Consider the following 72,089-nt stretch of genomic DNA (forward strand, 5'->3'; position numbering starts at 1 on the left):
TTACTATTAGTGCTGACCTACTGGTATTATACAGCTAATATATCATTTAGTATTAAGCTTTGCTTGTTCCATATTCAGTTTTTTAGCAAAACTTTTTGAGTCCATAAGAAAAGATTAATTCTTATATCTGGAGGAAGATTTTTTTTTTTCAATAAATATTAATGTTAGCCCGCAACTTTGTTCCAGTTTTGAATTTTGGCCCACTGTGTACCCCTAAAGCAAACCCTGCTGTTCTTTAGGGGAACGTCATGCTTGAAACTAACGACTGACACGATGTGAGAGTGAGTATAGACTTCTATACAACTAGAATTCTTTTTGTAGATCATCCTGCTGCTCGTTGGTAACTAAAAAGGAAAGAACGTTTGCTTCTCTTCAAGTAGTCAAAACTCTTTTTGTAAATCTTTAATCGTGTTGTTTAGAGTGAGCCTCACGTGGCCATTTGAGGTACTGCAGTTTTCTCTGTTGGCTCCATTTTTCAGCCCTGAGGTTGCTGCTCAGCTTTTGAGTGAAAACTGCTTTTTTTAGACTGAAAACTGAAACCAAAACAACCCTTTGGTTCACTGAAGATGTAACACACTAAAGGAAGGCCCTCTGCTATGAATTCCACTCCAAGCGAAGTGACAGTATTAGTTCTGGACCAGTTTTTCAAAACGTCCTCTCCTAAGAAAACCACCAGAGAGATTCTGGCCCACTTAAAAAGGCCTGTTCAAAGGGAGAGCTCAGAGAACCAGTAACAAGTCCGTGTTAATTCGGTCAGAGAGGGAGAAACTTCCTTCCATAGGATGATTCAAGTTATTTCCCTGGACATAAATAAAATTTCCAGAATCATCTGGTGGGCTTGATTGACAGTGGAAGGTCAGGAGTGAGAATCTCCCAGTGGAAAGATTGCAATCGCAAACTGTGGTCAATATTCATTTGATGTTTGAACTTTTTATCAAAGGGCTCGGATTTAACTTTCTGGATGAAGTGTATCGACAGCTTTTCCAGTGAAGCAGATGGTGACATGGTGACTCACATTCTGGCCCAACGTTTGTTTGAAGATTTTCTGGCAAAGCTCGAGGCTTCACTGCGACAAGAGCAGAATGCCACTCATCTTTGTCGGTAATGGTGTTTTTAAACGTGACAAGAAACAGAAAACGTCAATAATTTCTAATGATGAGGATAACACTCAAAGATTATTAGAAGGTTAAGCTTTAAAATATATGTGTTGTAAAAAAAAAGTAATTTCTTAAGTTGTATTTATCCATATCGACAGTTTTGTTCAAGTGAATTTGTGCCACTGGAAACTGCAATCTCACTACCGAGTCCCTTCAATAGCAGCTATACAGACATTGATCGAATAAACAATCAGACTTCATCAGCAGACTGAGTTCCTCCAGTTGTCATAGATTTATAGACCTTTTTTTCATTTCGGAGCACTTTCCGTTGGCTGATGAGGATGCAATATTAAAAAATCATTTTTGTTTTATTTTTCTAAATCAATACTTGAGTTGAAGCATTTCAGTGAGGTAAATTAGGTTTAGTGCTGCGCACTGACTCTAGAAATGAAGAGAAACCCCAAAAGGTCTACAGATACAGTTTTCAACTTATAACAACTATGAAATGTATTCTTGAATAAAAATATTTCACCGCATAAGCAGATTTATTGATAGATGTAGACAATACGCCTGTTGCATGACCAGTCCAGTTTGTTGTCCACCCACAGCCCGAGGTACTCGTATGTGTTGGCCACCTCCACCTCCTCTTCATCTATCTGAACTGACACTGGACCTGCTCTGGACCTCCCGAAGTCCACAACCAGTTCTTTGGTCTTTGAGGTGTTGAGTTGCAGGTGGTTTGTGTGACTCCATGTGACGAAGTTCCTCACCAGACTCCTGTACTCTTCCTGATCATCCCAGATACACCCCATGATGGCCGTGTCATCTACAAACTTCTGAATATGGCATAATTCAGAGTTGTAGCAGAAGTCAGAGGTGTACAGGGTGAAGAGGGGACAGCACAGTTCCCTGTGGTGATCCTGTGCTGCTGACCACAGCCTGACGTACTGTGGTCTGTCGGTGAGGTAGTTTGAGATCCAAGCGACCAGGCAGGGGTCCACCTGCATCCTGTTTAGTTTTTCCCGAAGCAGACAGGGCCGGATGGTATTAAAGCACTTGAAAAGTCAAGAAACAGGATGGTAAAAATGGTAAATGGCCTGCATTTGTATAGCGCTTTACTCAGTCCCTAAGGACCCCAAAGCGCTTTACACTACATTCAGTCATTCCCCCATTCACACACTGGCAATGGCAAGCTACGTTGTAGCCACAGCTGCCCTTGGGCGCACTGACAGAGGCGAGGCTGCCGGACACTGGCGCCACCGAGCCCTCTGACCAAACAGTAGGCAAACATGGGGTTAGTATCTTGCCCAAGGATATTTGGCATGCAGCCAGGAGGCAGCGTGGGATCGAACCACTGACCTTCTGATTAGTGGCTGACCTGCTCTGCCAACCGAGCTACAGCCACCTGACTGTGGTTTTTCCCTTGTCCAGGTGTGAGTGGGCTCTATGTAGGAGGTACAGGATGGCATCCTCCACTTGTCTGCCTGCATATCTTTTTTGTATTTGGGATTCTAGTCTATTCTTTAAGTTCTACTTTTCCACGCTGTTGGACTCAATTCTGCTGCCAACACTATGGACAAGTCACTTTCTTGCCCAATCAAAAGATGAACCACCTATTACTTATCTTATACATTAGTTGAGTAAATAATTTACTACATGAAGTAAAATACATAACTAGTGTATAATTAGTATGCTAGAAATGACATGAGTAGTATGAATCATTTGGTTTATCCACATTTTTAACATGAGTTCAGACAGAGCACATCATAACAGCTTGGCACTATTTTGTACTTATGTATTTATCTTTTTTAATATCTGTTGATGCAACTGATTGTACAGTAAAATATTTTTAAATGACAATTTGCTTAAAATTCCTTCAGACACCTTTGAGAATATGCAAAAATGTGGCTGTGCTTTGTTCTACCTCCTGCAGGAGTATCTTAAAATATACATTGTTTCAAATTTTACTACAATTGGAGAAACAGTGCTTCAGTGGACTGACAAGACTTTATAGAAATACTGTGAGAAGCAAAAGCAAACTGGAGTGTTGATGTTGGAGTGAAAGTTGAAATCTTAAAATGACTTTGTACCAGTAGAGAATGATTTGTAATTTTGTGCAATCAACCTCTTATCACAGCGCTGTCAAGTTGAGGAGCATCATCAAGTTCTCCAAGAGATTTTTTGCCACTTTAGCCTCCAATTTAATTGGATATTTATCCCTGTATTATGCAGCCTTACCACCCTTCTCTCTATCTGCCGCTTCGTGCCTCTGCAGTGTGTGGGCAGAACTCGATGAACAAGCTGTTAATAAGGTTTTAAGAACTGTAATTTGAGTCCTATCCAAACGTGATCAGGCTGAGAGTTCACACGACTCATCTATGTGGACTTTAAGGATAGAGATTGTTGAAGTGTCAGGATGTCATCGAGCAAGATGCTGAGAGAAGAGGCTGAAGATGGGAATATATACTGAAGCACGGGCCTGGAAGTGACAAGAAGTGAGCTCAAGTGAGAAAATTTGGTTGGATGGTGGTGCGAATGGATGGGTGTAGACCAAAACTCAAAGCTCAAGTGTGACAAATTGGAGGTGTGAAATTTGATATGTGTGTACAAAACAAAGCTGTTGACCTCAGTAGACTACATTTGAACTCACCGGTCACTTTACTAGGTGCACCTGTTCAACAGCTTAGTGACGCAGATATCTAATCAGCCAATCACATGGCAGTAATTCAATGCCTTTAGGCATGTAGACTTGCTCAAGTTTAACCTAGGCATCAGAATGGGGGTAGAAATGTGATTTAAGGGACTTTTAGAGTGGCATAGTTTCTGGTGCCAGACGGCTCATCTGGGGATTTCAGACAATGTTGATCTACTGGGATTTTCCCATGCATACCATCTCTAGGGTTTACAGAAAATGGCCCAAAAAAGAGAAAATATTCGGTGTGCGTTAGTTCTCTGGGTGAAAATATCTTGTTGATGTCAGAGGTCTGACATGGACTTCTTCAACTGATGGCAAGTAACCTAAGGTTAGGTTACTAAGGTTACATTTGGATGGTAGGATCAGAATTTGGTGTAAATATTGGGGATGCTCGTGTTGGGGATATTTTCTTGGCACACTTGGAACCCCTTAGCACCAAAAGAGCATCATTTCACCTACGTGAGTATTGTTGCTGACCATGTCTATGCCTTTATGAATACAGTGGTGGCTCATATCGTCCAAACCTTGGTGCTTGAACAAGTGAGTTCACTGTACTCAAATGGCTTCCACAGTCAGCAGATCTCAGTCTAATAACAGTACCGTTAGGATGTGGTGAAACAGGGGTTCATGGATGTGCAGCTGATAAATCTGCAACAACTGTATGATGATCTCATGTCAAGAAGGACCAAAATCTCTGAAGAATGTTTCCAACACCTTGCTGAATCTATGCCATAAAGAATTAAGGCAAACGAAGAACCAGCATGGCATTAGCAAGGTGTAGCTAATGAATGGACTGATGAGTGCATGAGCACTTTTTCTAGTAATATTAACCATATAGTAAAAGCCACATACACATAACCAGTCACTTTAAAGCTTTTTAAAGATGCAGCATTCACACAGCAATGACGCATCAGAATGTATCACTTTATCACTTTGACTTGCAGCCTGAATAAGCTGCAAGTCATTGGATTGAAATTGCAATTAAAATTAACTAAGATCAGTTTAATAATTTGTGATTTTAATGACTGAGACTTTGATGCTGACCTGTACTACAGAATATATAAACCAGGATATCTCAGCCTTATTTATTTATTTATTTTACCTTTTCTATGTCAAGTGATTTGTGGGTCACTGCAAAGAAGGAAGATGCACAGCTAAATTCACAGGAATTTTTAACTTGTATAGTAATCATTTATATCCAATATACAGAATAATAATTATTGCATATTTAGAATAATTATATGAGTAATATGTACAGTATACACGTGACTTCATACAAGCAGGAGCTTACTCACTTGATCCTGGGAGGAGATGCATTAGCTACACCTTGCTAATGCCATGCTGGTTCTTCGTTTGCCTTAATTCTTTATGGCATAGATTCAGCAAGGTGTTGGAAACATTCTTCAGAGATTTTGGTCCTTCTTGACATGAGATCATCATACAGTTGTTGCAGATTTATCAGCTGCACATCCATGAACCCCTGTTCCACCACATCCTAACGGTACTCTTATTAGACTGAGATCTGCTGACTGTGGAAGCCGACATGCACGTGTGTATTTTTACACACGTGCATGTTGTACTACAAAAACCAAACAAAGCTGTCGGCATATGCAAACAAGGAGCCAAATGCTTTGGCCGCAGAGGTGTGGACTTTAAATGGTTTAGATAATGCAGAACACTGGTCAGGTCTTCTGACACATCAGACATTTGTGTCTCCATAACATCCAGCATTCAGTATCTTAATTTCGCAAAATTACCTGCAAAGTTGATATTCTACCCATCATTTTAATCTTGACAGCTTGTGTTTAGTTTATTTGGCATGCTAGAAAACAATTACCTGGTAATTATACGCAACCTTAACTAACTCTTCTACAATGGGAGGGGTGTAATAGGACCTTTGGTGGGGGGTGAAGTTTCCAGTCCATCACAGAGAGAAAAATGACGACAATAAACACTCTCACATCCCTACAGCCAACTTCACACCATCAATTACATGACATGCATGTCTTTGGACTGCAGGAGATGAGCATAAGCCAAAGTGATAGCGTCTTGCTTTGGCTTGTATGCAAAAACCAGTAAGTCAGGTACATGTACACGCATCCAAAGAGCAACTCGAGCAAATCCAGTACGACTCCAAATCTCTGAATCCCTCCAATCCAGCGTCAGTTCTGTTTGATATCAAGCTAAGAGGCCAAAGAGGTTATTGTGATTGGTCTGATTTGCCTGTTTATTAGGATTACACAGAACATTATGAGTTATTAAGTATTTTATATAGATCCAGTCATTTTTGTTGAGATTCCTTATCAATGTGACATATGGCCAAATTGGACATTTTGCATCATATACTCACGAGGATATGGGCCTGACATGCAGCGTCAGACTGCTCCGCATATCACAACATGTTCAGAGCAAAAAGCTGTACAACAGACCTCTTTATTGGATTTATTAAGTTGTATTCAGACACTCAAAAATGATCAGCCCATCACTAGTAATGCTGTTTATACATCATTAAAATTCATTGAGCTGTAAGAGAGACCACCAGTTAGGTTAATTATGCTACTTCCTTATAGCCATAAGGTTAGCAAGTCCAATACAGTCCATCATATAAAATCGAAGGGCAGTCATCAATAATTAAAACATGATCAACACTGTGCAATGCAATAAAAGTTCCTTTCAAACACGACCATGGACCATTTCTGAGAAAAGTAACAAGACACCAGAGAGGGATTTTTGTTAATAACACTACATATACCTAAAAAGACCACCACTGCTTAACATTTGACCAGTTTGTGACAAGGTCTAGAATGTAAATAAAAGAAAACAAAATGCAGACCTATACTGAACTGTACAATTGTTCGGCATCTCTAGATAAATTTCCTGGTGAGCTTGCGAGCTCTGCAAGCTGTACTAAAGGAAGAAGACAACATTGCGACATTGCACCCTATAACAACATTAGAGTTTTTCGTTTTTTTCCCCCCCACAGACTCGTGACATGGGGTGATAGTCCAATTTTCTGTTTGTATGCTGTCTGAATTTTAAAACCACGCCCCTCCTTTCATCTACTTTACCCAAACTGATGCAGGTTGACTACTGGCCTGAATGGAAACAGAGCAGGTTAGATAAGCTGAAAGTTTAAACATATCGCTAGTCATACATTCAAGTCTTTGCAAAACACAAAACAGAATGTTCGGCACTCTTACAGTTTCCTGTTGATTTCTCGCTCTACGTCACTCCAATTTTTTACTGCGTGATTGACACTGTGATGACAACATAAGAGCCTTCTTTAGGTCAAATTTTCAAGTCCTCTTTGTTCAAACTCCACACTTTCGGCACCACGAAGGCTTGTCGTTGGGTATGATGTACAGAAATCTGACAAGCGTTGCTCTATGCACGGCTGCACATACTGAGGAGTCACATGTGTATAAAGACCGTTTCTTTTTTCCTTCTTCTTCTTCATGCTAGAATTTATTCAAACACCAAACGGTACCCAAATTTATTTTCCACAGTCTCCCCTAAATGAAGTCTTGGAGGGATGCATCTTCTTGTGTAACAGATGTGAAGAGGGAGGGAAGGGTTGTTGGTTTGCAAGCTAATCGTTTCCTGGCACCACTGAGACACCCAAGTGGCTCACAACAAACAGTCTGAGAATCCAGGCATCTCAAGATGGGGACAATTAGTTTTTTCCAAATAGTGAGCAAAAAAAAAGAAAAAAAAAAGAAACCCGAACAAAGATTAACACACATACGCGCACACACACACACAAATGGGCAACGAGAAGCCGACCCTGCCAAGTGGCAAATGAGGCAACACCTTCTCATCAGAAACTCATACAAAACATGATCACACGCTCACGGGTTTTTCGCTCGCTCATCTTTCTTAACCAGGGTTAGTCTTCCGAGTGAATATGAGATAAAAATGTGTTTTTCTTTTTTTGTCTTTTTTTTTTTCCTTTAGGCGTTGTAGTGATACATGCATCCATTATACTGATATACACTTCTTAAAAAAAGTTTTAAAAAAAAAGAAAAAAGAGAGAGAACATCAAAAAAAAAAAGTATTAGAAATGCAGCTATACAGAGTCTTTTAGCTATTCCAGGGGAGTGAGGTTGAAGTCAGGTCTGACGTCAGAAAGCCAAGAAGCCCGATGTCCAGATGTTGTTCAGGTGAGAAGGGAGGGAGGAGCCAGAAGGAGGAGAGTGCATTTGTGTGGGGAGCATGAGCAGGAAGAGCTGGGTTAGTTAGCGCAGCACGGGCGGCTGGTGGGTTGAGCCGTCTCCGTCAGGTCCACTCCCCGGTTCCGTCCGGTGCTGGCTCCGGTCGCTTGAGGCTCATTCTTGGGTAGTTTCTTTGCTGCAGTGAGAAAGACAGCGGATCAGTAATGCACCTACAGAAATTTTAGGAAAGCAAAGACCACAACCTGACAGGTGATTACATCAAAAATTATTTGAAGAGTAACTTCAAATAAGCCCATTATTTTTGATATATTTTAGATAGTACCTAATAATTTTTTCCAGTTGTAATTTTAGCTTTCAGAGATATATTTGAGATAAAATGTCTTTCATGTTCGAGTCGGTTTTGCAATAATGCTGTCACGACCTCACTCTCTGTGTTTGCCCCTCCACAAAAGTCCAAATCCCCTTCCCAAAGCAGCGTGTCAGGGTGAAGAAACATTATGAGAAGTCGCTTTGAGATATTAACTTACTAAGCAAATAATATGAGCCCTAAAATGTATTTTTGAAAACCCCTGAAAAGTATCTAGCACTGATTTCTGGCACAGCCTATATGTCTGTGTGAACAGTCACACCCCAACTGTTGCAACAATGCTAATGTCAGGGCAGGAATGCAGCTAACAGCTCTTACCAGCCATGCAGACATGACTGGTATTGTTTTTACTCGGTGAGTCATTGTCTCATCATGGCCACATGTGAAAACCACCTTTGTGCTAGATCTTACTACAATAGGTCTCTAAGTACTTTGGCGGTTGTTCATTTGTCCAGGGATAGATTTTGTCAACACGACGTCATAACTTGCCATGATCTAGTCATGACACTTGAGAGGAGTGTGGCTAGGATCAAAATGAAGGTTTAGTCGGAAGATAGGTGTGGTCCTACACCTCAGTGGCACCGCCGCTCTCACAGCCAAATGTTTTCCATTTTCCCCCCTCCCTTTTATAAAGACTGATCCGCTTATAGTCTTCTCAAATACTTTCTGATAATATATTATTTTGCCTATTAAATGTTTAGAATCTCTCACACAGTGTGTCCATCATCAGTTAAAACATCTGCATGAAAAAGCAAAAAGCACTTCCATAGAACTGAGAGCAACTAATCGAGACCTTTCGCAATTTAAAAACAACTTGGCAGCGCTCTCTGGTGGACAAACTGCGTACTGCCTCAGTGATTACACCTCAAACTGCATTTTACAGTGCCAGCTGGCACACCATATTCTGCAAGACATTCCACCGAGTAGACCAAATAAATACAAATCAACTAAATATAGTTAAGCTTTCAGAAGCTGCATCACAGTCATCTCTCAAACTTCCTTCAGCAACATGAAAGCTTAGCCGCGCGTCACCTCTCTGAGACCAAAACTAGATTCAGATTACAATATCTGTTCAAATGCAACATTACTCGACGTTGCTGACAAAGTTTCAACAATCGGGGATAAAGATGGACCACTGAGTGAGCACTATACAACATATAATTTCAGAACCTGATGGATTAACTGCTATGGACCTAGTTGCAAACATCCCGCGTTACAAGTATCCACCATTTATCTGTGACTACACGAGTCATTTAGCAGCTGCTAACAAACCACACAGTTCCCTCTCGCTAACACTCTGCAGCGGCTTTTTTTCCATTGATTCAGCTCATTAATGACAGATGATCACCTGCATATAAATACTGCACACACTCATTTAATATTTGCCAGGTTTATGGATTGAAGCCAACCGACTGCCCAGCAGTGCATTACGGTAGCCTATTATTACACAACCTGCACTCAAATGCACACTTGGATGAAGGCAGTAAGAGCCTCTTGTGCACTTTATCATACAAATGCACACCCTGAGATGAATCCTACTATATTATATTTACACACCACGACAGGTGCACAGCCACTATCATTTCCTGTTAGTAAGGATACTTCAGAGACGTTTCAGTGTGCTTAAATACTACAGCTAGCGACTGGCTCTGAAGGTCACGAGCAGTATTTCACTTCATATTTGAAGTCCTGCTGCGGAGACACTTACCAATGGCCATGAAAATCTCATTCACGTTCATAGAGGTCTTCGCTGATGTTTCCATGAAAAGCAAGCTGTTGTCATCTGCGTATGACTGTGCATCCTGTGAAGGTTACACCAAAATCAGAAGTTATTCATAGTTTGAACTGACAAAGCAAGGAAGCAGAGGATGTTTTTCTCTCTGCAGATTATTAACGACAATTATTCCAAGAATTATTTACTGTTAGCTTCAACGAATCCTGCCACAAAGTCTACTTTATTTGACGATGACTTTGCGGCTCTGCGCACATCTTGAAGTTAATTAAGAAGACAAACCTGGAAGTCCAGTGCTCTCTTGTTTGCGAGATCGGCCTTGTTCCCAGCCAGGGCTATTACGATATTTGGACTGGCTTGTCTCTGAAGCTCTTTAACCCAATTCTTTGCCCGTACAAATGACTCCTGGAAAACAGATCAGGGAGGGGTAAGTGGAGGGGCTCGGTTAGTGAAAATAGCAATAAGGCCTGTGTGATGGACGATAACAGGGAGACGTTCCTATGATGTCCGATTTGTCTATGTTTTAAAGAGAGTTCCAGGGGACACAATCATTATAGTGATGCTTTTGATGAGATATTACAGTAAACATCACAGTGTGCAGAGGCTGTACTACAACGACTTATGCAGCACAATAAACAAATGCTGCATTCAGCCCGATCTCTTTAAAACAGGGATGTCCAACTCCAGGCCTCAAGGGCCGGTGTCCTGCAGGTTTTAGATCTCACCCTGGGTCAAAACACCTGAATCAAATGATTAGGTCATTACCAGGCCTCTGGAGAACTTCAAGACATGTTGAGGAGGTCATTTAACCATTTAAAACAGCTGTGTTGGATCAAGGACACATCTAAGGCTACGTCCACACGTACCCGGGTATTTTTGAAAACGCAGATTTTTCTATGCGTTTGCACCTTTCGTCCACACGTAAACGGTGTTTTTGGTCACTGAAAACGGAGATTTTTAAAAACTCCGGCCAGGGTGGATATTTTTGAAAACTCAGTTTTTGCATTTACGTGTGGACGAGAAAAACGGAGAAAACGCAGCGTCAAAGGTGTGCGCCTTTTTTGACGTCACACTGTGCGCCACGTTATTGTTCGGTGAAATGAATTTCTACAATACTGTTACTGTTAATTGTTCTCTCTGCAGTGTTTAAATGCTTACATATACACACACAGTTACTGTCCCTCCACACATATGACTCGTTCTGCTTCTATGCCCCAGCTTTGTTTACTTCTTCCCACCGAGGCTTCTAGACTTCTGATTGGCCAACATTTCTACACGGTTAGGAATATAGCGCCACCTGTTGCTTTGGCATGTTCCTAGCAGCGTTTTCCTTCATTTCTGCCTTTACGTGTGGACGAGATTATTTTTTAAAACGAAAACGGAAAATCTCCGTTTTCAAAAATACCCGTGTACGTGTGGACGTAGCCTAAAACTTGCAGGACACCGGCCCTCGAGGCCTGGAGTTCGACACCTGTGCTTTAAAAGATTACCACCTTTAATAATAATAAAGAAAAGTTAAAGCGCTTTATAGCTTTCTGTGCTTTGCTTTTATTAAAAGATAAAGGGAACGACATTTCTACTGACTTTGTCACTAAAGTAAAACCTATAGGAGAGAATAATGCTGACTTTAAACTCTGCTCTGTTCTATATTCTATTTGACTTATATTAGCTTTTACACAAGAATGACTCACACCTATCCACATACATACAGTAGATGAAAGGAAAAATAATCTCTCTACATCCACATTTTAGTCATGCATCCAGAGGCCAGGAAGCAATGCAACTTTCAGGTAATATGATATGTACGATAAAACGAGATTAGCTGCTCTCTTACTGGCAGCTCTTTCATTTATTTATCAGTTTGGTTAAAATGCTATGTATCGTGCTTTTCCTTTTTTCTCTCATTGGATATTGTTATGCTGGATCTCCACAGTACACACAAAAATCAGCATTTGTGAAAGTAATCCCTATGAGCCCAAATCTCAGACTACTCAGGCTACTCTCTTTCAGCTGCTCTGTTCTACTCTTGGCCCTGTATGTTGTCAGTATTAATCAGCCTTATGGTCACATCAGGCCCACAGCTCTGACTGAACACAAACTCCACCCACCTGCTGTTAGAACGTTTTGTTTACAAGGACTGAGAATTGTTTGAGATTCATTTTTTAATTTTCTTCCATATTTTTTGTTAGAATTCTTCCATTAAGATTAACGTTTTCCACCTAATGTCCAACTTTCTGTTTGAATTTGGTATTCGGCTTTTGCTTGGCTGTCACAGCACTTTGTAAACTCTGCATTTACAGATGCTACACAAATTAAGTTCTTATTGTTAAAGGGTGGAGTCGCAAGTTAAAAGAGCTCGTCTCAGCTGAGAGGTTACGCCCACTAATGTCCAGCAGAAGGTAAATAAGGAGGATCTGGAACTATGAATCACACAAAGCTACTCTGAGTTAAGAATAGGAGCATGAAGCTGGAAATTAGCATAATAGGTTCCCTCTAGGGCTGTTGAAGCAGACAAACATTGGAAACAGGACAAATCGTTAACCTGCACACGGTCTACATATTAAACAGAGAATAATATGTTCTCTTTGTCATGAAAATATCCTGACATGTAACGCGTCCCTGACAATGCCCCCGGGAGACGTCTAAGCACTGTCTGCAAAACATTGTCTGTTGAGTGATGAGTCATTTCTTAATGTGTCAGGATACCAAAATAAGGTTCTGTTTTTAGCTTAACCGCTGCTTAGAAATATTAAGGTGGAAAGCCCCACTACTTCCTCGTCTTCGACAACAAAGTTGCTTGAGCTAGCAAAGGTAAATGAAAACAGGTGCGCCAACAGCTACACAGACATATGCCTGGAATCGGACCAACCTCATTTGTAATATCATAGACCACAATGGCTGCCTGTGCACCTCTGTAGTACATGGGAGCCAGACTGTGGTAGCGCTCCTGACCGGCCGTGTCCCAGATCTCAAACTTGACCGTTGTGTCGTCCAAACATACCGTCTGAGTCAGGAAGGCAGCTGCAGGGGTACAAAGCAGACGGACCAGTGACAAGTGGGTCTTTAAATACAGAGCTACACAAATGTGTTTCAGTCAAGGTGATGTGGCCCAATGTTGGAAACCAAAGGAATGACTTTGGGGATCAAAATCAAAATGGGTGTGATTTGCTCAAAGGCACTTTTAAACCACATGTTAAACCTTCGTTTGAAAACTATGCTCCGTTTTAACTGAAATGAGAACTGTGAATAACACTTAAATGTTGTTTTCACCCAATCAGCTAATGCCAGCAGTCCACTGACTGTAAAGGACTTTTTTTTTTATCTTAACACACAGCCTTGGACACAGACTAGTAGTGGTGGAATGGCAGGATGATTGGATTATTTTCAGTAGTGAGTACAGTAAAGGTGTCACCTAGCGCTGAGGGTGAGATTATCAAGATAACCAAAACGCAGTAACCTAATGGACCAAATTATTTGCATAATAAGGCATTTTTATATTGACAATTCCTCACATTCCCCCTTTTCCCAACTGAATCTCATACTGGCTACATGCTCTTTTGAGGAGTTCCAGTTTCCCCTGGTGATACTTTCTCTGTTTTACTCCAACACACCTTGATGATTCTATAGCCTTACTTCTTAAATGAACTTTAGGCTCTGGGACTATGACTCTTAGTACAGCTATCTGCATGTAGCCGTTATGTTGTCTAGCGTAACATTTAGTAAATATTCCATTATGTGGTTTACTGGAAGTCTCAGAGCAAAAACAAACACGCCAACACTGACTTATGATGACGTAAGGATTACGTACCTCCAATTGTGCTCTCTTGGAATTCATGAAACTGACCCTTAACAAAACGAAGTACAAGGCTTGACTTTCCCACCGCGGACTCTCCTAAAAGCACGAGTTTGAACTGGCAAATCTTGTTGCCTGCGTTTGGCCCATTGGGTCGCGTGGCTCCGCCTCTACTTGCCATGTCACACTGTCTGGTCTCGTCCCCGGGATGTGAAAAACTGTAGAAAAACACCTGAGCAGGAGAAAGAAAATAAAGCAAGGTGTCATTATAAAAGAAGATCTTATTAACTGATACAAAAATTAAAGATAATAAGAATTTATGTAGTAATTTTGCCTTTGCGAAACATTTAGTCCCTGCAACAACCAAAGTGCCAGTTCAGGGTTTTTCCTGTATTTAATACACTTTGGGGAGAGGACAAAATCTCTGGAAGCCACCAAAGTAAAATAAAAGAAACAAAAAAAAGAAAAAGGGAAATGCATCCCCCTGGTTAAGTAATGTAACAAGCTCATTTTATCAATACACAGACCAACTGTCAACCCTAAAAGGCAGATTGTGAACCAGGACAAACCCTGCAATTGATCAGTGTTTTAAATTATTCAGCTTTAGCCTTTTGTTAATGACCCACACCACTATTCCTAAATCTAAAAATACCGCTTTTAGAACTCTTCATAAAAAGCTCCTGGAAACTACTTTTTTAAATGCATAGAGATGCGTATAGAGCTGCGTATCAGGGCAATTGATATTTAATCTGTTAAATTTTATAATGTTGTTTTAACTATATTTCTTTTAAAGTAAGAAGTCCAAATCCAAAGGCTAATCCCATAAACATGAATGGAAACTTACTCTAGTTTGGTACAAATTGACACATTACACATAATTTCAAATTACCGGACTCTCACTCAGCTACAAACATTAGTTGGATGTCCGCTATAGTAACAAGCAGCAATAACAGATTTAAAGAGAGAGAGAGAGAAAACTTTGCCTGACAGCATGTTCAAAGTTTCGGAAACTGATGTCATACATATATTTATACTTGTGCCTCTAACGTTATTACCCTGTACCAGTTCAACAACAATTACAAATGGCAAGTTCAACTACTGTTCTGGCAGTGAAAACCCCAACACTCACACACAAACAACGTGTGTGTGAGTGTGTGGCTTCAACTACGTGAAGCAGACAGAAAGAGGATTATGGCACCAGTCTGGACACATGTGTGGGGAAAAGTATTTGGGTTAATTTAGTGGTTTTGTTGTTTGTCTTTCATGATTTTGTAATCAAACAAACAACATCCACAACAACAGATTAGCTCTGTAACCTAGACATTAACCATTTCCACCATCAAACTAAACACAGAACATCGCTCCAAAAATAATTGCTGTCAATTTCGAGCGTCGAAATCGCGTTACGACACGGAGATCACCACAAATAACCTGTTGTGTTGTTGCCGAGTGGATCGTTTTAGTTGGTAGCAACTGCTAGCGTTAGCAACATAGCTAGCTCCTAAGTTCAAAATGCCTAGTCCAAAACCCAATCTGCGTTTGTTATAAAGCATGATTTCGCTTGATTAACGCTGGCGTGAGTGCGGGTAGCAGCATACCAATCAAGCTTACACGCACTAAATATGACACTTACATAAGTTCTGAAAACGCTCAAACTCAGATGATGGAGATTTGGGTGTGTACAGCTAGTGACAGCTAGCTAACGTTAGCTCCATGACGGTGAATTAGTGAAGTAGCTTATCAAGCAGCGTTTGAAAGAGGACTGCAACTGTTTGTGATAGTAAAAGTGGGTTAATGCTAATGTGTGGGTGATCTAAACGTGATGATACCTCCAGATTTATCAGCAGAACAACGTTAACTAGGCTAAGTTGTACGGCCCTTCCAGTGTCGGCTAGCTAATGTTAGCTAGCCAAATAATAGGTACTGGGCAGGCTAACGTTGTTCAGCTGCGGCCGCATCGGGAGGAGCCCTCCAGATAGCCTACAGCTAGTCAGCTAAAGCTAATATTAGCTACTTACCTATCAAAAACAGGAGCGTAGTTAATGGTAAAGGTATCTCCAGGACAGTATTTGCAGTACTTCAACGTACGTTCACAGTGTGTCGAGTATCCAACCAGCTGCTGTAACGTTAGATTTCATAAGGCTCTGCGATCTCGCTCTCCCACTTCTTTCAACTTCCCTTTTCGCATTGTACGAAGGATGATGACAGATCGTATGACTGGAATTCACAATCCGCCTGCGTATCAGGGTGGCCAACCAATCACACGCCAGGATTTATACCAAATTTATTGAAATATGTCTGTCTCTAAAATAACAAAAGAGAGTATTTACAATTTTTTTTTATCTTTAAGCTAGTGAGCTAAAAGCAGGGAATGCGGTTCAAGGTTAATGCCACTGACTCAAAGCAATAAATACATTAGACAATGTGTTTTATTTTGGACAAGTTAGTCATTCACATGGTCTCCCCATTGGTTATCACAATCTTTGATTCGCTTGAAAGGTATTTTAAACCAAACTACAGTATTAAGTTGAATTGCTGAACTATGTTGCTAGGCAACGGTACTTAAACAGGTGCACAGCTCTGCGTCCGAGCACGACAGAAACCCGTTTGGCCTTAAAAACTTCCCATACCTAGTTAGAGACAAACTTTACAGACAAACGTTACAAAGGCTCCATCTAAATTCATTATGACTGACACGTCTAGCGAAGTGAAATGTACTGACAGAATCCGAAATATACCGAAGGTAAGTCTATTTTAAGATAGCTTGTCCTGTGCTATCGTACTGCTATTGTATTGTTTTAGTAAAATAGACCTTTATTTCTCTAATATTAACCATACTGAACTTTTTTTTTTCTTTAATGCAGGCCGGGAAACTAATACCTCCAGGAGACAGTGTCAAAATCTGCTTACGAGAAGTGGAAAGAGTGAGTTCATTTTTATGTGTTTAGACGTGGCATTCAGAGCATCCGGAAGTGGGGATAATTATGGGAAAGTATAACTTCCAAGTGACCCCCCCCCCCCGAAAAATCACTTGAAGCTCTTTGGACGTCTCTATCTATTATCTCAATTTAAAACAGTTGTTTTACCTCTGTTGGGATTATTAATCTGATTTTTTTTTTTTAGACAAAATGTGTGAAATTGTGGGTTAACTCTTTCCCTGCAATTTTCAGCCCACGACTCCACCGGTGGTGAGGAAATTCCGCAATAGCAACCAGCCCGGACCAGGAACTATCAGAGTCCACATAGGGAAGGCAAATGACCCAGATGTTGGCAGCACTCTTGTTCATGGTGTCATCACCAAAGCACCCCTCACTGTGAGTATGAGCTTCCTGTTATTGTTAAAGGGACAACATTGGTAGTGGATTTAAGGCTCATATAACTTAAATGGAATTGACACAATAAATGAAATGGTATTTATATAGTGTAGAAAATTAAATATAATATAGTATATAAAATTTTCTGGACATACTGTATATTTTTTATTCCATACATACGGAATTTATTTATTGTGTTTTGTTTATACTGCTGTACATCTTTGATGTATGGTAGTACTACAATTTCCTTCACTATTTTACAAAGTATGACTGTGCAATCACAATAAAAAGTTACACTTGAACTAGCATATGTCTGTGAAGGTTCTCAGTCATCCAGGTCATTGTAGTCAAAAGAGCTTGCAAAGAAAAGCGTCTGGACTTCTTTAAGTTGCTTGAAGACGTTTCACCTCTCATCCGATCCTGGGGGGATATTCCCACTAGGTTTAAATATGGGACTCCCCACCATTTGACCTTAGAACTGAAGAAGCTTCTCGGTTCTAAGGTCAAACGTCTTCAAGCAACTCAAAGAAGTCCAGACGTTTTTCTTTCCAAGCTCCTTAGACTACGATGACCTGGATGACTGAGAACCTTCACAGACACACACATACAGTATCTGTGTTTTGGGATGCTCTTTTGGACTTGAGCACATATCAACTGAGATTGATAATGATCAACAAATTATAAGGGATGGAAAATATTAATGTAGGATTACTTAGAAAATGATCAACAACACTTGAAAAAGCACTGGCTCACCACTTACTGGCTTTGTTGTAGAATGAAAAAGCCTAATATTGGACCTTCTCTTCCATTTTTGTTCTTTTCTGACCTGCCTGTGTGCACATGGCACTAGAGGCGAAGCGGTGCAAGAGTGTGTATTTTTACGTTTGTATGTTGGAAGTAAAAACGACCTACCCCTGTCAGAGGCATTTATTGTACTGCGGTATTATAGTGGTTTCCCTAAGTAAGTCATTTGCTTTTTTCATGATTTTATGTTACCTCTCAAATGGAATTTTCCTAAGAAGCCGACATTGATGATGGTTTTTCTATTTGCTTTCTGGAGTTTTCTCTGTATTCACATCTGTTTTGTGATGTCACCGTGTTTGGAAGCTGGTGCACAATGTTGCTTTGAATAGAAAATTTAAAGTATACAATGACACATTTAGGATACTGACCGACAATAATTGTTTTACATCATTCCTACAGGGTGAAAGCTGGCTAAATCCATCCCCAAAGACCTTGTTCCAGCAGAAGTTACAAGAGCTAAGTGAATCTGTATATGCCTCAAATAAGAAGGCTCCTCTAGGCAGATCATGTGTCCAACGTTCTGAACTCCCCCCATTGTGTAATGAGAAAACTACATTTGGCGTAAAAACAGTAAAAGGTATGTATAACATTAAATAAGTCAAAAGCTAATAAAACAACAAGAAAGTGGGTTTAACCTCCTAAGACCCGAAACTCATGGCATGCATTTTTAATTTCTCTTTGCTATTTGAGCTGTTTGGGACCTGATGAATGTAAAAACAAAGGATTACGTGATTTTATTTTATTTTTTACCATACCATACCATACCACCTTTATTTATAAAGCACTTTAACATAAAACCAGAGTTCACAAAGTGCTGTACATGCTAATAGCATAAATAAATAAAATTAAAATGAGATAAGATAAGATAAAATAAATAACTAAAAATAAATAAATAAATAAAATAAAATAAATTTTTACCTGAGTTTTGTTTCTAAGAAAAATGAGATCCACATATGAGGACATTCACTTTAAATGTTGATAGAACAGTGGCAGTATAACGTCCTTGTAAGTGGAGGTCCCAGGAGGCTAAGTTTGTAATGGTTGTGTGCTGTCATTGAAACATTTTAAAACTTTTACATTTTTTGTTTTACATTCAAAGTTTTCTTATATTTATATATATTTCTTATATTTTCTGAATATCTCCCGTTCCTTTCATCAAGGTTTGGGTGTGCGTGAGATTATAAACCCTGCAAAAACAGCACAGGAGATAGAGAGGGAAGCTGAGGTGGCACATGATGCTTACATCCGTAGCCATAATGCCTATTTTGTTGGTAAGAATGAATAAAATCATACTATTGATGCTGTCTTTACTCTTTCCACTAACAGTCTATTTCTGGAATTCATTTCATCATTTTCACCACTGTGTGATTATCTCACTTCATTCCAGGTGAACAAATTAATAGAAATTATGACTGGACTCGTTACAGTAAAGACAGCAGGTTTGGGATCCTCACACCTCATTTCAACGATGGCCGTAATCTTGGCAAAACTCTTCGTTGGCTGGGTGAATCACAGAAGTAAGCACCGAAATAAAGTGTTTGTTTTTAATTTCCTTAACACTGCATATCTGCTCCTTGTCCTTCTAATTTAAAAAGTGAAAGCCAACTCGAATCGTTCATATTTTTTTCTTAGGTTTTACAATCCAGCTGCTTGGAAGAGATCTGGGAACAGAGAGAAGATAGCACAACAAATGGGCAAAACCATCGTCAAGTACTTTTTTTTTTTTTTTAACTGTCTGTAATGAAACATATGAGACCTGTAATTATCTCACTAAGATTTTATTTAATTTCCCATTTCTTTTCATGTTCTTCAGGAGAGAAAAAACGTTGCCCGTTCCGCCTGATCACACGTTTGGAATGGTCTTACCACCGGATGATTTTGGTAAGTTTTGTTTAAAAATGTTCTCCCGCCTTAAATACGGGAATATTTGGTGTGTCCTTAGAAAAAGCTTTTTCAGTTGAAGACAACAAATATTTCCTTTGCAGGCATTGGAGAGCTGATCTACTCCACAGATCCACGGCAGTACACGAGAGGCCAAGACAGACAGCACAGCCTGGTGAATGCAGTGAGGCATCACCTCAAGAAGGTCAACTTTGAAAACCTCCCCTCCTTGCTAAAGGCTTTCAGACATTATGACAAGGTATGAATAGACTCACAACAGGTTGCCAGCTTGTGTTTGATAAGTCAAAGTGCTGGTAGTAAGGAAGTCAAGCTGTTGGTTTTAAGATAAAGCCAGCGATGTGTGACTCTGTGGTAAGATGATTTTTAAAGTAATAGAGCTTTAATTCTCATTTTGCAGACTTGTGTCACACTTCTAAACACATACCGAAGTCTGTATGGGTTCAAAGGGTTGTTATTTACGAAACTAGAAACCAGTACCAAATATTTTGCCCATTGCCTGTCACGGTCCTGGGTCAGTGACCCAGTGTTTTGAGTTTCTTGTGCCTCTGAGTTTTTTGTATTATGTTCTTAGTTCTCTTTGTTGTCCCAGCTTATTCTTTAGTGTCTTAGTTTGGTTTTCTTGTATTCTGTTTAGTTCTCTGAGTATTTAGTAGCTGCCCTCTGAGTCTCTTTGTTGTTGGTATTGTCTGTGTTTCTTAGTTGCTCTGTCTCCCCTAGTCTAGTTTGCGTCTTCCTGTTTTACTTTGAAGGTCTGTGTCTCATGTGAGTGTATCCTACTTTGCTCCCTTGTCTCGTCAGTTCTGATTTCTCCCAGCTGTGCTCTCCTTCTGTGTCTCATTCCCCTCGTTACTTCCCAGTGTATTCTCTGTGTTTCTCTGAGTCAGTGTCGTGTCGTCCCTCTTGCTGTGTGGATCTCCCTGTGAGTTTTAGTTCATTGTTTCCCAGTTTAGCTTAATTCACTTTGTATGCTCGTTTTTCTGTGACCAGCAAATAAAGCTGTGCTTTTGAGTTCATCCCCTGAGTCTGAGTCCTGCACTTTGAGTCCTCATCTCCTGCCTGCCACACAGCGTTTCATGACATTGCCTACAGATTCTACATGTTCAAAATGTGTTTATAGGGATTATGAATCAGTTTTTTATGTTAATTACCAGAAAGGAAAGGGGATGATTGACAAAGAGGACCTGCGTGCAGTGTGTCATCAGTTCCAGCTGAACGTCAGTGAGTCGGTCCTGGATGAACTGATGGACTACTGTGACACAGACAAGGACGGGTTTATCAACTTTCTGGAGTTTGCCAACTTTCTCAACTGGAAGGACAAAATGCCCATCAACAGTCGAGAGCAGTGCATTATTACAAATGGTAAGAAGAAGGCAATTTAATCTTTCGGTTTATTTTATGCTTCTTCACAGAACTAAAACTGCACTGATACCACCGACAATATGGAATGCCAAAAGACGACAGATTTAAGTCGTTTTTACATTTTGGTCTGATTAATTTATCTGCAGAGCGTCAAACCAGCTCAGCTCCAGGTGACATAGAAAGAGTGACAGCACAGCTTCCTGCCTGTCGGTTGGTTGATCTTGAGGACTTGCAGCCTGTTGAGCCAGGCAGCTCACTGAAAACTCTTAGAAGCCTTAGGCAGACAAGGGCAGCCCCAGACCACTTCAGAACTACCTCCTCCCTCATCGGGGCTGCAGGTGCTGGTCCTTTCCCATCAGGTAAGTCAGGAGACTTTAAGCTGACAAATATGTTTTGCGCTTTTAAAGCCGCCTCTCGTTTTGGACAAGATTAAGGAAGGAATATACCATCTTCCTCATGACACAGTTCAAATCACTGTCGTACCAACTTATCAAAACCAGCCATTTTTAATAAAATCAAATACATGAGATATTTTAGATTGTGCATATTTGAAAACATCCTTTTGTATTTTAGAAATGTTTTACGTAGTTTGCTTACTTTTTACTCCCTTCCTTGTACATCATCTGGTCTCTTTAAATAGATGGACGTACATACGGGATCCCATCTGTGCGCTCAGATCTTCCAGCTCCTCGCATTAAAAGAGTCAGTGACAGAAACAATTATGGCGACACATCCACAGCTGGAGATCTTCTACATCCATCAGTTCATGCCCTGCAAGGTGTTTATGAGGAACATTTCTTCTGTCCTCGCAGCAAGGAGGAGGTACAGCCTATAGATGAGACTGGGGTGGCACTGTCTGTCTTTCAAATCTCACCATCTTTTATTATTTGTATGAAAAAGAACATTATTGTTATTATTATTTGCCGACAGAAACAATTTTACATTTTTTTTCTGACGCAGGAAAAAAGTTATTACAGCATTGTGTTTTTGAAGTTAAGATAAGTGAGATAAGTGATGCCTCTGTTAAAAAGTTATTACACTATAGGTCAGTTAATGCACAACAATGGGGTCTGTTCCATAAAATAAACACCACTGATGTGGGTAATCTCATTTACTGCATCAAAGTCTGGCCCATGTAATGTATCTGCCTAAGAAAGGCTTATGTCTGAGTTTTTCTTTTTTCTTTGTTTTTTTTTAAAGATCAATTCAGAATCTTTGCTGGCAGTAAGTCAAACTCATCTCTCATGGGTGCTGAACTCTGACCTCTGCCAGGGCTGCCTTTTGTCACCTTCATCTTTACTTTTGTAGATGATGTGGTTCTGTTGGCTTTATCGGACAGTGACCTCCAGCTTAGACTGGAGCAGTTCATGGCTGAGTGTTATGTGGTAGGAATGGGAATCAGCATGTCCAACTCAGAGACCATAGTTTTCAGCCAGAAATGGGTGGAATACCCTGTTGGGTCTCGAGACGAGTTGCTGATCATTATCAATCTCAGTTGATATGTGCTCAAGTCCAAAAGAGCATCCCAAAACACAGATACTGTGTGTTAATGTGTGTGTTTTGAATGTGCACAAAAGTAGCCTTATATCTTGTGTTCTTGTTAATGAGTGAGGGGAGAGTGGAGCGTGAGACTGACAAACAGATTGGGGCTGCAGAAACTGTACCAATCTGTTGTGGTGAAGAGAGAGCTGGGTGTAATAGTGAACCTGTCGATTTATTAGTCGATGTACATTTCTACCGACACTTATATCGTACCCGAAGATACAAGTGACAGAATGGAGTTTCTGTATAAGGATCGCTGAGATCTGCCTTTGGGATAGCAGCTTGGTTTTTCAAGTGGAACTTTTCATAACGAAAAGAGCCAGCTGAGGAGGTTCTAGGAGGTCTTCTATGAAAGATGTTTCAGGCATGTGCTACTGGGGGGAGGCCTTGGGGCAGACTGAGGATTTGCTGGAGAGATTTCATGTCTTGGCTGGCTTAGGAATGACTTGGTGTCATACATAAATACGTCTAAATGTGAAATGACTGAAGGCAGGGCTCTAGAGTGTGACCAGTTTGGTCGCAAATGTGACCAAATTTTTCAATTTCATGTGTACGTTTGAAAGTACAGGTGGATAGAGAGAGGTGAGTGGCTGGAATAAAGCGATATCGATTCATTAAATCTTGAATCGACTTTTGAATATAAATGTATTTTGCCAGAAACGGCAGAATCTCAGGTTAAAGCTCACAAAACTATATGAACAACCACCAAACAGTAAATGAGAGCAGGTAAACGGATTCCACACAAAGACGTAAACACAGAGCGTGGACCCGACGCATCAGAATCAGCTTTCTCTGTCTCGGCTTTCTCACCTGACAGCATGGACACGCCGTCGGGGCTGAAAGCCGACAGCTCACTGTTTCTGAAACATCGGCAGGTCTGCTTTGTGTTTACGTCTTTTTTGTGCTAGATTCTGAGCTGCAGGTTTTGTCTCTCTCCAACCAAATTCACTGAACCAGCAGCAAAACAAGACCCAAACTACGCTTCACATTTAATAAATGTCGTCATGAATTTCTTCTTACCTTTGCTGTTTTGTTGTTGTTTTGGTTTATTTTACTTAGACTTTCTCATCAGAGGTCATTTAATTTCTGCTGTTCAATACTGAAGAAATTTAAACTTTTTAAAATTATGCAAAATATGCATAATTACTACTGCAGTATATTTTCAAGGTTATCTGCTAGAAAAATCCAGGCCAGGAAAATCTCCTTCATGTTTTTCTGTGTTTTATCCTCAGTTATTTTGATACAAAGGCATCTGCTGCTGTGATGCTACACCTCTGATAAAGTCTCACATGTATCAGTACTGATAAATGATCAGAATTATAATATTTCAGACTGTCTGGGTCAAAATTCAATCTGATCGAATCGGGACCTTGTCATTCGGAATCGAATGGATTATAGAAATCAGTGACGATGCCCAGCCTTAGTCAGTAGCCTAGGCCTGACAGAACTGCATGTAGGTGTGGGTAATAAGAAAAGATGAAAAGAACTATTGATAACTTTTTTGTTAAGTTAAGGCTTGATCTGTCTGAAATTCATAGCCAGTGCTCTGACACGGAGCCATCAATCTCTGAACGCTGAAAAAGCAGCAGTGTATCCAGAAAACACATTATATGCTGCGATAAATGCACTGCCCAAGTGTCCCCTCTCCTCACTGCCTTTCAGTGGCAGGCAGCAGCAAACAGGTCGTCAAAGGAGGCCAATGTGATGATTAAGTTTAACATTGTCTACAATATTGCCAAAGAGTGCCAAAGCATTTTAAGCACAAGCACTTTTTCAGTAACTTATCTTTCTTGTAGAACTGTCCTCCAAATAATGAACTTTGTGTTGATAAGATTGTTAGTTAATCATTTGAAAATCAATATTGTCTGTATGGACAGCAATTTTCCCCCCAAAAAAGTGCAAAGTGTAAAACTGCGGTGTTAAGAGATGCAGTTAAAAAATTTGGGTGCTCTTAAATTTTGTGCTGGTGCGCCTAAGAAAAGTCGCACCAGCACAACCGTGGCAACAAGTTAGTCTAGAGCCCTGGAAGGTGTAGAAATCCAGTATAAAATGCAAATGAAATGGTGAAAGTAATCAGGAGTCCTTCCAGAGAGTCAGAAAAGAAGTACCAGAAAGTGCAGTTCCTCTAAGACCACTTAAGGCTGGCTTCAGAAGTGTGTCAGCTCCTCTAGAATCTCATGTTTAAAGTAGAGCAGATATAAACCATTTTGGTATCCACAGCTAATTTCTCGCTTTATTAGAACATTTTTAAAAATAACTAGTTTAAACTGTAAGCGCCAAATGTAGGATTAATTAAGTGCATGGCTGCTCTGAGTGTCACGTAGGTGCCAAGACACTCTTCTAACCTCAATTAATTCAAGTTACTGAACAAGACAGTCCAAGAGGTCTCTACTCGTGATTTTTCAGTTAAATTGAAGTAAGATTTTTTTATGTTAGCACTAATTAACAATCTGTGGATGCAGCTTACTAAGTCAGGTTGGTAGCATTAGCTAATAGCGTAGCCCCCCCTCACTCTTGTCCATTTACGAGCCATTCTGGTTCCAAACACATAACCAAAGATTCGACAAACAAAATACCAACCCCGATCCGTCAAAGTTACAGTCTATAGTCCAGTCCAGTCTTTTATACATATTATGGTCTTTCTGTTATCAGTCTGCCAGATTTAAAAATATTTTACCATAGAGAGTTGGGGGCTGCCAGACTCCATTTATGAAAGAATAACAGAGCGATGACAGTGATGAGTAAGAAATGGCAGACAACAGTGTGCCTGAGCAGCTTCACTGCTTGACTTCATTGCTTGAATCTTTCTTACTGTCACTGACATATTTCTTACAGATTGCAACGATCTTCAGGAATGCTGGTGTGAATATTTCGGAGAAGACGTTTGAGGAAGCCTGGGAACTCGCGTCAATGAAGCAACCGACCAGGGAGGTTTGTGTGGAGAATTTCCGCAACGTTCTCAGGGAAATAAAAGCAATGTAATACCGAAGGTTTTTTTTTTTTTTTTTTTTTTTTTTTTTTAACACAACAATTTTCCTCATCCATAGAAGTTTGTCCTTCTCAGAAAAAAATGTTTTAGTTTGTTAGGAAACCTTTTTTTAAACCACCATTCTCATAATTCTCACAGCTTATTGTCAGCTAAAGTATTTTTTTAAGAGCAGGAAAGAACGCTGTTTGCATTTCCTCTGTCTTTGCAACAGGGGAACTTGCAGTGCATTTAAATGATTTCAGAGTCAGCTATGAAAGATCTGCATTAATATGAAAATATTCCAAAGAGACTGAGTTAAATTTGAATCCTTTTTGTGCAGCTACAACCTTCAACAAAACAAACTACTGCTGATGGAAACTGCATCTTCTACACAATCGCGTGTTCTATATTTTATGGATAAAGATCTACTTACCTGAATTAAAATTAAAATGTAAAAATATATAAAAAGGACGCAAGAAATGAAACTGTTTTTAAAAATCTTGACCTATTTTTTGGATTAAGGCTTTGTAGGTTGCTGCCTTTTAAGCTATTTAATGAATTTGCTGGAAGCCACTTAACAGTTTCTGGCAGAACACCCGTTCAAAAAGGAGGTTATGTGAAGAGACATACTGCACTTGCTGTGGTATTTGATTTTATTTTTTTCACTATATGGAATTATTTCTTGCGTCATTGAATTGGTCGTATGCAATGTTACGCTGAAGACCTGAGATGTTCTTTGAAGCTCTATTTTCATCACTGGGAACAGCAACAAACAACTTATCTCCTTTATGCATCAGAGCAGATTTTACAGCCATTAAGCACATTTTTTACTTTAGGCACTCTTGAGATTTCCTCAGAGAGCACACACAGGTGTACTTTTTTATACCAAACATCACAGATTTTTGGGTCCCATTCAAAACTTGTTTTGATCTATAGTTTGTTTATCTTGCCTGAATATCGTGTCTGTATCAGTATAACAAAAGTGCACACACGCAAATGAACATCAGAGAAATTGTGATGCTGAGTGGCATAAACCGTTTTAATCAAAAATACTTCATTGTTCAATTGTTTTGATTTTTAAAAAAAAAAAAAACACTGATCATGTTTCGGGCTTTGTATGAAGTTGATGTCACCCATCATTTGCACATTTGCCACGTCAGCATTTCAGCATTATGTCAAAATTGTTCAGATTGTAGTGAGGTTTCTATCCACTGATCAGTGTTCAGGTGCTTCAGTAGTTCAGTCCCTGGACCCTTCGGCTGTATCCCAATTCAGGATCTGCAGCCTTAAAGTACGCAGCCTCAACAATCCTCAAGGGCCGCGTACTTAAAGACCGCTAAGGCCGGAAGTGCGAGGCTTGTGAAATGGGACGGTCTAGCCTCCGTTGTGCTGCCCAGGTTGCCTAGCAACCATGATACTAACAGCTGGAAACGTTTCATACAGCTTTGTGTGACAGAAATGAAGGAGAAAATCTTTTGTTCATTTGTTTGTTTGTTTCTACATGAGCTTTGATCATTCTCTGTAAGATTAAGCTCAGCTATTGAACGGCGTATATTTTAAAGTAAAGGCTTTAAAACCAAGTTAGTACAAACGTCACTAATGTCACATAACTTTGCCGACATGTGACCAACAGTAATGTTTCAATGTTCTTCGTTATTAAACATTTGCACATAAATAAGTGAAATAATATTCAGTACTTAAAGTTTACTCTTCGGGTGCCCCTCATCCGCCGTTTTTTTTCGGCAAAATTATCCACACCCACCGCCGCGCTATGCATTCTGGGATATGTTGGGCCACGAAGTCTACACCGCCACGTCCTTAAAAATCAGGGTCGTGAAGGACTCATGTGAGGGACGCATTTTGAGCAGCCTTCGAATTGGGACAGCCTTCGTCGCGTCACTGTGACGTAATCGGCCTTAAAATGCGGCCTTTAAGGCTGCAGACCCTGAATTGGGATACAGCCTTCATGTGCTGATGTGACTACTACATTGCAACTTGCTGCTAGTAGTTGCCAACCCTCTCAAATGGCATCAGTATATGTTTAAGTGAATGAAAATCAAGTTGCGTGTTTTTAGGCGTGCTTTGTTTGAGCAAACATTTTCTGTTTATTGGAAACAACATGCCACCCTTTGTTGGCATATAATAAGCTGCTGTGAAGCAGTGTTCAGTTATGATTAAAATGTAGCTGTCAGTAAATACTAAGTATGTTCTCTGAATCTTATCACTTTTTTTCTGTCTAGAAGTAGTATTAACTTTGATTTCCACACATATTTATCCCTTAATTCTATTAATCAACCTTATAATGAGACTCTGACAGAGACAGCACAATGAATCTGTAGCGTCCTGGAGCTGGGACACATGCAAACATACAAATACACATTAAAGAAAGCATGAGGAATTGTTTGCAATCTGCTTCGCTAACCAGATTAATGAACTAGTTGGCGTCTAGCCTGGACTGATTCACACGTCAGAACATACAAAAACAAAACAATAAAATAACTAATAAAAACATTAGCTTTTGTATATTCACCACTTGTTTATGTTTTCTTGTTAATTTCCATTAAAGTGAGTGATGCACAGGCATGTTAAATTGTTTAATGTACTCTCACCATATCCATGAGCATATTGACACGTGCTAAGCTAACCACACTCATTTAATCCCATTATGACGCGGTGAGATGCTTGACTGGAACTATGAAAAAAAATTAAATAAATAAAAATCCCCCACGCAAACTTCCGCAGACCCTGCGTATTACCATGCAGGAAAATTAGACTAATCCTCAGCGTGTTTCATTATGCATGAATTAGCGGACGCTAATGACAGAATCCTCTCTGTTTGTCAGATATGTTGTCAACATTAATAATACTGCAGCAAGCTTTAACAGAATTGGATGACACGCAACATTCACGAGCCTGTCAAATGTGATGTCTTCGACAAGTGACACATTGCTGGCAGTGACTGTGGGCACAAACACAAGCTAAGGTGGAGAATTTTACGGCAGAATTAGTCATTCTTGCTTGGAGCAAAACGGTACTATTATAACTATTTTCATTTTGTACAAGATTTGTGTTATGCTCGCTTTGGCCCATCAAGAACTGGCTTCAACTTTGTCACTGGCAGCCATCTACTAGAACATATGTCCCTTTCTGCTTGCTACAGAAAGTGGATTTTCTTCCCTGATGCTTTTTTTTTTATCACTAACAGAATCCCGGTATTAGTTGAATACAAGAATACAGATCTAATATTAACGAAGTTTTCTCTTGGCCTTTATATTAGTCACTTGTGGGAAAAACTATTCTGCAGTGCTCCACAAAGTACCAAAGTACTCCACAAATTTGGCACTGCATGTCTGCACAAGTATTCAAAACCTACTTTAGCAACAATTTAACCACTGACAGGTGGGATTTCAATGTGTTGTTCTAGTTGCTGATGAAGCTGCAAGCAGAAATGAATAAAGAAAAAGAAATGCTAAACTGAAGTGCAGTGTGAAACCTGAGCTATTACCTCACATGGATTACTTTTACATACACTGACTTTATTATTTTAAACTTTGGCCACTCTAGCAGTATATATAAGGCAGGAAGTAAGGAGCATAAGCCCTTAGGTTTTCTTTAAGGCTTTTTAATGTGGGGATAAGAAACTGCAGAGGCAACCATTAGTGTAGAGCAGGGGTGTCAAACTCCAGTCCTTGAGGGCCGATGTCATGTCAAACTTGTAAATGTGTCCCTGTTGCAAAACACCTGAAAAAATGTAGCAGGTCTTTAGCAAGACTCTGTAGAACTTGAATGCATGCTGAGGTGGCAGCCCCTAATGTACAGTGGGGCAAAAAAGTATTTAGTCAGCCACCGATTGTGCAAGTTCCCCCACTTAAAATGATGACAGAGGTCAGTAATTTGCACCAGAGGTACACTTCAACTGTGAGAGACAGAATGTGAAAAAAAAAGAAAAAAAAAAAAAAATCCATGAATTCACATGGTAAGATTTGTAAAGAATTTATTCGTAAATCAGGGTGGAAAATAAGTATTTGGTCAATAACAAAAATACAACTCAATACTTTGTAACATAACCTTTGTTGGCAATAACAGAGGTCAAACGTTTACTATAGGTCTTTACCAGGTTTGCACACACAGTAGCTGGTATTTTGGCCCATTCCTCCATGCAGATCTTCTCAAGAGCAGTGATGTTTTGGGGCTGTCGCCGAGCAACACGGACTTTCAACTCCCGCCACAGATTTTCTATGGGGTTGAGGTCTGGAGACTGGCTAGGCCACTCCAGGACTTTCAAATGCTTCTTACGGAGCCACTCCTTTGTTGCCCGGGCGGTGTGTTTTGGATCATTGTCATGTTGGAAGACCCAGCCTCGTTTCATCTTCAAAGTTCTCACTGATGGAAGGAGGTTTTGGCTCAAAATCTCACGATACTTGGCCCCATTCATTCTGTCCTTAACACGGATCAGTCGTCCTGTCCCCTTGGCAGAAAAACAGCCCCATAGCATGATGTTTCCACCCCCATGCTTCACAGTAGGTATGGTGTTCTTGGGATGCAACTCAGTATTCTTCTTCCTCCAAACACGACGAGTTGCGTTTATACCAAAAAGTTCTACTTTGGTTTCATCTGACCACATGACATTCTCCCAATCCTCTGCTGTATCATCCATGTGCTCTCTGGCAAACTTCAGACGGGCCTGGACATGCACTGGCTTCAGCAGCGGAACACGTCTGGCACTGCGGGATTTGATTCCCTGCCGTTGTAGTGTGTTACTGATGGTGACCTTTGTTACTTTGGTCCCAGCTCTCTGCAGGTCATTCACCAGGTCCCCCCGTGTGGTTCTGGGATCTTTGCTCACCGTTCTCATGATCATTTTGACCCCACGGGATGAGATCTTGCGTGGAGCCCCAGATCGAGGGAGATTATCAGTGGTCTTGTATGGCTTCCATTTTCTGATGATTGCTCCCACAGTTGATTTTTTCACACCAAGCTGCTTGCCTATTGTAGATTCACTCTTCCCAGTCTGGTGCAGGTTTTTCTTTTCCTGGTGTCCTTCGAAAGCTCTTTGGTCTTGGCCATGGCGGAGTTTGGAGTCTGACTGGTTGAGGCTGTGGACAGGTGTCTTTTATACAGATGATGAGGTCAAACAGGTGCCATTCATACAGGTAACGTGTGGTGGACAGAAAAGCTTCTTACAGAAGACGTTACAGGTCTGTGAGAGCCAGGGATTTTCCTTGTTTGAGGTGACCAAATACTTATTTTCCACCCTGATTTACGAATAAATTCTTTACAAATCCTACCATGTGAATTCATGGATTTTTTTTTTTCACATTCTGTCTCTCACAGTTGAAGTGTACCTCTGGTGCAAATTACTGACCTCTGGCATCATTTTAAGTGGGGGAACTTGCACAAACGGTGGCTGACTAAATACTTTTTTGCCCCACTGTAAGTGTTTGGAAAAATGTACTTCTAAAAAGTACTTTTATTGCACCATGCTCATTCACTCATGAGCTGCTGTAACATGAATCAAATGACTGAATTGCTACCTCAGCATGCAGTCAAGTTGTGTAGAGTCTTGCTAATGACCTACTAATTTTATTCAGGTGTGTTGCAGCAGGGAGACATTTACAAGTTTCATGACATCAGCCCTGGAGGGCTGGAGTTTGACACCTCTGGTGTAGAACAAATGGAATCTGTTGGGTCCTGATTTTCATCAGGGAAAGGACAGAAATTGGTGATGTAGTTTATAGATAGAACATACTGGTACTCAGACACCAATCAGATCATTATTACTTCTTAGTTTCTAGAAAAATACCTGTGTATCTCCATCATAATTTGTAGTTTATTTTTCAGATTTAATAAAAATAACTTTTGGAATGTGATAAAAGATATCATGGTTACAGCTGTAATACAATGACAAATGACCAAACTCAATTTAATAAAGCATGTAGTTGAAAGGTCCCAAAAAAATAAGCATGTACATGAAATTGGTCAATGATCCAGAAAATAACTTCAATCTGTTCATATACTGTTTTTGTCTTTGGAGTGTCTATTAAAGGGATAACATTTTCAATAGGAAAACACAAACGAGATAGTCAACAGACCATAAGAACAGTAATGGTGAAGCATATACAGAATCTCATTTAAAAACACCTGACGGGGGTCGACAGGTGATTCAGAGAGACTGTACAGTACCACTACTTCTAGGCTACGTCCACACGTACACGGGTATTTTTGAAAACGGAGATTTTCCGTTTTCGTTTTAAAAAATAATCCCGTCCACACGTAAAGGCAGAAATGAAGGAAAACGCTGCTAGGAACATGCCAAAGCAGCAGGTGGCGCTATATTCCTAACCGTGCAGAAATGTTGGCCAATCAGAAGTCTAGAAGCCTCGGTGGAAAAAAGTAAACAAAGCTGGGGCAAAGAGGCAGAACCGAGTCGTATGTGTGGAGGGACAGTAACTGTGTGTGTGTATATGTAAGCATTTAAACACTGCAGAGAGAACAATTAACAGTAACAGTATTGTAGAAATTCATTTCACCGAAACAATAACGTGGCGCACAGTGTGACGTCAGAAAAGGCGCACACCTTTGACGCTGCGTTTTCTCCGTTTTTCTTGTCCACACGTAAATGCAAAAACGGAGTTTTCAAAAAAATCCACCCTGGCCGGAGTTTTTAAAAATCTCCGTTTTCAGTGACCAAAAACGCCGTTTACGTGTGGACGAAAGGTGCAAACGCATAGAAAAATCTGCGTTTTCAAAAATACCCGGGTACGTGTGGACATAGCCAAAGAAAAACCATCAAGTAGTACTCAGTGTCTGCACAGCTCCAGCACTCTGGGTCCCATTTAATGTGATCCAAATGGAAAATGATCAGTACAGTTTCTCACTTTGAAGGTTGCCTTCCATAGGAAAGCAAAAAATGACAAATCTGAGCAAAGCTGAGTCAGATTATTCAGCTAGTTTCCAGTGCCAGTGCCAAACAGTAGTAACAGTCCAGTCAGAAGAGGCTCCCTTCGTCAGCTCTCGGTGGAATCTGCGACGAGACAAAGCAAAGATGGTTTTAAAAACTTCCCACACTGTTAATCATGCACATCCTAGATTAGTAGTACAAGTTTATTGAAAGTGCTGAAAGAAAAGATGGACCGACTAACCCTGACATTCAAACTAAGTTTTGGTTCTTGTCTCTCCTTGAAAATAATTGTATATAATTCTGAAAATGGCGCCTGTTTCATGCCAAACTGTCGGTTTCGTGTGAGCCTTCAGGATAACATTTGAAGTGTAACAGGATTTCTCAGAGAGGATTTTAAGACCTGGAACAATAGGACAGAGAATCTGGCTAACTAGATAGGTGGGTATTAGGTAGAATAGCCACACACTGTGGTCCAACAACTGGATTACTGGCTGAGAACAGAAAGAGGCTTTGACTGTTAGCACTGTGTGGGTGTGGAATGATTTGTCTTTTTGTTTAACCAGCAAACTTTATTGAAGAATTTAACATACTCAGAGCTGGATTCCAAACTACAAGAAGTTAGTAGACCTTTGCAGTGAAGGAATTGCAGTTATGCCAATGTTTCTTAACACTTTAAGGCAAAAAAAAAGGAGCCACAATTCTTTGTTGATATTTGGTGAAATAATAGAAAATAAAGTTACGAGTTACTGCTTATCCTTTAAAGTCAAAAGCACAGAATAACAAAGGTTTATGATGTGGCATCAGATTTCTGCACAGCCAGGTTGCTTTCAAAGAAAAAAAAAGATTGATTTGCTTCGTTTCAGGTATGTGACGGTAGTGTGTGTTGTTCTAAACACTGACCAACAGACACAACTGTGCCTGAATGCATCATATATCAACAGTGACAGGGGACTAAAAGTTGCTGCCTCTCAGTTTGTTTTTTCACACATCATCCCTGCACACATCGTGTGATAGAAGAACCAGTCACATGACCATTCAAGTACACTGAACATGCATCTGCCATCGTAAACAGGAAGCTGAAGCTGTTTGATTTCTTGATGGGGAGGAAGAACCATGATGGTATAAATGAATCCCTTTGCCTAGATGCATGATTTTAAAGAATGGTTACATAAAGTGACTAGCAGCACGAGGAGATGATGACTGTGAAAAGAGCGTAATACACTGATAAGATTTTCAAACTCTTAGTAGCTTAGCAGCATTTCCAAAAGTCTCCGTTTTAAAGGTCCATAAGCACCGCAGTAGTGTGGCTGTTGGTCATAAACCAACCTGCAAATTCAGAGTCTAAAATGAATCAACACAGAAACGTAATAAACTGCAGATCCTCACATGGCCACTGTGGCTGGCTCCAAAAGAACATGATATTTGACTCCAGGGATATTACAGTGCGCCCCAGGGTGGCTGTGACTACAATGTAGCTTGCCATCAACAGTGTGTGACTGTGTGTGTGAACGGGTGGGTGACTGGATGTGTAAAGCACTTTTGGGTCCTTAGGGACTAGTAAAGCGCTATACAAATACAGGCCATTTTTACCATTTCATATATCTCTGGATGCTGGTGAAGCTCAAATTTAACTGTGTGGGTGATTTGGGGCAGGTTTGATTTGAGTGTAGTGGTTAACACATTCACCTAATGAATGAAAGATCACACAAATCCCTGGGAGGAAGCACACTTGGACGTCTAGCAAAAAAATTCAGCCAAATCAAACATTTAGATCCATTTGTTATGGCGATCATAAGGGAGCTCCAAAAGAAGCTTCTATCTGTCAAATATTATTAACAACTATATTACATAAATATAGGCAGCACGGTGGTTAGCACTGTTGCCGTACAGCAAGAAGGTCCTGAGTTCAATTCCAACATCAGGCTGGGGGTCTTTCTGTGTGGAGTTTGCATGTTCTCCCCGTGTTTGCGTGGGTTCCCTCCGGGTACTCCGGCTTCCTCCCACCGTCCAAAGACATGCAGCTTGTGGGGATAGGTTAATTGGATAATCCAAATTGTCACTAGGTGTGAATGTGCGAATGAATGTGAGTGCGAATGGTTGTCTGTCTCTGTGTGTTGGCCCTGCGACAGACTGGCGACCTGTCCAGGGTGTACCCCGCCTCTCCTCTCGCCTCTCGGTGACATCCCAGTGAATATGTTCATCTGTTATATAGTCTATGCCACAATTCTAAAAAGTTTTTAAAAACAAAAATGACCCCGAAAATGAGTTTTTAAAGCAAATTGAAAGCAGAAATAATTGTTTTACCCTTTTTTTTCCTACCAGTACTATTTTTGTTTCTTACTTTCAAGTGACTGAAGTAGCAGTAGAAATATACATGTCACTTTTGCCACTTTCCCCAAGAGAGGCATTAAATACAACACAGACCCTCGTCCATGTGATCCTTCTGAACATTTCACTGTTATTCTTTCTGCATTTACTGTAAAAACCTTCAACTCACCACCAGCAGCTCTGCTCCCCTCCCAACAAAAACAGACCTGCTGTATGCTGGAAGGCCTGCAGGTAGCTTTGAGCTTTTGCCAACATAAAATTATCTCTAAGCAAATATTTGTACACTTTAATTTTGCATCAGCATAGACGTAAAGCAAACAAAGATTTTGGCACATTTCAGCAAATTAATGATCAAAAGTTTTCTTTAAGCAAAGAAAGAGCAGACATAGCTTCAGCTCTGCTAACATGCCAGAGCTGAATGAGGAAATATTTGTTTCTAAGCCATGCTTCTGGATGATTGGCTTGTTTGTGATGTTGACAGATGACGAGATGAGTGCTTACTCATAAACAGCAGTTACAATTTTCTTCTGTGGGCCGCCGTCTTCACTGGATCCCACTTTGAAGATTTTTGTACCCTCGGGGTCATCGGGTCCTTCATGTGATGACAGGATCCAAAATCTCATGACGATGTAGCAAAACTTCCTACCTGCAAGAAAACAGACAGAAATCAGAGTCCGTCCTGCGGTTCGTATCACTTCCTCATCCCATGTTCTGATTTCACAAACTGACCATACTGATCAAAGACGACAGAGATGTCCTCTGGAAGCACAAATACAATATCATCCATTTGGACACCGAGCTGCTTCCTCTGAGCATCAGTGAGAGACCCGCACCTCTTCTCAACATATTCCAACATCTGGAAGGAAAAACGAGACGATTATTACTAAAAAAGACTGAAAGTGGGGGAAAAAAAGTCTTAATTTGACATAAATACTAAATGTTAGATTTTATTAACACTAACAGTTTGATACAGTCCTGTACTGTCTGTGTGGGACAGTCTCAACAAAGTCAGCTTTTTTAATACACCTTTATGTCTTTGATGTGTTACCTCATTGGACACTATCCCCTTTAGCTCATGATATCTGCCGTTGGACATCTTGTTGGAGACATGAACCAAGGCCTGGAATGGATGAGGAACAAAAAGGTGGCTTATTCTCTTTAACCACAGTATTTAATAAAAAGCCGCGATAGAAGTGTGTGTTTGCGTCTTTAAAACGGGTTTACAACCTGCCATGTTGCCTCGGGCTGGGTAATAACCAGAAAAATAAATAAATACACAATCTTAAAAGTCTCTAGTTGAAACTGTAACTGCTCTGCTGCTTTCAGTCGTGTTATGTGTTCTTCATTAGCACAATGAACCTGCCCCGTTTTCACCTTGGCAGGTTCATTGCGTGGGGGTGGTTGTTGCTCAGAAGAGCAGGTCATCCACTAATCAGAAGGTTGGTGGTTCAATCCCTGGTGCGTGTGCATTCACTGAAGGTGGAAAGCATTTGTTTATGGGGGGGGGAAAATGCTTGGGGGTGGGACAATACTGCTATTAAAAAAAGTAAAGCTGAAGATAAACAGGCTGATGAAGGTCACGTGATGTGATGCAAATTTTAGCACAGAGCAAAATGTTATTTAGCGAGGTATAGTTTAATGTGGTGTTGTCCCACCTACGTTATCCAATCCATGACCTCTTGATGTCCTAGTATCAGATGTAAACGTGTATTTACTACTAAAGGTAACTCTTTCAAACAATGGTCCATATAAAGCATGAAAAATTTGCTTTTTATTATTGACAGTACTGATGAAAAAGTAAAACGGCCTGTCGGTAGTTACCTGCTTCACACCTCTTTCAAACTCCTCAGAGTTGACGTCAAAGTACAGATCGAGTGCAAACATGATGACCTTACACCTGATCCATGTGATCGGGTCTGGAATGCCGACCACGGAGATAGCGGGCCGGCGGCCGGAGCTCTCCTCGGGCCCGTCAGCTCCATGCTGCGAGCAGAACAGTCTGTGTTTCACACCGGCGAACACGAGACTCCGTCCGCACAGCCTCCGGCCCGGCGCCGCGGTGTAAAGACGCACGGGACGCACGACCGGACCGTCCCACTGCCGGTGCGCAGCCGGCTGCTTGCAGCTGTTCTTGCGGGCACAGACCCCCGCTGTACAGGCTACGAGGCCGCCGAACTCCCGGCATGCGGCGAGGCTGCTGATCCGCTGCATCAGAGCGGGAAGGACACAGCGTTAAGGCTCCGTGTCCACCACAGACCGGGGCGACAGCCTCCATCCACACTGCAGCTTCTTGTAACCTTATGCAACTCACCCCATATTGTACCCATAATGCCTATGGTGAAAACGACGTACACATAACAGTGCTGCTTTCAAGAACTGTTGGAAATTTTACTATCGGAGCAGTTAGTTTGGCCCAATGACTGTGTGTGTTTGGCCTTGCCTGTGCTGGAGTTCGTCTTCGCTTTCACAGAACTAGCACTCGGTCTGCTGCTGTTTACTTTGAACAATCACTACAGCATTGTTACATTTTTATAAATGTTTTTATTGCTTTGAAGTCTTAGACTCTTGAACTATGCTGTCCTACAAGTTAGTATGCTAAACAGCACATATAATGATCATATTCAACTTTTCAATAACGATCTGCTACATTTTATTTCCTGTTTTTATATAATATTCATTACCGATCTGAGCACAGACCATGCTCAGTATTTTCTGGCAAAATGTGTGACTACATATTTACACCGTATTTTACACAGTCGGTCCTTCAGATTGAATTCAGATTGTTTTTGAAAAACTAGACGGGATCTGCGTGAGAGTTCTATGCGTGAGTGGCGCTCACTGGGGGTATTTAAAGGCAGCAAAGTGGTTTTACTGATAGGGTCCAGTAGAGGGAGATAAATACTCATTTATCCCGTGTGTGTGTGTGTGTCGAATAAGGGAACTAGAAAACAAACTTTACGTGTGTCTCTGCCCGCATGTAGTCTATTATAAAAACAATAAAAGTGAACATGTAAAAGAAAAAAGCAGCAGCAACACGCACGCACGCGCACGCACGCACTGAGTTGTTCACACGGGCCAGCAGTTTTAGCCAGGCTTTTGTTTTCTGAGCAGGTGCCCAAAATGATTGTGCGAAAATGTGAAATTTGATCAGCAGACCAAAACATCATTAAGTCCCCGCTGTTCTCGGTGATTGCAGGTCAGCTCCGCTGTATCGTCGCGCTCTCCCTCCTCTGCGCACACACGCGCTCGCACGCATTCAGCAGACACCTGCGCGCGGCCCCGCCCACCTGAAGTTCTCCCAACTAATTTTATTTATCAATAATTAGCCGCGCAGCACTTGGTTATTTGAAATTGCGCTCAGACACGGAAACCTTTCCGGGATGTATCATAGTAATTATATGTGTCAGTTGAGAATGCTTTTTACATCTGCCAGTGGAGTGGAGCAGAATATTAACGACTCCTCGCTGGGTGGGATTAATTGTTGGAGAAGCTGCAGTTTAATACACAAGCGAGGAAGAGTTAGAGTCCGGGCTGCTGTTTATTGCACCGTTGGTAAATTAAACATACACAGTCTGAACTGACATAGGGAAGGCCCCCAAGACAGGGCCACGCTGTGCACTAACAATGCAGGGCACGATCAGAGACATTATCAGAGCAAGTTGTGGAATTCAAAGAATCCCGGACTTGAAATCTGTGGGAGAAGTAGCAAAGGCTGGAGTGGAAGTGAAATTCAGATGGGCAAATTTCCTCTTATTTGAGGGCAAATTCAGGGTTCATTAAGATTTTCATCCGATTTAGAACAGATTCTATACCTGCACTTGTTGTATTATGGTAAAAATGTTCTTTTAGATAAATCTGTAAGCTTTGCAGGGTTGTAGAAGGACTTTGGTGTTATTTAGCTGATAATAAAAAAACTGAAGCTGCTCAAATTCTTGTAAAGTTCACATTAGTGAAACTTTTAGGTCCCCAGGTCTCTCCTCGTGTTGTTATTGCAAGTGTAAGTAATTGTGATGTTGTTTAAAGGTGATTACATACAGCCATATCAAAGTCTTGTGTATTGTTTGGGGTCATTTGAAGAGCTGAACTTGACTTAAAGGTAGTGTACCTTCTTCAGTTGAGGTTGGTTTTGAGATTTTCGGGAGTCAGTATCTTCAAATGGGACTGTAAATGAGTCATAATTACTAAATTAATAAATAAAGGTAATTTCCCTCCAAAATATTTGGCAGATTTATAGCCTTCGAGGCCCAGCAGTATTTCTGCTCTTTCTGAATTCATTCAATCTAATTTCCCGTTAGTCTTATAATGTTGTAGTGTCGGACCCTCAGGGTGTTATTATTGTCACTCAGTATCACAGCGTGTGAGCTGTAACACTGCAGCCTGCGTCTTCGCTGGGTCCGTTCCTCTGTTGTGCCACTGAAAGGCACTGTTGTCCACGGCTGAGCTCCACGCTGGTGTAACGTGCTCTAACAGAGATGAACAGTGCTGAGCAAACCCTCCAGAGTGCACGAGGCAGGTCACCGAGAGTAAATATGGACACTGGTTCATCAGAGGCAATGAGACAACTCCATCAATAAACAACATGTGGATATAAAATATAAGGGCACGCTGTCTGGGTGGAATCACAACTATAGCACATCTTAGATGTCACAAAATGAATGTAAATGGCACTTTAGCTTTGCTGTTCACGTGGGAGGACGAGGTGAAACGTCTCACTTTAACTCAGTGGTTTCTAACCTGGGGATTAAAACAAATAATGACAAGAAAGCAGAAACATTTCTCAGCTCAAGAAAATGATGACGCCATCCAAATAAGTACCTGTTAACTGCTGCCTATAACGCACTATATATACTGTAATTATTTTTTTGAGCTGGTATTTACAGTGCTTCTATAGCCCTACTGACCACACACAGTGATATACTGTACAAGCCAAATTTATCAGTTTCTTTATATGTTCTTTATTTTTCTGGCATTCACACCCACAGCCGTGCACGGCAGTGAACTTTATCTGTATACCGAGTGAAATTTAAATATGCAGTCCCTCAAAATTGTCTCAGTGAAACAAAACGAAACAAAAGTCATAGAAGCTGAAATTACAGTCAAAATGGTAATGACTTATAAGTTTGTCACATTATCGCCTAATATTTGTAAAGCTGAGGTGTTTGGATGTATCCTTTTTTTAATCTTTGCCATTTAAAATTTAAAAAAACCCAGTCGTTTGTTTAACTAGATACAACCAGTACCATTGTGCCACAAGAAGAGGTTGCGTTGGCTCATATAAAACCGATTCATATATATATTTATATCTACATTTTCTTTTTTACAAAAGTAGTATTTTGCAATTTCAAATTTTATTTTATTTTTTTACATTTCTTCATAATCAGGTTTTTAGAACTACTTGGTCAACTTTGTGTTGGAAAGGATAGCGTGTTAAATCTGAAAATATGTTGTTTTTGTAAATTTGAATTTAATCTGGGCCACAGGTATTGGATTTTGTGTGAGCTGGCAGGGAGCCACACACAATAGCAGGCACAGGTGTTGACCAGGAAAAAAAAAAAGAGACAGAGTGAAAGAGAAAGAAAGAAAAGGTAGAGGTGGAAAGTGATTTGAATTATCATTGCAGAATACATTTGGCATGGCTGCAGCGGAAAAAGCTTTAAATAGAGTCGTAAAGTTTTTATTTAAAACGGACGCGCGGGCATTTCCGAAATTCGCATTTCCGCACCTCTTTTGTGTCTTTTTTTTCTGCCGGAGTGAACCGTCAATTTCCAAATGCAGAACTCGTTGATCAAGAGAGCAGATATCTTTAACTTAAACGTCGGGTAATGAGAGAAATTAGCACAAATGCTCTTAGTAATAGTTTCTGATTTCTTTTTTTTTGTCGCTCACAAATTATTTTTCAACTTGTTTTTGTATCTGCGCATAAATTAAAAAAATCGGCTGAAATTTATTATTCATCTGAGATGTGATTAATATGCAAAATTATGCAAATTAAGATGCAATTAGGCTCCAATTCTCTAGTGGAATTTTCCATTATAATTTAATACAAAGTAACAGAGTAATTGGTGTCACGTGTAATTACGGTTACTCAAGTGCACTTTCAGGCATGCAAATGATTCGCTATATGTTGGTTATCCTATGCAAATGTACCATGTGGTGTTTTAACAAGTTGAGGAAAACACAATGGGCGCGTGGTTACCCAGTGGGGTTGGAACAAGGTAAGTGTATTTAGCTGGAAAACTTTCAGTGCTCAGATTATCACCAGTTAAGACTTCCAGTTACTTCTTCTCTCTTCTTTTTTTGAATTTATGATGAATGCTGGAGAGGCACACGCTTTCATCCGCCACCAATCGATTAATGAGGGAAAAGTGGTTTTGGATGTGACGGTTCGAGGGAAAGAAGGTGGTTTCCAACATGAAACTGTTGCTTCAGTTGACATAGTTCACGAGAAGCATAAGACCCCACCCCTCCATCGCCACCTCCTCCACCCCGCCTCCTCGCTTCAGTCAGAGCTTTCCTGCGTCTTCATTAGAACTGTGCCCCTTTTGATCAATGACATTGCAAATGTCACAAGCAATCGCAAAACATTACGACTTGAGGGGCAATTACACCGCGGCTCGGTGTGACAAACTTTGCAGCCGGCGGCCGGGCAGAGGGAAGAAAAGCGATTATGTAATTGATATCTATTTAGATAGAATGAAAGTCCTGCAGAACGCTCGGAGGGAAAAACTGTTCGCAGAGCAATTCCTTCTTGGGAGGCAAATTGATTTTAAATTGTTACATGGCTGGTTACATGTCCTGACATCTTGCTTTGCTCTCTCTGACACACACACACACGCACATAAACACGCTCTCTCTCTCTGGCATTTAAACACACACAGATACGCTCACTTACATGCACACACTCCTGCAGACACACACCCTCCGCTATCTGTCTTGTTCATGATCAACGCTCTGAACAAAGACATCCTCCCTCCCTCATGCCCCCTCCCTGCCTCACCCATTTCTCTCTCTCTCTCCCTCTCTCCGCCTCCACTCTGTGTGCCTGCCTGCTTGCACAACTCTCTCAAAGAACATAATCCCTCAACAAAATGGAAACACAAAGGAAACTTGAGCTCAATCCTATAAACGCACGGACACAGCAGACAATGCCTCCTCCCACCCGTTTCCCCCTATCCCCGTCCCCCTGCCTCCCCAACAGCCATAAATGCCCCGTGGCACAGATCAGGCTTTATCAATCCTCCCTCCCTCCCTCTCTTCCCCCTCATCCTCCTCCTACATCCATCCCTCCTTCCCTCCCCGATTTCCACCCCGCCGCCACCACCTCTACTTTCCTCCCGTCTCCCATACCTCCACACAGGCTGTTCTCGTGCAGCAGCCGAGCTGAAGGTCGCTTCGCTTCTTACGAGTCTTTGATTTGAGCAGTAGTGGTAACGTCGCAGGGGCTGACGTGGAGGTAGACGTTGGAGTTGTTCGAAACTTCAAGGTGCAGCAGCCCGACTACTACGATTTTAACTCAGCGTCTTGATTTTGCAAGAAGTTCCCATCGCCTCGTCTGTTTCTTCGGTTTTGCCATGGCACCAACCAAACATGAGTCAGACGACTCTGTCCAACACTTCTACATCTTTTTCCTTAGATTTCTTCTTTGTTGTTGTTGGCGATGATGACATTCAAATCTCTGTAGGTGGTGCTCGGGCGCAGTCATTAGCAAGTTTCTGTATCTCATCCCAAACAAACACCGATGTTGCTGTGTGACAGGTTTCTCTGGCAAGACCTATCACACATATGTTTTCAGAACCACAGCCTTAAAAGTAAAAATTTCCACTACTGTCCAAAAGAAGTTTTCTATATTCATCAATCCTCCTTATCGTCCTTTCTTAAAAGCAGGTCTAAATCAATTAGTCTGGGCTTCAAAACCATTGAAAAGAAAGTAGTTTGCAAGTTACCGTGTTTCTGGTTAAGTTTATAATATTTAGGTTGTGCTGTGGGTTGATACGAGTGCTTCAAATGGTTAAATTTTTACAGTAATAAACCCTCGGTTACGGTTAAGGAATCGTGTTGGTCATCTTTTAAAAACAAAACAACAGTGACTGCCGTACGGCGGTTTCCTTGTTGTTCACGCGACTTCCTTGAACGTAAACATAAGCCCGTATGGGGGATTTCTCTTACAGCTCATCATAACTTCTTGTTTTTACTCAAACAAAAGTTTCTGTTCAGATTTACGACACAGTCGAGATGTTGATTTGTTCTAATTTGCCCGGAAATTGGCTCATATTGTATGAAACGCAATATAAGCCGAAGGTTGCGTGACACGAGATACTAAGGCAACTTTGATTTACAGTCGATGTCTTTACTTTAAGGTGAGAAATATTCGCCGTCTGAATTTATTACCCAGGATCCTACGATGAAGTGTCTGTGTGACTTTAGTATGAAATAACAATGTTGCGTGCAGCAAAGCGAAGGTGTTTTGTGGCTTTCCATTATGTAGGTCAGTGTCAGTTTCCAACTTTGACTAAACTGTTTTGCACCAGTTTGTTATTAAAGTTTAACCAAACCCTGCACCTGAGCTCCCACCGATGCCTCGTGTTCCCCTCCTGAAAGCGATTCCTGCTCCGAGCCCCAACCGTGCCCAAGAAAGAGCCCCCTGGAGGTGGAGGTGAGGCGGGTGAGGTTTGAACTGCTCTAATCTGATTGTGGGTGGGAGGAGCAGATGATAGGGAGGAGGGTGGATGTTTGGCACCGGCACCGGGACTCTGTGACTGTGTGGTCTTCGGAGAACCACTTAGCGCCCACGTGCTCTCCTCCATTTCCAGGCTTTGGGAAAGGTGAGGTAGGCCGTCTTCCTCCTTTACCACCCGCTCCGACCCGCTGATTAAATCAACCCTAAGCAGGGCAAAGCGAGATAACAGAGGCAAAGTAGGCCGCCTTCGCTCGCTGTCACAGGAAGAGGAAGTGCCCTAGTGTACCTTCACCTGTGCTCGATGCCTCGCTGGCGCTGCTGCTGCTACAACCCGTTGCACAGCTGGAGACGAGAAGGCAAGCGTGTTAGATCAGAGAGCAGCGAAGCTCACATGTTGCGTTTCCTGCTACCGCGACGGTGTCGAGTGACCGTCTGAGGCCTCAGAACAAAAGACTCACAGAGATTGCGGCTCTTTTCTGGCGTAACTGAAATTAGCAACCCGCTCTTTGAGAGTGTCAGTGTGTGCTCATTAGGCTGAAATGAAAATAAAATGAGGGCTTTGCACATTTAACTGAAGATATTCTCAGTGTTTAGACTAATCCCATGAAAAGTCAGGTGAGTTGTTTGAAAATGTGTTCAAACATCTCAATAATTAAACCCTAATCAGTTTGGAAATGTAGCAACTAAAGTAGTGGATAGAAAACATGTTTTGGATTATTATATATATTCTCCTACGTTTAACATGCCAGTGAGCAAATCCCACAAACATCAGAGATCTGGGATGGCGAGTCCTTCTCTATAAATTCTATAAATGTCTGGTCTCTTTTCATGGATTACTGTCATTTGCCATCCACTATTGTGAGCGCCTGCCAGGCTGGCTTGCCATTTCTGGGCCTGTGTTTCCAACCTTGATATATTTGCCAAATGAATATTTGAAGCTGTAATTAAATTTATCCCACCTCTACACCTTCTGTAAGACGGCCACCTTGCACATTTCTCACACGCCATATTTCAGCTATTTTTTGTGTGGAGAAAAAAAACACAGCTCGTTGCCATTTTTTAATGATTTGGAATGAGGATATTTTTACTAGAATAAACCTGATTTCAGGACATTCATAATGGTCGTGCTTACGTATTCAGACATAAATACACTCGGTGCGATGACACCGGCTGCATCTGACTTTGTAAACAAACTTTATAACATGTCAGTAAACATGGGAGAAGAGATGAGGAAAAGACTGAAATTTTAGCATTTTTAAAAAATAAAAATCAGGTGCTGCTGATGACAAAATAAGCCTAGACGATGGTGGATAAATAAGGAAGTCTGTTATGCAGCTTTGTCTCGTTTTCACAGTAAATGCAAAAAGTAGATGTGAGATTAAGAGTGGAGGAAAGGTCATGTTTTATTAAGAGCCAACATGCATGAGGACGCGAGGCTCCGCATGCCAGGAACAAACAACGCATTAAATAATTCATGATGAGCATCAACTCAGCACTGTATTTGCTTTTTGGGCTTTTCCTTCAGTTGGTGAGGATGATTTTTTCACCTCAAACACATTCATGAATAAACTAAATAAAAACATTTGGCAGTTAATTTATAAAAGGCTGCATGATTTTATTTAAATTACAGAAGAATCAGCAAGTTGTTTGTTTTTTTTAAATTTAAACTTTTAAAAAAGAAATTCACATATTTTGGGACCCACTTGTCTCGTCCTCTTTTTTTTGTAACCAAAGTGCTTCGGAGTGATTTGTCCCATCATCGCCCTCCTTCTGAATCCTGTTAGTTACACTTTGAAGGAGCTTCCTCCTGATAATTAAAATCTCCAAGAGTCCCAATAATTACCACTGGTTCGCACTGCACTTTTCAATTGCACTTGTGGTGACATAATTCATTAGTGTTTGTCCAAAGAAGTGATTTAGAGTCTTTAAAGTGCTCCTCCATGCAGAATAACTATTAAAGCAGCCATATGCACATATGCTTGGAGTGTTAAACGGTTTGTTGAAGTCAGTCGGGGTACAAGGGATGATAAACATAAATTATGACTAATACACTGCACCAGTGGCTTTTTGGAAAATAAAAAATTACTGACACAGGGAAACCACTTTGGATTCACTACTGCAGCGCTGTGCCCCCCTCCCCCCCATCATCTGTGTGTGCTGAAGCGAAGATGTAGGAAGTACAACACAAATGGCTCGGGCATCACCTTGAATATTCAGATGGGTAAGCTAATTGTTTATGCCTGGATAACCCATTGTCATTACCTGGCTTCACTTCAGAGCTCTCTCAAGGCGATGCAGAGTGCCTTTTGTTTCCATGCGCTTCCATTAAAAAGTTTCAGAGCGCAAAATGAGACTTTATTACTGAAGTTCACGGCACAAATTCAGACCAATAAATGACTTTTTTTCTTTTGCATTAGCAACTTGTGATTAGTGTGCGAACAAGTCTTCATTTTTGTTTTGTTTCTTGACTTTTTTTTTGTGGCAAACACCCTGAATGAGGGGTGTGCCTTAAAAGATTGATTTTACCACCTAACAGCTGGTGCAAATTAGCAACATTTCTGAGACTTTTACACCAATTTTATCACTTGGTTCTTGTTACTCATACATAGTGTTTGATTTATGGATGACTTTATTTTAAAAAAACACACACGCACACACATTACTTTTCATAAATATTTTTATCTGTGATTTTCAAATTTTATTTCATTAGCTGCAGCTCTGCAGAGCTCTTTGTTTTGCCAATTTCCGGCTCAAATTAGCCAGTTAATGCATTAATTGATCAACAGAAAATGAGCAAGTGTTTGATGATGTTTTGCCAAATCTTCTTATTCAGTGTAAAAAGGATTTTGGAAGGAGTTAAATACAACCCATGCAAATCATTTAAACTTTAACGGAATATATTAGTTTGAAAGCAAAATATAAAATAATGTGTAAATTCTGCTGCCTACTTTTTAAACACATCCTGTTTCTGACTTTAGATTTCCGAGTAAAGCTTCCCAGAATAACTACAAGTTAATCACCAATACTGATTAAATCTGGTGAACAACAGTTATTGTCGTGGCTTATTCCAGATGAGTGGGAAGTTCTGAGATTATGACTGCAGAGCCGGGGTGTCAGACTCATTTTAGTCTATCTCAAGTGCACTGGACCAGTAAAACAGTTGCATAATGAGCTACCTGTTTTACTGGAAAGTATTACAAATGCGCGTGCACACACACACACCTACACACACACACACACACACAAATTTAATGTACATTCCATTTATAGAATACTCATTAATTCATTAAATAACATACAGCTTCAACGCTACATTGTTACATATGCTTCACAATTCACAGTAAATGTACAAAGTGGCTCTGTTGTTCTGTTGTTATAGAGGTTAGCTGTGTCAGTTATCATACCCAGTAGTTTTTACTAACCTACATTAACTTGGGTAAAGCAGGCACACAAATGTCACCAGCACTGATTGTGCGCCTCACTTCTTGGCGGGCATGTCTGCTTTTTGATCTCACGTTTCCCGTCTCCCTTATTCTGTCTAATAAAGGCAAAATGGCCAAATAATAATATTAATACTAAAGAAGCTATATCACTGATTTGAATTAAGAGTGGACAATATTGTAATTATATTATCATTATTGCTAGGGATGGAAAATACAAAGGTGCTGGATGTTGTTAGGGACATTTCCCCACTATACTCTCCTGCAAACACCTTTAAAGTAATTGTTTGTATAATGTTTTGAGAAATTTAGGGTAGATTTCCTGTGATTGCCTTTAAAGCACGCTCAAACATAGCACAGAATATACACAAATAAACTAAGATTTTAACACAAATTTTTGAGTAGGTTCAAAACTTTTTTCCCTCATGAATGAAATTTAACCGGATATTTTGGGGTTGTGGACTCTTGGCCAAACAAAGCAAGTGTGTGTGAGTTAGACACAACTGACCGCTGCTACAGTTCGAGACAGATTGATTATAAAAAGAAGATTTACTCTCAGCCTTTGTAGATTATGACACTTTTTAGCTTATGCAGAGTTGCTTTCTATCGTTTGCAGCACTTCAAGTGCATCAAAGTGCTGCTTAATATCTTTTTAATCTTTGCTTTTGTTGACCCATGTTACTGGCCTTTCCTCTTACTCAAAGCTCCCAGCTCATTGAGAACACCTCCTGATATATTAAGCTACAGCTTGCATTCATCACTTTGTTTCCCCTTTGTGTTTCTTCTTCTTCTTTTTTTTTAAGGGAACTGCAGGAATTATTAGGGGCTTAACCGCAAGAGGCCTCTAAGTAGATCTCAGGGTGTAAGCCTCTCTCCCAAGTCAAGGCCAACAGCACTCTGAGCCCTCAGTCCCATTCAGTGATAATGTACATGTCAGCAGGGACATGCAATGATCCCTCACTTCTCCATGCTAAATAATCATTTTCCTTTCTTACACTCTTTCTTTCATTCACGTAAATCCACTCCCCTAAAAAGAAATTCCCAGAAAATATTAACACGCTGTCAAACAATAGTCCCCAGAAAGCATGAATCAGCAGATGATTCCCAATTCCATGCACACAACAGGGGATTGTATTTAGTCAATGTGTGTGTATGCGTGTGTGTTTGGGTGGGTGGATGGGAGCCTCTGTTAGCAGACACTCCCATCCAGAAAAATTCCAAACCCCCAGCATCAGTACAGAGCTTATGATCTGTGGGAAAGCCAAGGCGAGTTGCAGAGCGGCAGAGCACCTCGCCCGAGTCTCCAGACGGCCTGATTTGGGAACGCCGTGAAATCCATGGCACCTCTCCTGGCTTCCTGGCTGAACGGTTGCCATATCTTGTGATGGACTGAGGCAGGAGAGAGCGAAGCAGCCAGGGATGAATACGGCTTAATCTTTACCCAGGCCACATGTGTGTGCATGATAACATGGTTGCTTTCTTCCTGTGCTGGGTTATTCTCCGCCAGCTGCCAGGTTAGCTGCCTCGCACAGCCATGTTTCGCTGCGATATTTGCCCGCTGTAAAAAGAACTATTGCACCTAAGGTGGGGGCTAATGCATGTTTTTGGAATTGGTGGTAATTCCTGACACATTTCGAGAGACAGATAGGGTGTCTTATAGCAAATGACAATATATGTAAAGACACCTAGCTTTCTCCCCCCTTTTAGTTCCTAATATTTTATTTGTGAGGAGCCTCCTTGCACCAAGGATAGGGGTTATTTTTATAATTAAATGGAGGCATTGTGATCAAGAGCAACTAGACGTGTAGCAAACACCTAAGCGCACATTTTAAGTGTGACTCTCGGCCTGCAACCATACGGAAAATGCTATTTTAGCAACATAACCCTCAAATGTGCCTCCAGTGAAAGATTCAAATTTTACAATTTTATTTTGCTAAATTTACACACAATAAAACACCTTAAAATAGCTTTATCCCCATTCTTCACCAGTCAAATCCTCGAGTGTGCAGATGATTTGTATGTGTGTGTGTGTGTGTCGTGAGATGCGAGCAAGTGCTCGTTACAACATAGATTTTCTTCATCATCCACAAAAGCTTACTGGAGTCAATTTCCCTCCTTTCTCTCCATCTTGCATAAACTTTCTCCTCCGACACTCATCTGCCCGGCTGCACACAGCCCCTTTATTATGACTGCATTACCATAAATGATTTTATAACATCTGCTTGTCAATAATTATCGTACAAATTCCCGTGCCCTCTGACCTGTGCCCTGAATGAACCCCAGGTGTAAGGCACTGTCTGGCTAATGAGTAGCTCTCCGTTAGCACATTGTCCTCACATCAGCGCACACAGCCACTTCAATTAGAGCCTGGCGCACTCCTTAATATTAGCTGAAAATTGAGGAATCGTGCACTGATTGAAAATACTGTATTCAAAGAGAGAGTGGCTGTAAGCAAATGGTGAAGCATATTTGATCTAATATCCAGAAGGATACGATAATCACTTATTCTCATATTAATATGTGCTGTAGTCTTTTAATTCTCCTTGAAAACCTGCTTTTCTGTGGCAGTAATGTGAACAAAGACACTTTCAGATCCTCAAAATTATTTGGACAAGTTGAGGCCTGTTCACTTAATGTGTTTAACTTGTATTTTTCACTGTAGTGTTAAATACACGGCTCAAAGAGGTGTCAGTGGAAATGAGGGCCTATCAGGTCAGAGAGACAGTAAACACCGTAGGAGTGGCAAAAGCAACAAATCAGCAATGAAAAGAAGGGATGCAATGGCCAGCTCAGCAACACCCAAAGGGTCTGAAAAACCACAGAAGACAACAAAAGTGCATGATGACAGAATTATTTCCATGGCAAAGAAAAACAGCTTCACAACATTTAACCGAGTCTTTAACGCTTTCGAGGGGGTAGGCGTATCATCGTCAAGGTCTAAAATCAACAGCCGCCTTTGTGAATGGAAACAACAAGGTGTAAACCGCTGGTTTCACTTAACAACAAGAAGGCCAGATTCAGAACTGTGCATAAGAGCCTGCACAGTTCTGAAAAAAGAAATATTTGGACAGATGAAACCAAGATGAACGTGCACCAAAATGACGGGGAGAGAAAAGGATGGAGAAGCAGCGAAACAGCTCATGATTCGAAGCACATGTTATCTGTCAAACATGTTGGAGGCAGTATTATGGCTTCAGCATGTGTGGCTGCCATTAGGGATGGGTACCGGTATCCGGTGCCATGATGACGGTTATGACATAAGCGGTAGTAACCAGACCGAAAAGCAGCGCACATTTCGGTGCTTTTTTTTCCTGAGATGTCATACACTTTGGATTCTAGCCAATCATTTTACCTTTCCGAGGATAGTAGGCGGGTCCAGGTATGTACGTTCTTTTAGAGCAGAGCTACAGATTAAAAACGCCCAAGGCGAAGCGGTCAAAGTCTGGCTGTACTTCACAGCAAAATATGCAAACTCAGCAGCCTGCAACAAGTGCTTTAAGGTGATACTGTGATACTGTCAAAGGAGGTAACACCTCGAATCCGATGAAACACCTGGCGACGCATAGCGTTTTTTTAAAAGCCGAGAAATGTGCCGTATTTGATAGCTTGCTGCCAGACCTCACATCGAGCACATCTACTGCGGGTGTGGTGCCTGTTATCGGACCCAGAGTTAGCAACATCCCCCAAAAACCTGAAGAGGAGAGTCCTGGCCCCTAGCCCTGCCAGTGTAGCAGAAATGATGAGGATGATGATGCAGCAGCAGCTGTTCTTCTCTGCGTGAGTAGCTTAATGTTGTTCGTGTGTAATTTACGTTGAGTAGGCTAACCACGTTATTAAATTAATGCATGTAAGGTGAACTAGCAAACATCATCATAGCTACATGCAGCTGTCTTCTTGTTTGATGGCAGATACTCCCTTCACCCTGGCCAAAAAGGCTAAAATGACCAAAGAAAAAGTGGGAAACAGCTAAACATGAGAGGTTGTTGTACAAAGTTTGTGTTCTTCATTCTTTAAGCACCGGTTCAAGCACCGTTTAAGCACCGGCACCGTTTCAAAAGTACCGGTTTGGTACTGGTATCGGGTAAAACCTAAACAATACCCATCCCTAGCTGCCATCCACCATGACCGAAAGCAATCCAAGAGTTTCGCAAGGCAAAGAAATAGAAAATGCTTCAATGGCAAAGTCAGTCACCTGATGTCAACCCAATAGAACATGCTTTTCAGTTACTGAAGACAAAGCTGAAGGCAGAGAGACACAAAACAAGCAGCAGCTGCAGTAAAGAGCTGGCAGAGCATCTCAAAGGAGGAAACACATGTCCATGGGCTCTAGACTTCAGGCTGTCATCGACTGCAAAGGATTTTCAATACAATTTCATTTAAATAGCTCTGTATCACAACATGGGATGGAGCCCAGAGCAGGTTTTAAGCCTAATCTTAAACTAAGTAAGTAAAGAGGTCAATTTGTCCCCTTGAACCCAAACTGGGACACAAGGGGACTAACAAAAAACTTCTTTAATATATTTTTGTTGAACAACTTGTTTTGAATAGTCATAATTTTAATAATATAATCATAGTAATAAAATGTTTTAAAAGATTATTTACAGAATTTCAAGCATGTTGCTAATATTTCCGTGCCCTGGATAACACAGGAAAAATGGATAATAGATCATGAACAACTTAACTGCATCAAGAATAATTCACTTCAACACAAATATTCATGGAGTCAAATTGAACTGCATGATATTTGAGCTCACACCATCTAAAACTTCCTCAAGCACAACGATAGCACCGATCTAACGACAAAATTAAAACAAATCCAGAGTACAATCTCTTCACTTGCTCACATTACAAACCATTATTCGATCGCTCAAACACTGAAGTGCATCAATCTATTACATTACACAAGCCTGTTTCTCCCTGAACACCAGTCTAGTTGTTCTATAGCAAACAAAACTTGATGTCAGAAGCAGACTTAATTGAAAAGTTAATTAACTTTTTGAAGTCATCAGCTGTCATTCTTGCAAATCAGACTCAAGTCCACCCCCATGAGACCAACTACAGCAGTCTTAATGCCTGGGGACCTCCACCGGGCTACATGGGAACATTTGGTCATTGAAAGTACCATTTATAGAGTATTGTTTAATTAAAGTCAAATTAAGAGAACTCTATGCAGAATTTAATTTCTGGTATGAATTACTGCTGAAAACAGAGTGCAACTCAGATAATCAAACTTTTCATTATCCTCTCCTCCCTCCTGAGGTGCCTCTGCTGCTTCGCTCTAGATCTTTGTTTCTCAACTCCCAAAACATAAATGAGAGGAAGCTACCCACAATGCATTGCATATTGATGGTGTTGCAGATAAATACAAAAAGAAAAAACAGTACCGGAAGGAAAAAAAAGATGATTTATTCATAATACACAGGAGAAGACCCCGGGAACCCAAAATAACAATAAAAAATAACGATAAAAACCCTGAAAACTATAAATTTCACACCCGAGCCTCAACTCTTGCAGCTTGGTACCAAACGACTCACGGACTGGTACCAGACCTCTGCATTAGAGCGCATCCAAGTCAAACAATAAAATCTGTTCTTTAAAGTTTAAATAGGAATTAATTTTGTGCATTTTGTGCATTTTTGCATAAAATGTCACAAGTCAGGGTATTTTTGACCGTATCTAGACATACTTTGAAAGAAACATTTTTGAAATGTAAAAGCACATTTATAAGCAGTAACACTTAGAAAATGCAAACATTTTTAAATATTTGAGGGCACTTTTGAGGCATAAATGAAATGTAGAAACAGCTTTATGTTTGTATATTGAGAATTTGTTAAATTGTTTCCAATATCAGACTGGTTAGTATCGCAGTATTGGTACCAGTGTTTATGCACCATTGATTTAGCTGACACAGTTTCAAATTTTGAACAAACCAAATTCCTAAAAGTGAAGCTGTTGGTGTCAAGCAATTATGTGTGAGTGAACCCAAAGATCGGGTGTAACAATTCAGCGTGGGAAGTAAAACGATTCTGAAATAATTTGTGTAATAACCTGTATTGAAGTAGATTTTGTATACAACTAAAAACAACAAGACATGAGCAAATTATTCATGTTTTGCCTCATTTCCAACGTCGAGACACTACAAAGCAGTTTACAGTATCAGTTCCAGCTTATAAAATTTTACTTGAATAGTCCATACCTTTAAAAACAATCACCCATCTTCCTCTCTAGTCCTGTTTTGTATTTCTTACATCTGGAAAATACAGCAGCCATAGCTAGCAACACACTGTGTGACAAGCTTTGCAAACATTTGTTTCTTTGGTGATATTTTGCTGAGCTTTTTGAAAAACTGAAAAATCTTCTATTGCACTAGGACCTTTAACGCATCACTGAGATGAGAAGGAAGAAAAAAAAAAAAGATGTGCTGACATGTAACCAGGTTTTGGGATGTCATAATTTTCTGATTACTGAGCAAGTGTCTCCATGTTGCCACTGGAAGCATCGACAGGTGGATTAAAAATGAACTCAACAGTAATATGCACTAACCTGCCTATTAGATTTAATTGCTCACTAACTGAAGGTGTCACTTTAACTCCTGGCTATATGCGAAAGGTTGTTGCACGTTAACCATGTAGCACCACCAACTCATACAGATACAACATTCTTTTAAACGGAAGTAATGCAGCATGTTTGACTGCTTTAACAATGCAGCTGATGTGTCATGTTAATGGGATCTGGCAAACTGAAAATGCATTTGTCTCAAGTCAAATTAACACTTACAAATGTATTTGTGGTTTGGACTTTGGCAACAGCATCTGTTTTAAGTGTTTGTTTAAATGCAACTCGTGCTTATGTGATGAGTGGCAACAAATTTGTCACTGGACAGCTCTCAAAAATGAGACAGGAAAAAGTGCCACAGGCTGATAGCTAGCTTCGTAAGTCAAAGCTAGCATGGCAGCAATTGCTAATTGCTAAATAGCGAGTCGCTGTATCCCTATTTATACTGTCAGCTGTCCTGAATGCTTACATACCTATTTCACTTACTGACCTTGGTCAAATATGTAAGATTTATTTCTTTTTGTTATGCTAGGTTAGCATGATTCTACATTTACTGGTAGCCTGTCTAACCTGTTAGAAAAAGGCTGGGATTGGGAGTCTGTTCAAGTCGAGTTCGCATACATTTTGTGTTCAGAAGATGAGCGAGAATCAGTGCAGGTTCTGCTTGAATATCGTGATCCTAAGGACGTCTCTTCAATGAACGTACATTACAGTGCACCAACTACACATGAGCCCCAGGTGGGCAATGTCCACTGGGGTGCATGTGCAGTCCTGTTATACTTCTATGAAAAGGACTTCATAGAAGTATAACAGGTGATCTCCAGCTGTCCGTGTCCACAGCAGAATATCATCGAGGTCTTAGAAGGAAACTGAGGTTGGAGATGGGATAAGGATCAGGCCTTCTTTCACAAACAAGCCGTTTTCTCGTGTTCATTTCATTGCACTGCCTGTCCTCCACAAATAGGCCAGAGTGGTCAAATTCATCTGCAAGAGGCTTAAATTCCTGCCATCATATTGCTGTCTCATTTGAAAGGTTGTGTGGAGACGGATTCTCCCATGATGTTTCCAGGGGTCAGCACAGGTTTAATTGATTCTCCTTCTCCCTCCGTCTCTTATTAGGGCCACAGTGTCTCTCCACGGGAACTGCTAATTAGCCCTCCCCTGTGGCCACTTGGATAAGTAGGCAGACGTGGCCCGATAGACACTTCTGCGAGTCCACAGAGGTACTGGTGGAAAAGAGATTCACGCCAGCTACGCGGCTCTGTATATCGCTTCTTTAGGGACGAGAGTATGATGTTTCCCTCCTTCACCATCTGGACACCAGATTTACTGACAAACGGTTCGGGACCAGAGAGACTCATGAACATGATGAAACATGATTTTCGATGATAACACCTCTGTTCAAACTGGTGCGTGCATGTGCTCTTGTCTTTCTGAGGTCCAAATTGAGTCATACACTTTTCGGAGCCATTTATGCAATGAAGGATACTTGTGGGCGTTTTTTGTAAACTACAGGAAGACATGAGCATGTCAAATACTGTTGTTTTGTTAAAGACACGAACAAGGTTTCCTTTAACAGAAGTGGCAGTTGTGGCAATAGTGACATGCCTGTCACATTCCCAACTTGTCTAACCCTTTAGCACTTCATTTAAACCAGGGGTGTCAAACATAAGGCCCAGAGACCAGAATCAGACCAGTAAAGACTCCAACTTTCATTTACTACAAGAGCATTTCTTTATGATGTTGAAAAACTGAGACCTACTGTTAAAGCACTTCTTTTTTTTATATTATATCTAAGGGATTACTTCTATATACTGACGGAAAGGAAACTAAAATGAAATCAAAATGAGCTGTATGTGGTCCACAATGGAAAATAAGTTGAAGTCCCAGATTTAAACACAATGGGTAAGCATCATTTTTCAGCATGTAGGGTTAACCCAAATTATCATAAAGATTAAAGCAGTCTTTAAGTAACTACTCTACTATAGTAGAATACAAAAGTTTTGGTGTCTAAAGCTAAACTAGCATCCATCCATTCGCTTCCGCTTATCCTTTTCAGGGTCGCGGGGGGCGCTGGAGCCTATCCCAGCTGTCCTAAACTAGCATGCAAGTAAAATGATACAAATCAGCAGGATTTGGAGAAACAAGGCCTTAAACATGGCATGAACCATAGTGCCGTCCCTTCAACCTCTTTAAAACAGGGCGATTATTTCTTGGCTGCCAATATTCACCAAGGCTGCGATGCCAGAAGATATCTTGTGCATAGCTTTGTGATTCCAGAACATCAGAGCTTTTCACTATTTCTCTTTTACATCTTAAAAACTTATTAAAACAACTTGAAATCTTCTCAGCTCAAATTGTTTCAGATGGTTCTGAGCAAGGCCCCCAAAGGACTTTTTGTGCTTATCTTTGTGAATAATATTTGCAAAATTAGAATATTTTGATTCAGATACATTTTGGAAGAGTGATAGGTTCTGCGCAATGTGACAGGGATGTTTAAAACAAAAAAAAAAGTGAAGGTATTTTTGTAGCACTTTTCAAAAGTGAAGCCATTTTTGGAAAGTCGGGAAGCAATTTGAACGTGCAAACATTTAAGTAAGGGAGCAGAAGCAGTTTTAGTTTGCAGGGCTCTTTTGGGGGGTTAAGCTGTTTTTTGAAACAGTGCACACTGTTGGAATATGCAGATCTATATTTGGGGGAGTTATGGGGGGGTTGTGGTATAAGTAATATATTATTTCAGTCTTAGACCTCAGAATTCAAGAAGTACAAGTTTGTGTGTGTGTATGAACGTGTTTGAGCGACACAACTGTGAAAACAAAGCGATACTGAGAGAAAGTGTAGGATGATTTAAAGGTTGTTTCTGTTGTGGGCACAGCGGGTGCCCATGCACTGTATGTCTGGTGATGTGTAAAGTTCATGTAGGTGTGTAACTGCACTGTAGTAAGATTTGTTGACTCCTTGCATGCGTGTGCATTTTTTTGAACGTATGTACACAACTGCTTCCTTTGGAGGTTGGAGGGACTGTGTGCAACACATGTAGCAGATGGAAAATGCCCTAAATTCTGTTTTGGTCACGTGTGTCTGTAAGTGTGCTTATCTGCCCGTGTCTGGTGTTTATGTGTGTGTTTTTGCAACTGACCTTGATGTTTGTTACCCAGAAGTGAGGACGAGCAGACAAGCGGCAGACTGTCACCTCAGTCGTTCTTTCCTCGCTTCACTCCAACCACAAAGACACAGAAGAAGGTGCTCTGTTTCTTCCATGTCAAACTGAAGTCTTTGCATCCTGTCTGCGCTCGATATAAAACCAGCACGTTTCCTCGAATTTGACATTTCAGTGCTTTGTAAGAGACCCTGGAGTAGGATTTTTTTTCCTGCCTGTGGACAAACGGATTTTCTTTTCAGTTTTTTAAATAAACCTGAGAAACAAACTGCGACACCGAGAGAAGAAAGAAAGTTTCATATGACATATTCTCACGGTGCTGAAAGGCTGAGGACACATAATTTTTACAGTAACATGAATAATATCAAAACATTCACTCCATTATGACTCAACAAGTGCCCGCGGCTAAAAGTTTGTCTTTCAGAGTCTTTGTTGTGGCACACGTTTTAATGAAATGCCCCAAATTTACCTGAAGTGCATTTTTTTTCTGTTTCTCAGTTTCATTTTTTGTACATCAAACGGAAATCAGAGAATAAAGGTTTTCCACTGCCTGCTTTTACCTCTTAAAAACATATTCATTAACAGATAATATATTTTTATGTCCACGTGAACACCTCTGGACCGAAAGAGTGCAAAAAGATCTTCTCTGCGCAAATTATTTTAGAAGTTATTGAGCAAGTAATAAAAAAAAATCATAACTAAACTGAGTAGTCATAATGGTTGTAAAACCACAGCGAAGTCACAACTGTGCAGGAAGATTGGAATTGAAAATGAATCAGGCGTGAAGTTTCTCAGCGTGAGTATAGAGAAATCACAGTGGATTCCAGAGAGAGCCTGCGAGTCAGGATTAGCGTCTGAAGGCTAAATGGTGTTATCGGTTCTGATTAAGGAGCATGTACGTGGCGCTCGCTCCACCTCTGAGACAGCCATGGATGTCAATAGGGCTAATTGGCTCATTAGACCAGGTATTTAACTGTGCTATAATCATTCTGTGTCATCACTTAAGCCCTGGTGGAGCATGAGGGGCTCTGGCGATTGAATACCCCCTTAACCTCTGTAATAATCTGTGCTACGTGACGGAGCGACTCGTATGACAGGAGTGCTCAGCCGTGGCTCGCGATATCTTCTGCTGTGTGGGTTTGAGTTTAGCTTTAATGCTTAAATTTGACTTTTCGGAAAAGAAAAGACGAAATAATTTACCTCCAAAATATTTTTTTTAAAGCATTTATTTTTCAACATTTGTTTGACATTGTAGTTTTTTAAATATCTCACATATTTAGCTCAACAACCCTGAATGATGTGGGTTGTTGATTGACTGTAATCAGAGAAATTTTATAGCCGAGGATGAAGCTACAAATAACTGAAACCCACAACCCATAGAAACCACTCATATAAAAATGGATTTCCCCAAAAACTCAAATGTTGTAATCATTAGACTCATTCATTTAAAAAAAAACTTTGTATGGCTTGTAAGGACTTTGCACCAAACACTTTTAACACTGTTAACTGCAATCATCTCTAAATATACTCATTCAGCATTTTAACGACTTTGTCTTTGGACTCAATCAGTCGCACCGAGATGTCTTATAACCAGTGTTGGGTAAGTTACTTTAAATTAGTAACTTAGTTACATTACTAGTTACTTCTATCAAAAGTAACTCAGTTACTTCAAGTTACTCGTTACTTTCAAAGTAACTAGTTACTAGGGAAAGTAACTTTGGTTTTACTCAGAATTCTCTTGTTAATGTGTTGCTTCCATAACTTTGCCAGTCTTCTAGCTTGCTTACTTGCAACAAGTGCACTGTGCCACCTACCAATAGAAAAAATAATAATAATGTGCATATTTCCACAAGAGAAATCCCACGCCTGGACCGTCGTTGACCGCGGCCATGATTCTAGCCTACGTTGCATGCTAGATCAGCTGATCGTTGATCAGTTTCATGATTGAAGTAGAAACGGGAGAGGGAGGGGAGAGAATGAGAGAAGAAGAGGCAGCTGTGCAGCAAAGACACAGAATAACTCCAGCTTTGTGTCTTTGTCATTGTAGCTGAAGTCCGGGACAAACTGTTCCTTTTCACCTTAATACGAAACGCGCAATATTTTCTCTGAATACAAGACGATTCTGTTTTTTACGGGACGGTTTGAAACTCTAATAATTAACCTTATGAACAAAATAAAGTTTAACATCAGTAACATCATAGCACCCACCCAGCTGTATAGAAACTCCGTCATGCTAGCTAGTACGCAGTACGGAAAAAGTCAGAATAACGAAAATAAACTCCACCTAAACTTGGTTTATATCTGACCCAGATAGACTGCAGGTCATAACTTTTTACCTGAACTTCAGTTCACCTGACACTTGGACCAGCGGCTGCCTCGGGTCTCTGCTCCTCTTGCCTCCCCTTTCTCTCATCCACCTGCTGCCTCCACCACTTGCTAATATTACTGAATCTGTGGAAGCTCCGCGATAGCCACCACACGAAGTAACGAGTAACGACCCTATCTAAATCCCAGTAACGACTAACGCGTTCCTGATTTTGGCATAATAACTAGTTACCGTGCTCGTTACCACAATAATAACGTAGTTACTGTAACGCGTTACTTAATAACGCGTTAGTCCCAACACTGCTTATAACACACATCAGAAGGAATCTGCACATGAAACTTCACATGCAATGTCCAACTCAATGCCAATGCAAAATGCATTATCTGGATTGGATTTAATAGCTTTTCATGTGATTATAACTTGGACTGTATTTTTAAAAAATGGGTGTAGCCCCCATGATATTACCCCTTGGCCTGGGAAAACCTAAGCAATAAATTGTGACCTAGAAGTGACCGTATTAGACGAAGAAAGTGGAAAAGTTATCAGCAAATCCTAAAAAACTTTGCCAGCCGCTTCAACAAACTGCAGGGCTGCACTGTTCAAAGACATATGCCTACTAATGAGTCTTCTGTAACATGTTAATAAAGAATTTTAATCAGTAATAAAATCAACTGCATCCAGATATATTGTTAGTCTGATAATTGGCACCAAGCATAAAAACCTGGATAAAATGTCCAGTTTTGCTGCTACACCTGTGGCCCAACCTACTTCTTACTCCACCCTGTAAAGGGTGGGTTTCTGCTAGTACAGTTAAAACAAGAAGCCAGCAAATGCACATGTTTTAAGTTACACCACAAATATCTGGAAAGTTGGAGTGTCCTGATTAGTTTTGTCAAAAACTAAAGTTCACAAATGCTGAATCTGGCAAACGGATGGAATAAGATTCCTGAATTTCTAAGAGCGGACACTTTTTTTTAATTGTAGTTTTTTTTTATCAAACATTTTTTTTAATCTTTGCTCTGCATGCAGTAAAATGTGTTCGATTAAAAGTGAATCAAAGTAAAACTGCAGCACAACAACAACAAAAAAAAGGAAGTTGAAACCAAGCACATCTTTTTAGTTTGTTTTCCCTTTTGCACGGTTCCACACATTCGTTGGAAGTTCATGCCATCACTGCCATGGTCTTTGCTTAAAGAAGAGGAGAGACGAGAGGAGGGGCTGTCCTGAGGGCCCCGGGAAGCTGGCATGGTGCTGACCGCACTGCTGTTTCTTCTGAAAGGAATGTCTGGTGTGGCATCAGTCACTGCTGGCATTCAGGAGATGGTCTGCCAGTGCCTCATCATTGTGCCACTACTGCACACACACAAACACACATACACTGTCTAACGCACAAAAACATAAACGCATCACACCCTGTGCAGGGTAGTGATAGGCAGAGGACGAAGAGCGCACATCCTTATCGACGCCAATCCAGATGAACCTACAGACATGCTTCCCAACACCCCAGACCCTCTCGCTGCACAGTTGGCCACCATTAGCCTTCTTTTAGCTTTGACAGTCCTAAGGCTAAGTGGAAAGAAGGGGGGGGTGTTAGCATTGCCAAGGTGCACCCATGATTTGCTACGTTTCCCAGGGCTACGGGGCCTCTAGGCTTACTGGCCCATGGAGACATAAGCCCCGGCCTCCCTGGAGGCTCTCGGCCAACCCAGATGCTTGGCATGGGCCGAACCGCCCAATGGGAGCCATCCAAGAGCTGTGGATGGCTATGATATGTTTCCACCGAGGGCAATTTCAATCATGTGGAATTTCGATGGATGAAAAGAATGTGTCTCGCCGGGGGTGGACTGAGCAGGAGAGAATCAGACTGCTGCCTTCACACATTACCTCATCTCATAGTCGAAACAACAAGGCGTTCTTCTTTTTTAATGAAATGTACCTAAAAAGGGTCATTCATAGAGATCATATTAAAACATTCTACTCTACTACTGTTGAAAGGTCTGGGTTGTGCAAAAGTTCTTGTAAGAGTAAAAAACTTTTTCACTGTTTATCGTAAACCACCTAAGGTTTGTTTGTGGTGTTACTACCACAAGCTCTTTGCATTTTTGCTAAAATATTATTCGAGGTAGATGTTTTCTCATTGGACATTCACTACACAAAACATCAGTGATATTCACAAAACTTCAGAATATTATAAATGATCCATTTTTGACTACATCCAGGCAGAAATGGTTTTGATGAGATGAGATGAGATAGCCTTTATTTGTCAGTTGCAGGTCTTTTGCCCACAACCGAGATGACAGACCTTGCCGACCGTACATACAATACACAAACATCACATTGGGGAGACAGGTCAGGCTAGGTAGCGAGGAAAAAAAACATCGTAATGTGTAACACAAAAGGGCAAGCAACAAGGGAAAGAGTTCCAGTGTGTACATCTGATCTGGGACCGCTGCAATCTTTCGACTGCGCCTCCAACTGACCCGATGTCCACATCAGAGGGGAGGTAAGCGTTGGAGGTGGCGTTGGATCCGGGGTAGGGAGGGTGATGGGTCGGTGAGTGCTTCTCAGTATCAGTATATGTATGTGTGTGCGTGTCCATAGTTCAGCTGAGAATTTAAGAATTATAAATGAAATAGTAATTATCCCCTGAAGTTCACATGGTGGGAATGTGTTCTCCGAGAGTCAAGAAGGCTTCATACCTTTACTTTGAGACATAACTTTGAGGAATTTTTGAGAGCTCATTACTATCATCAAAAGAGTTAAAAGGCCTATTTCTCCAGAATCTTGGTCACTTGTACTTAGTTACCTGTAAAAAAAGACAAAAAAGCACATAAACCTACAGAAAATTCACTTTTTTTTCTTTCTGTTTATTCAATTGCAATTAAGAAAACAACTTTTCAAATATAAAAAGAAACAAAAAGTTTATGAGTGAAAACACTGGTTAAACTAGGCAAGCTAACTCTAGCTCACAATTAAGGATCCACAGTTTACAAGTGCAGATACATTTGATACAAAGCCAATCATTATAAAATATGTTTACGATGATGCAATGTCTCATTTGTTATCAGAGTTGGACACATGTTGGTCTTAAACTTAACTTACAAGCTTACATTGAATCTCAGTAAACTATAGAAACTGATGCAATGGAAGACCTCATTGTGGGCTTGTGTGCCCACTGAAACTAAGCTGATCACGTGGACTTGTTGCTAAAAGATCTTTATAAACCGTTACTTTTACTGAAACACAAGAAGGAGAAACGATCTATACATCCACTGTCTGAGCTGGGAGGAAGTCTGCTATTTATTAGCAAACTAAATACAATTGTAGCCAGTTACACTTTGTTTCTCTGAGGTATTGTTCTTGTTTTTATCAATACTGTGGTTACAGGGTATATTACTACCAGGAAGGAAGGTAGGTACACATTAGTCTACAGTGTAGGCTATGGTATAGAGCTATGAATTACTGTGAATCAAGCCTTACATAACTGACAATGGATGAAAGCTGGGCAGTGTAATTGAAAATGAACAGATATCAGCAAAAAGACACCAAAATGATGGTTGTATTACTCCTTCTACTCTTCAAGTGTCATCAGCCTCAAACATTGTCAACATTGTGAGTTTTGCAATTCATAAAAAACTGTCATGATGTCAAAGGCATTCATTATAGATGGCACACACCACAACACACCTCGAATCAGAGGGTTAAAAGCTCGCTGATGAAGGATTACGGTAATTTTTAATGTAGACATGTTGTTTTTTTAATTCGCTCTGACTACACTGCCTTGATGGTTTTGATTAATATGGCGAGGAAATGTTTGTGAGCAAGACATGTACAGCGATTCATCTGCAAAATAATCCAATCATTACCAACTAATGACGGGGGGGTGAAAAATGATGTGTGCCTGCCGCGGCTCCCCAACATGCATCAGGGCCCCACAGACGCAGAGGATTGGAGGCCCCACCTGTCACTGCGATGCAGTAATTGCATTGTGGGCTCTCTCCTCTCCTCAGCTCAGTTTCCTCTCTTCCCCATCCACCGCCGTTCAGCTGCGCAGACAATGCTCGTCTTAATGAAGCCGTCTGACGAGGTGGCAATTACAGACTTCTGTCACTGTCACCGGGGGCAACAGGGAAGGAGGTGGAGGGGGGCGAGGGGGTGGCGTAGGATATCTCCCCCCTGAGGGCTTTTCCACACCCGCTGTGTTACGCTGGATGGCAGGGCGGCTAAGCTGCTGTCAAAGGCAACTGGAGAGCACGAGCTTGGATTAGAGGTTTACTGTATGAGTGATTGTTAGGAGTGAAGTGATGCATCACAGCGTATGGAGATGTCTGTGGATTGATGGATGATCTGCTGACACTTCCACGTACACTTAAAAACGGAGAAGTGCTTCCATGTGCAGTTAGAAAACTTGACTCCTTTGACATTTTCTGGGTGATTCCTTTCAAGTATTTTTTGCCGGTTGAATTAGCACAAATTTTACATATTAAAAATCAGTTTGCTTGGCATCATCAGGACTTCCCACCCTCATCTAATGACTTATGTCTTCTGTGGCTGTGGAAGAGCTTGTTAAAGAGATTAGCCAAGAAGTTAGCTAATGCTATTAAAAACTATCATAAGCAAACCGACACGAATAACCTTAATTTGGCTAACGATAGACCTCATGTGATAATACATTTGTTACATTATATAAATTAATAACGAAAATGCCTTTTTTTCCCTGCAACTGTGGCATGAAAACAACATGATCAATAAGTTGCAATGTTGATTCTGAACTAACATTTTTATGATAACGCAGGAACAACACCAACACTACCATCTCACTATGTACCGTGATATAATAAACATAAAAACTATAACATGATAAGCTTACATATATGTCTGTGTACAGACTTGAGCAACACGAAGTACCTGAAGGCTGGTAAAAACCATCTGTAGGAGCCGTAGGATGGATTTTAATAAGCAGGCCTACCTTATAACTCGCTACTTCATGGGTGTGCATTTACCTTTGGTTTAGAGGTTAAAGCCAGCCCAAACTTCTAAAATTAATAACCATATTGTGGTTGAGGCTTCAAAAACTGTGATTCACAGACTAGGCGCTTCTTTTGTATGCAAGCTAAACATTTACCAGGTATAAACAGCCTAATGAAAATCACTATGTAGTATTAAAAAAGGACCAAGCTTGCTTTCCATGCTTTCATCTCATCACACTTTAAGTCTGCTGTGAACTTCTCTCCTTGAACTTCAGCCAGAAGTCCCTATCAGCCTTCATCTCATATAAAAATCAGCTGTCAGACTTAACAAATTGCCTCCACACTGGCTTCCTCAAATTGATTTTAAACTTTTATTAATTACCTTTCAGGCCTTACGTGGCCTTACTCCCTACTTACTAACTACATTATAGATTTAGTCACTCTTTATGAACCGAGATGCCGCCTGGGTCAGATTCTCCAAACTGCTCCCGGCACCATCTCATTACTGAAGGAAATTGGGCGTTTTCTGTTAGCGGTTTAGCAGAGGAACTGAGGTTAGCAAACTCAGCATCCACCTTTAAATCACTACTCGAAAAGTAATATAAAGGAGTCAAGTCAAGTCAGCTTTATTTATATAGCACATTTAAAAGACATCAAGTGGCAGCCAAAGTGCTGAACAGAGGGATGATATGCACTTTCTTAAGATTACTATTACTATTATTACAAGTATTATTTTTATGCTTAAAGCTGCAGCTAAATAATGGACTTAGAGGTGCAGTTTATGCCCAAACTTTCCCAGGTTCAGCTCAGCATTTTCTTGAATTCAGCGAAACTTGGTGACCGCCACATGCCAGAAGAACACATTTGAAAAGCTCAGCAACAATGTCCTGAAACCATAACTTCATTACTTCAAAAAGAAGAAAGGAAAAAAAAGCTCAAACCTAGTTAAGAGTAGTTTCATGTGAGTTTCATGTGAGTTTCATGCGAGATGTAGGTTTGTGGATTCCTTTTTGAGTAACAACTTCATGATTTCTAGAAATGCTGCAGCTTTCTTTTTTTCTGTGTGCTGTAAACATGAGACGTTCATAGAATTCATTTCAGTTTGATTTGTCTAGTCTAATATCACATGTAAAGGTTCAAAGGGCTTCGCTGGCATAAAAACATACTAAGACATGTTTTCTATCTTTCATCTAAAACTCAATTTACCTCGCTGTTATGGGGTGACATCAGATCCTGCAGCTCAGTGCTCATTTTGAACTGCTCTTTTGCATTAACTTTTATTGTAGGCTTTAAGCTTGTAAACGGTTACATTTTTAGCGTTTGTTCCACCGCATCCCGTCACATTCGGTGCAACAGTGCTGCAGGTTTGTTCACGGCCTCGCTAACAGAAATGAAGCGATTTCAACAGTGGGTATTAAATTGGACTTGAATTCCTGCACAGGTACCATTACAGCTCAGTCACAAAACAATAACTTACCATAAATTCTTAGCCTCGCACAGCTGGTGGTGTCTTTACTTAAACAGCTCCAGACATTAAGAACACAATTAGGTTAGCCAAGCTTTGCTGACAAATTATGCAGAATTAGAGATTCCTCTGGTTGCAGTGGTATCAAAAAAAGCCATGGTGGCTAAAATGGAAATGTGCATAAGAGGCTTAAAGGCATTCCAATTCTTAATGGTGATGTGATGGATGTAGTACAAAATGGCGTTGCAGGCCTGGATGAATGGTTGAGTACAGATATAGCCCCCTTACAAGATAAACCTGCCTCTGTGTTCCATGTTAATGAAGACAAGCGGAGAAAGTTTTGCCAGAGCTCATTCAAATCCTTCGAGGTCACCAAAACTTTGCTGAATCTCTTTATCTTGCTCTTAAAATCACTATGTATAAATACCATCAAGTCATAGAGAAATTGTGTATTGCTAATTTATTATTAGCAGCAGACCACCTTTCTTGAGCCAACACGTTCTCACTCCCAAAGCGTAACATTTTACGCTAGGTGACAAATCGTCAACATATTACGTTTTCGGCTACCCACCACGTTCCTGAATGACGACTTCGGAAAAATGAGGAAATACGAGAACCCTATGGACTCAATCTACACATGTTCGCTCTTTTTCTTCAAATCGCTTAGAAACACGCTATTTAACATCATTAAAGTCTTGGTTAAGGTCAGGAAAAAGGTTATGGTTAGGGCTAGGGATAAGGTTAGGTTTAGGCCTGGAATACAGGGCTGGAACGTCTATTACCGCGGGAGCGTCATTGCACTGGATTTCAGCCATAACCCGCCGCGTACCATAAGAACGCCAAAGGTCTCCTTTCGCGTTCCTCAGGAACGCCGCGGGACGTGACAAAACGTCGGCATGTTACGCCTCGGGAGTGAGAACGGGCTTCAACACATATTTATGTGGTTGGTATGAATCAGAATATGTTTTGATAATTAATAAATACAGTGCAGCTAACGCATTCGCCGCACTGCAGTTTAACATTCCCGTGGCTTTAAAGTAGCGCTCGCTTGGACAAAAAGTTAATTGAATCATTCTTGCTACTACATTGTTTTCATGTCTCCAGTGAAGCTTAAACTAACGCTGTGTTTGTAATGTTCTTTAAATCACACTCTCAAACGCACACACACACACACAAATGCTCCCTTTCACATCATTACAGGTGTTCCCTGGCGTCGACGAACTGTACATGTTGCCATGGATTCATCATGCCTACCTGCCCTATGTAATTATGTAGAGTACCATGACATTGTTCTTGAACAAAACAAAGTAGAGTAAATACTTCCTCCATCCCTCCTGTTTGCTTCTTTGTCAATATAGAAGGGAGTCTTCTCTTAATCTTTGTAAGGAAATGACTGTAGGCAGGAGAGCAACCAAACAAAATGTAATATTTATATAGTGTCACGCGAGCCATATCAGCTTGGAAAAATATATCTATAGTTTTACCTTTTTAAAATTAATAGAAGATGATGATCTTATAATAATAATAACTTTATTTATACAGCACCTTTCAAAGCACAGAGTTACAAAATGCTTCACAGTTTGTTTGTTTTTTAAAGAGCCACAAACTGAACATAAGTGTACATGTTAACCCTTTAAAACCGGTCAGAGTGGGCACGCTCCGTTTTGCGCAAATCCTGGTAGCACTGCAACCACGTGAAACCGGAAGTGACGTCGTGTTCGCGGAAATGTAGTTTTTTACCATCAGGGCCTCATGAGCCTATACTGGTGTTATGTTTGACTTTATGACTTTCTGTGTCGTTTCTGGGATGCTTAGGACTCATATTGCACTGCTGGAAATAGTTTATTTTGATGCATATGCTGCTTTTTTTTGCAAATTTGCACTATAATATTTATTTTCGTTTTTCCTGCAGGGTATAAAAATTGGTGTATTTCAAAAATAAAACTATGAAGACTCTCAAAATAAATTTCCTGTGGTGGGAAACTATTTTGTGCAACTTTTTTGTATTTACAGTTTTGAGGGATAAGCCTCGTAAATTTCTCTAACTAGAAATATATGTTAAAAAACAAAAACGACTTTCAATTTTTTTGTAGTTTATTGCACTTTTTTGCAATTTATGTAATTACTATGTACTTAATGCAGACATATTATTAGAATTTAGGCTGTAATGGTTGTATTGATGTATAGCAACTTGAAATGCTCCCAAAAATGGCTCCACAGCATGTAAAAATATAATATGAGCTCTGGCGGACTTGGTTCTATGGTAGGTCTTAAAGGGTTAAAACATACAGACACATAATCACACACATATTCAGCCATACTGATGGACATTCACTCCAACATAAACACATACCTGCATGTGTGGTTTCAAACTTTGGCAACAAACGAAAGGCAACAGTTTAAGGAAATGCGAACCTAAAAAACTGAGTTTTCAGCATTGGCTTAAAAAATAACAGAGTCAGCCTGAAGAAGGCTGTTCCACAGTTTGGGCATTACAACCTCAAAAGCACAATAACCTCTGGTATTAAAGTCAGAGTAAGGGGCAGTTCAAGATGATTGACTGACAGAGAAGGTTTGATTTTTGCAGTATGTCTCAGATTAAAGAAACTAGACTGGGTAACCTTTAAGATAAGAGCTCCAAAATTCAGATGCTGCTCAAAAGTGATACCAAGGTTTTTAGCCGATGATTCGAGGTTATTGCTGAGGGGGCTGATGTGCTTGACTAACTTCCTTGGAGAAACTGCCTCGGCTTAGCACTAGAACTTCAGTTTTACTAGAATTAAGAGGAAATTAGGATACATCCGATTACTAATATCAGAGAAACACTTATTGAAGCAGGAGAGGCTGTTGGGCTTCACAGAAAAAACATAACTGTGTATAATCTGCATAGCAGTGGTAGGAGATTCCATTAAAACCATTGATTAGTTGGCCCAGAGGCAACATGTCTAAAGAAAACAGAACTGGTCCAAGGACTGAGCCCTGGGGCACTCCACATATGAGCGGTGCAAATGAGGACATTCATAGATTAATATGAATTCTGAAGTGTCTGTTTGATAAGTATGAAGAAAACCATTTGAGAGCAGTACCAGTGATGACAAAGCAGTTTTGTAGTAGGCTAATAGCAGCAGCATGATCAACAGTATCTAAGGCTGCAGATCAATCGAGCAGGACTAAAGTGGAATGTTCATAAGCTGTAATGTTCAATATGCTGTTTCAGTGCTGTGGTTGTAACAGGGTTGGATGTTTCCTTCAATAATTTGAAAGAGCTGACGAGCACCTCTGGGAGTTCAAGAACTTTTCCCTTGGTGAGAGGGCACAAGAGCCACCAAGTTTGAGCCAGATCTCAGGGACAAAGAAAACATCCAACTTTTGAGAGCTGACAAAATTGTTAAGGCTGAATGATTTATTGGATAAGAGTCTACTGTTAAAAAGGGCAATAACTGCAGGACAATAGTCAACAAATAGTTGAGAAACACATTGTATCTCTCCCTGTTGTGATATGATTGATGATTATCAATCATCTCTTTAGTCCAGAGGGTGCAGCGCCCATGTTTCACATGTTGACGTCAGAACAGTTTCCCACTTTGCTTCATTCCCTTTTAAATGAGCTTTGGGTCGGCTGCAGCTCTAACCTGCATTTGTGGACAGCACGGTGGAGACAGTGTTCACAGACAGTGATTTCTGGGAGGTTTCCTGAGCTCACGCAGTGCATGATTTCCATCACAGAATCATGCCTGAGGGCCCAAAGATCAGAGGGATCCAATACTGATTTTCAGCCTTGCGCGCAGAGATTTCTTCAGATTCTTCAAACATTTCAATTATTAAATATTAAAAGACTTTGTCATTTTAAATTGAGGGAAAATTATTCTGAAACTCTTCCACAATTTGTGGACGCAGCTTTGCTACAGATTAGTGAACCTCTGCCCGTCTCTCCAAGTTTCCTTTATACACCCCAGTCGTTTTACAGACCTGTTGCCAGTTACCGTAAGTCAGTCGTAATACGCTCCTCCACCTTTGCTGCATCAAATTCAAAATGTGCTAATATTTTTCTTCAAATGCTGCATTTTCTCTCTTCAGACATTTGATGTTTTCTGTGTGTTATCGTGAATAACATTCTGCACGGCGTCTCAACTTTTTCACAATTGTATTTGTAAATATTAGTTTGCACACAAAAAATTTTGTCCCACTTTTGTGTATTTATTTTTTCTTGTTGCTGTCCTTGTTTTCCTTCAGATAAAGAAATATCATGATGTCCAACATTTCTACTGAAGCAGGTAAACCAGGCTCACAGGTTGTTACGGTATAAGCCCCCATGCTGTTTTTGTTCACGTTTCACCAGTATGGTTTCTGCAGCCTGCTACACGAGGCTGCCAAAATTCCACCCAGACATCAGATTTATTTTTGTCATGATGCAAATAATTCCTAATCAGCTTTTACCCCCTCGGCTGACACTAAACTCTCCACATCGAACTATTGGCGGAGGCTACCGTACCTGTAACATATGCTAGGTTGCTACTATCCACCTACTCTGATTTTATTGCATATTGAAGAAGCTGAGATAGAGGAAAGCAGTATGTTGTTTTTGATATAAAGACCAGTTCATATCTACAGTTAGCAACTTTTAAAAACGAACCAAGTCATGAAGATACTGATGTTAAACTTTGGTAAGTAGCCTTACCAAGGGTCACTTCTGCCAGGAAGCATTTTATATTATAATAATTATAAATCTGAGATAGCAAGATGCAAAAATATTGGTACTGAGTCACCAATCCAGCCCAAACACAGTTCCTCTGGGTGTCAAATATCCCTCCAAACACACCACTTCAGGTTAGAGAAACACTATTCAGGAGGAGGAGGAGTTTAGCACCTTGATGCTTCCTGAACGTACCGAATTGGTTGTTCTCAGATCCTTTGAGTGACAAAATGTAGCGCACGACACAAATAATAAATGAAAGGAAATATATGACACAGTTGTTGTTTTAAGGACGGTGTGTAGACGAATTTATACCGTTTTGAAACTGCCTGACCCGAGAAGCCTGTGGAAAAAATTCGACTACGGGAACTGTATTTTTGAAAGACAACGGTTTTAAAGCAGTCATTTAATTGAACTAAACTTGGTGAACTTTTTAAGAAACTACCGGAGGCCTCATTATTTGAACTGGCATCCACCCAGTTAGATATCAGAGCCATATTACCTGCAGTGGCTCATTAGAAGCCCTCGGTTCACTCAGACATAGACAGACCATTGTTTTAAGCAGCGCTGCCCTGCATGTCTAGGTTGTCTGTGATTGACTAATGAGTGCACAATCAAATTGAGGAGATGCAAGGGCAGAGAGAGTTCAAACTTTAACTGAGTTTCTGCAACTCCGCATCTTTCTGCTACTTCTTTCCTCAACTAAAAACCTACTGAGTAGCAAATAATATTTCTTGACAGAAACAGCTTACGCTTGACGGTGAATTGAAATGACTCACAGTTAAAATCCCCCTAAAATATTAGCACATGGAGTTACCTTGGTTTCTCTCTCATCTCTCTGTCTCTGTCAATGATTCATCTTTTTCAAGTTAGCGAAAATTTCCCTGTTGCTTTCCACCCAGTTACAGCAGACAGCCGTGGCTAAATCCCTCCCACGTATTTTGCACTAAATTACCAGTAATCAATCTCTTATTAGTTATCACCTTATCCCGATACTCCGACTTTCGTTTTCTCTTTGTACGTCAGCACTAAACTCTGATTGACAAACTTCAGAAGTGGACCCGAAAACGTCGCTGCCCGCACACATTACTCACACGTTAACTCTGCAGCGTGCACGGCTGTGCGTTAGTGTGTAATAGGCGCTATTAATAAAGCCAAGCCATGCGTGACTCGACTTTCTCTCCGCAGCCTCCTCTCATGGTTGACTTCTTACCGGGGATTCAGTTGTGTGAGTTTGGATCAGTCTAATCACATTTGTTTAATTAAGCACAGCTAATAGACTCTCCAGGAGATAGGGTGTCTCACTGTGACGGCAGCGCTGCTCTGAGATGCATGTCAAACACAGAGGCCTAGACGCTGTAGTTCCCCTAGCTCTGTGCTGGTTGACATGCCCGACATCCAGCCGTGTTTGCAGACTTGACACGACCAAGCTACGGGTTAAATGTTGCGTGGATGGATGCCAGAGGAATGTGTAACTTTTTAACAACACACATGCTCTTTAGCCTCCTTTCTCTGACAGAAAATCCAACTGTTTGCGGGTGGTATCATCCTAAATAATGTGGAATATTAAGATATATAATTACACGACTGCTTTTTTGCAACATATAGACACTTTAACCGACCCTTTACCAGATGTTCTTAACACCTGGTGTTTCTTTGTTCCTTTGACAGAGACAATATGGTCATTTTATATATTCCAGCTGCATTAAAAGCATATTTTATAAAACTGTGAATTCACATGAAAGGCATGATGTCGTCTACACATAAGTGATAATAAACCAGTGTATAGCAACAATACTACACTGTAGAAATATTTCATTCAAAGTGCT

General features: G+C 40.6%; 3 protein-coding genes across 3 annotated transcripts; 1 reads left to right on the plus strand and 2 right to left on the minus strand.

Annotated features, from left to right (window-relative positions):
- Positions 1-7,221: 7,221 nt before the first annotated feature.
- Positions 7,222-16,043, minus strand: rab5ab (RAB5A, member RAS oncogene family, b). The gene is made up of 6 exons (XM_085178319.1): positions 15,875-16,043; positions 13,872-14,088; positions 12,933-13,084; positions 10,346-10,468; positions 10,040-10,133; positions 7,222-8,139 (listed from the first exon to the last, which is right to left on the minus strand). The coding sequence occupies exons 2-6, from the start codon at positions 14,035-14,037 to the stop codon at positions 8,024-8,026; spliced, it is 651 nt and encodes a 216-aa protein (XP_085034445.1). The 5' UTR covers positions 14,038-14,088; positions 15,875-16,043; the 3' UTR covers positions 7,222-8,023.
- A 147-nt stretch (positions 16,044-16,190) lies between these two features.
- On the plus strand, positions 16,191-31,991 carry efhb (EF-hand domain family, member B). Its single transcript, XM_085178304.1, has 14 exons — positions 16,191-16,599; positions 16,721-16,780; positions 17,027-17,170; positions 18,374-18,551; positions 19,135-19,245; positions 19,362-19,491; positions 19,607-19,684; positions 19,788-19,855; positions 19,960-20,114; positions 21,028-21,235; positions 21,382-21,594; positions 21,876-22,057; positions 25,613-29,563; positions 31,184-31,991. The coding sequence occupies exons 1-13, from the start codon at positions 16,543-16,545 to the stop codon at positions 25,757-25,759; spliced, it is 1,731 nt and encodes a 576-aa protein (XP_085034430.1). The 5' UTR covers positions 16,191-16,542; the 3' UTR covers positions 25,760-29,563; positions 31,184-31,991.
- LOC146509034 (m-AAA protease-interacting protein 1, mitochondrial) lies at positions 31,568-37,316 on the minus strand. The gene is made up of 5 exons (XM_085178316.1): positions 36,796-37,316; positions 36,023-36,094; positions 35,704-35,830; positions 35,476-35,620; positions 31,568-32,769 (listed from the first exon to the last, which is right to left on the minus strand). Exons 1-5 carry the CDS (start codon positions 37,183-37,185, stop codon positions 32,685-32,687), a joined length of 819 nt encoding a protein of 272 aa, XP_085034442.1. The 5' UTR covers positions 37,186-37,316; the 3' UTR covers positions 31,568-32,684.
- Positions 37,317-72,089: the final 34,773 nt, after the last annotated feature.

The sequence above is a fragment of the Neolamprologus multifasciatus genome, chromosome 11, assembly GCF_963576455.1.
Source record: "Neolamprologus multifasciatus chromosome 11, fNeoMul1.2, whole genome shotgun sequence".
In the NCBI taxonomy this organism is placed as follows: domain Eukaryota; kingdom Metazoa; phylum Chordata; class Actinopteri; order Cichliformes; family Cichlidae; genus Neolamprologus; species Neolamprologus multifasciatus.

Bases quoted from the DNA above. Each gene is read 5' to 3' on its own strand.
- LOC146509034 (XM_085178316.1), bottom strand. From the start codon at position 37,185: ATGCAGCGGATCAGCAGCCTCGCCGCATGCCGGGAGTTCGGCGGCCTC. The intron at 36,095-36,795 runs GTAACTACCGAC...CATCCATTCCAG, and splicing joins TTGAAAGAGGTGTGAAGCAG to GCCTTGGTTCATGTCTCCAA. The intron at 35,621-35,703 runs GTCAGTTTGTGA...GTTTTCTTGCAG, and splicing joins TGTCGTCTTTGATCAGTATG to GTAGGAAGTTTTGCTACATC.
- rab5ab (XM_085178319.1), bottom strand. From the start codon at position 14,037: ATGGCAAGTAGAGGCGGAGCCACGCGACCCAATGGGCCAAACGCAGGC. The intron at 10,134-10,345 runs GTTTGTCTTCTT...TAACCTTCACAG, and splicing joins AGAGAGCACTGGACTTCCAG to GATGCACAGTCATACGCAGA. The intron at 8,140-10,039 runs GTAAGTGTCTCC...TTCTCACTGCAG, and splicing joins TGAGATTTTCATGGCCATTG to CAAAGAAACTACCCAAGAAT.
- efhb (XM_085178304.1), top strand. From the start codon at position 16,543: ATGACTGACACGTCTAGCGAAGTGAAATGTACTGACAGAATCCGAAAT. The intron at 18,552-19,134 runs GTATGTATAACA...CCTTTCATCAAG, and splicing joins TGGCGTAAAAACAGTAAAAG to GTTTGGGTGTGCGTGAGATT. The intron at 21,595-21,875 runs GTAAGTCAGGAG...CTCTTTAAATAG, and splicing joins TGCTGGTCCTTTCCCATCAG to ATGGACGTACATACGGGATC.